This window comes from Condylostylus longicornis, unplaced genomic scaffold (genome assembly GCF_029603195.1).
Source record: "Condylostylus longicornis isolate FDR11 unplaced genomic scaffold, ASM2960319v2 ptg000017l, whole genome shotgun sequence".
Classification (NCBI taxonomy): Eukaryota; Metazoa; Arthropoda; class Insecta; order Diptera; family Dolichopodidae; genus Condylostylus; species Condylostylus longicornis.
The window spans coordinates 6,080,320-6,152,408 of NW_026577986.1; the positions used below are offsets into that span (position 1 = coordinate 6,080,320).

Consider the following 72,089-nt stretch of genomic DNA (forward strand, 5'->3'; position numbering starts at 1 on the left):
TTATAGCTGAAAAACCTTGTAATCTCATGATAAAATAAAAACACGAAAAGCGTGTACATTCCATAACGTCATAATCATAATACAATTTTAAAATGACCTTGTAAAATATGTCAATAATTTATAATATACATAGGCATATTTATTATATAAATATACACACATATATATACTTACAATTATAATATCTAGAAAAATTATATAAAATTCATATCCCTTAACAATTTCGACATTAATAAAATATCAAATAAGGCAAAAAAAGATAAGATTCTTATGAGAAATGTAACGCACATTTTTTTTGTTTTTTTTTTTGACTAAAAAAATATTTTCTTATCATATCCGCGCGCGCCATCTTGTGTTAGAATATCCTTGAACGTCTTCTCTTTTCCATTTTATTTATTTTTTTTTTTGCCTTCTTTTCCTCATCTTTATGATGAATGTAAATCACTTTTTTTTTTTTTCTTATTATTATTATTCTGCTCTATCTACCACTGGTAGTGGTAGATAGATCTCCACTTTGTTTAAATTACTGACATAATTTTCATCAAAAATGAAAAGAAGAACGTAAAATTATTTAAATATATTTATACGTAGGTATAGGTTCGTTGAGATTATTTAAAAGTATGCTTGTATTTACGATATAGGGTGTTTTTCGCTCATTAAATTTCTTCATTACAATTAAATACGATTAAATATTCTTCTTTTAAAAACTAATTAAAAATTACTGATTACAATTTGCTTTTTGCTAAAAATTGTCATTGAGTTTTGGCTAAAATTTGTCTTAGTTTAAATTTTCTTTATAATTGAATAACTTTTTTAAAGAAATTTTTTTTATGCACAAATATTTGTAATTTTCAAATACATTACAAAAAAAACCGACTCCTGTTTCTACTCTACTCAGAAAAATATTCAGTGTTGAACATTTCTAACAAAATAAAGTAGTCTACTTAAAAATTCTATAAATAATAGAAGCATACCCTGTACAATATAATTTCTTGTACGATAATATATCTATCTAAACAATTCATTTATATATTTTTATTTATTTCTTCCTCTTTTTTAATGTTTTCTTTATCAAAAAACAAAAGAGAACAGAACAGAAAAAGGATCTAATCAACAAGAAGACTTATTATCCCTATATTCTATTATATGTACATACCAAATTGTATAAATTTACAGAAATTAATAATAAAAATTTATATATATATATAAAAAATAAATAAATATAAAATGAAAATTCTGAAATTTTTCCGTTTACATAATTGTATATTTATAGCTGTACAGCATAACAGTCATATATCCTTACGCACCAAAAAAAAAATAAAGAAAAACTAATATTTTCTCTTTTTTCTTCTTCTTTTAAATTTCAGGTGATATTATGAGTACTGTTAATTTGGGTTTATTAAAACCAGATGGTCTACCATTACACCAACAACAGTATCAACAACAACAACAACAGCAACAACAACAATCACAACAACAACAGGGAACTAATACTAATACAGGTGGTAATAATCGTAATTCCGGTAGTAATATAGGAAATAATAATAGTGGTAACAGTGGTGGTATTGGTGGCAATAATATTAATAATATAAATATTAATAGCCCAAATGTTGGTATCAATAATATTAATAGTGGTTCAACAACAACTTTTACAAATGGTGGAGCATATACAAGTTTAAATGATGATCCACAAAATAAACCATTACCAGCAATTGTTTATATTCATGGTGAATCATATGAATGGAATTCAGGAAATCCGTATGATGGTTCTGTATTAGCTGCACATGGTAATGTTATTGTTGTAACATTAAATTTCCGGTTAGGTGTATTAGGTAAGTTTTTTTTTCCATATTAATTTTATTAAGTAAAAATTAAATTATCATACTTATATTTGCCGCAATTTCAATGTAGCGTTCATTGTATAGATAAAATACGTATTCGAAGAAATAAATTAATTTTTTCTTTATTATACTGTTCTACTCCAAAAAATTTTATTATTATATGTATAGAAAATTTAATACTGAATTTAAATTAGTCAATGAAAATTCATTAAACGAAGACAAACCACAATAAAAAGGAAATGTATAATGTATTTATTATGAAAATTAAGTACAAGAAAATTAGTGTGTTCATGTAATAATATAAGAATAATGATATAGGGTAGAGATGAACACAATATTTAAATTTTTCACTTTGAAGTTTTTTTCTTTACAGTATTAATATAATATGTATGAGAAAATTAAATTAGAATAATATAAGCGAGTTCTCTTATAAATATAGCTGCTATAAATTGTTGTTTTTTTTTTTGTTGAATACTTTATATGAAGGTTTTACGAATTAAATGTAATTTATTTTTATGGCCTCAAGATGCTATATGGGAAAAAAAAAATGAAAAAATAATTTAAATTACAGCTAGTCACCTTGGGTTAGATAAAGTACTGAGAGCATAAAACGTTTTTTTTTTATTCTGAAATATTAGCTACTAAAATGGTTTTTAATTAAATTGGATCAAACCAACATCTATAGAAATTATTAAAATTTTCAACTTCTACAATTATATGTCTAAAAACAATTAAGTTAAATATTAGCGACTTTTATTTTTTATGATTAGTTTGTAATCCATATGTTATTTCACGATAGAAATAAAACGTCATGTTTGTGATTTCGAAATTACCAACAAATAACATTTTGAAGACATTCCAAGGGATAATAGCTATTACAGAAAGCAAAACAAGTTTATACAACTTCAAATTTCTATTATTTTAAATAAACATTCTTAAAAGTGGGTGGGAACTCAATAAGCATAAGTATGATTAGATGGGAAAAAAGAAATTTATAATTACTCACAAATTCATTAACATTCAATTAACATCGTCAATGTATAACAGTTATTTCTTAGTCACTACTAAGTACTAGAGATTTGTTAATCACAAGTATAACTTTAAATATAATTTAATTTGGAAGGCCAAAATTCAATAAATATTGAGGTTTTTCTATAATCTTTCTATTCCTTGCAAACATTCCGACATTTTTAAGCTATTATGAACAAAATTTCAAAAGATTCAATATTTTATCATATTATATAGAAAATTTATGAATTGAATAATAATAATTTTTGTTTTAATTAAGTAGAGTCAATATGAATCTATACATATATTAAAAATTTTAAAAATTCTTCATTATTGAAAAACTTATTTAAAAGAACACACAAGCGAATCGAAAACTCTTTGAACAAAATCAATCAAGTAGAAATATTATAGTAATAAGACGTATGTATGAGTTGGAACCGAAATTTCATTTAATATTTGTACCTTAATTCATATCAACTCATACAATAATGTATACATTATTTAATTTTGTATATGTGATTGCAATTCTAAATCCATGCTCTGAAATGCATATAAAAATCAATCTTAATAATATTGATTATTAATAATATAAAAATATTTCAAAATAACTTAAATAAATTCAAAATTCAAAGCTAAATAATCAAGAACATCTTTAAGGATTTCAACTTAAATTAAATATTCTTTACCACACTAAAGAGAAATTTTTTTTCGAAAAATATCTGAGTTTCCATAATGTATTTTTATTTTTATAAAAAAAAATGTATTACACTGTATATACATTCAACTCCTACATATACATTTTTTTCAAATCCTTTAGGTATTACACTTACATAAAATGGTCCTTGAGTGTATAGTCCTTTTTTAAAAGCTGCACATTTTTTGGATTGTTTTTTAAAAAAAATTTTTTTGTTTTAATTTTTTTTCTTTTTTTTTTGTTTCCAAATTGAATGTGAATGGTTAATGTTTGAAAATGGAAAATCTTTTGAAATTTTATCCATAATGGACATTTTATATTGCATTATAAAAATGGAAAAAGTTTAAAAGGATAATTTAATATGGCTCTTAGTTGTCCTACTAAATCAAATTTAAATATTTATTAAACCTGACAAAAGGACGAGATTAAAGTGTAAAAAATAAAATAAGAATAAAAAAAAAAAAACAAATAAAAATAAGAAGGAAATAATGAATAGAAAAAAGAGCAATCAATTTGAAACGAATGTTGTTTTGAAAGAAAAAAAAAATTATTTAACAAAAGAAGTATGGAGTCCCTCTTTTATTTCTTTCTTAAAATAAATGAATTGATTTGATTGTAGGCAAATGTTAGCTCAATTTATAATATTCGTAATTTAGTATTTTACCAGAATATTTTATGTAAACCAGTGATCTTACAAGATCTGTGATGACCCTTCTTACAAGAAGGGTCATCACAATACATACATCATCTGTTTGAAATTTCGAAAATTACCCGTTTCAAATTTTGTTTCAATTTGAGTGTATAAGATTGCAGGTTCAAGAAAGTAATATTTAATCTCGTGGATGGATTTGAGCCAAATTATGAAGAAAAAAATCGAGAAAATTGAAAATGAATCAATTTTATGAGATTTCTCAATTGTTAATATGAGTGATAAAATTACAAAATTTTATAATATTAAAATATTTTAAAAAATATATGTAAATTGTAGTGTAATTTTACCCTAAAATGATTGATTAACTTAGCTGAAATTTGCCTGAAATCAAATTGTTGGCGTATTACATTTTGGAAAATTTCCTCGGAATGGAATTAAAAATAGCTCATTTATTAAAGAATTAGATTATTTGTAACGATATTGTTATAATTGTTTTTTTATTACTGTATTATGGACCTATAATAAAAGTTAGTTGTGCTTCACATCTTAAAGAGTTTATTCTTGAACTATATTTCTAAAAGAAATTTCTACAAATTTTCTGCAATTCAATTGTAAATTGTTCCGATCTCACATTACAAAATTACTAGTATTCTACAAATAATAAATTGATATTTATAAGAATTTTCAACAAAAAATCTTCATAATATTTGTTATATTAAAACAACACCAGTATAGCAATTTAAAATATCATTATAAAATAATTTACATAAACCTAATAGGACCGAATATAATTCAGTACATAATACAGACTAAATTCCCATTTTTTTAGAAAAGCTACAACATTTTTATTGAAATAATGAAATATCCTTTTAATAATAATAATCCTTTTGTATTATAGAATAAAATACAGAGTAAAATCATTTATTATGTATTTTGTATATGTATGTATATCTATATAACATCTTTATAATTTATTATTGAAATACTAAATCGATTTACAAAAAAGAAAAAAGAAAACGAAAAAAAAAGCGGTGATTTTATTCATTTTTAATTATTTTCAAAATTAAAGCAATAATAAATTATTTATTGTTAAAAACATTTTGAAAATAATTTCTAATCACCTATATAGAGGAAGGATCGTATTTCTTTTCTAAATTACTACTAAAATTTATATAAATTTTAATGAGTAAAAGCTCAAATAAAAACGTAGGCACGTGAATTATTAAATTTAAATTTTATTTTTTGTTCATGAAAATCTTTTATGTATCAGTGACCTATAATTTAATACTACTCCGCGAGCTTTATACTCTCTTTTTAATTTAATATTTGAAATACCACCAAAAATAATATAAAATAGTCATCATATACTCATATTAAATTCTTTTTTAATAAAATATTATTACTAAATTACTGGAAATAAATCAAATCATTACGAAAATCCCTTTGGGACTTACAAACACGTATGACATACATGTATGATATTATGTATATAGAAAATATAATGCACTCCCTATACATTGAGCCAAATATTTTTTTATTTTTATTCCTTTATTTATTGGAATCTCTTTATTATCCACTACTTGTAGACCGGTTTCCTTTTGTTATACATTAGAATGATGTATGAGTTCATTATAATGTCCTTATAATACGTATACTCCATATATATAAACCAAACAAATATAAACAAAAAAAAAAAGAAAAATTACTGACTGTAATTTAATCATGCATTTATAAACATATACAAACACAAGAGTATACCTTTAAATATAAATTTTTTTTTTTGTGATTCTCGCCCTCAACATTCTGATAGGCATAAAAATAAAAATAACAAAAAAGAATAAAAATGTCCCTTCAGAGGGATTCATTAAAATAATTCACTCTCTTTTGTACTCAATACGCCCGAATGTATGTATATATAATACGTACATACATACATACATACATACACACACAAAGATTAAAGGATCATAATATTTATTATTGAACATTTATTCTTTTAAATGATATAAGGTCCTTTATACGATTTTAATATTATCTGGATATTTTGAAATTTAAAAGGTGGCCAACAAAAAAAGATTGAAATTTTGTAAATGTGATAAGAAAACCACCTAAGCTATTTTTCGAAATGTATATGCTATTATATATTAAATTTTGATTTTCGAAAATAAGTTTAAGAAATTAAAATTTCATGTTGTTGAAATTATTCATAAGATATTAAGTTCACATATTTATTTTAATGTGAATCATAAATATTTCTTTCAGTCATAAGAAGAAAAGAAGAAAAAGAGAGAGTTCAAGAGAGAACAGAAGTAAAAAATTTCTATCTTCCAATAATTTACAAACTTATAATTAAAATTGCAGAATACATTCTTAAATAGGCTTCAAAAATTCAACGTAAAATGAAATATCTAAGCACTTAATTCAATCATAAATTTTTTATGTTAAGAGTCTGTGACTTGTAAATTTCGGATATAATATGTCGGCTAATATAAGAGTGAAATTTATTAGAGAACTTAACCGTTTGCAAACCCATTTAATATTTAAATTATAAATTATAAGTCGGTCGAAAGCGAAAAGTCCTCAAAAAATTGATTTTATTGAATTTTATTGATTTATGGAAGCAATTTCGATTTAATAGAAAATGTGCTACAAAATATTATCTTTCATAAAAATCTTTAATATTTGTTATAAGACTCATTCAAATAAAATTGAATAAGATTCCAAAATTAAATTTGTATAAAATTATTAAATAGAACAGTTATAATATTCATTTTGAATTTAAGTTTCTATAATGCCATTCTTTTTAGTAATATCTTCCTATAGGTATATTTAATCCGATTAATTTTTTATTTTGCTTGCATGTGTACCCTGAGATTTTTTTCCTCCTTTTTCCTATAATAATTTAATAATAATTGACAAAATAACAATAAAAATAATGTCAATCATGAGATAGCATTAACCGCAAAATACACAAAGTATACCTTTAATCCTATTTATTGTTATTTACATTTGCGTGTCGTCCACAACCACATATCATTATAAATCTTTTTTATCGGCAGTATTTTCAATAATATCACCCTATAAGCATCCTATATATTATTTTGTGTTATTTTTAGAAAATTTCTTTTAAATATCACATGAGGATAAAATTATTGTCAAAGGAAAATTATTGCAAAAATAAAATTTAGGGTTTTTAATGAATCATTGCCCTATATTATAAGAGACACATTTCTGTTAAATTTAATAATTGATTTTATACAGCTAATTAAAATTTAGGAAAGATAAAAAATACTTTAAAACCCAAATTAAAAAGCCACAATAGTTTAAAATTTAAAATTTCCTAGACTATGTCATCTCCTACATACAAGAAGAACAAGAACTAGAAAATAAAATGGAAAAAGCTCAATAATACTTTTAAAATTTTTCCCTTTGAAAATGTGCTGGAAATAAATCAAAAATAATATAAATTATGAGTCGTATTTTTATATAACGGATAGGTCATAGGGGAACTATTATCCTTATTATTTTTAAGATTTACTTTTATTCCTACAGATACTTATAATGTATTTGAATTCAATACTTATAATATAATTTTAAAAGACATTAAAATATCGTTTTGAATAAAAAAATCTATTTTCGGAAATAAGATTATCCGCCCCCTTTGAGAAAAATACATGTTATCAAAAAGATTGTCCCAACTTACAGTTGATGTTATTTAGATTTTTTCTGATTATTAGAAACATAATCAGAAAAAATCGCTATAGCTTTAAAGGAAAATTAAATTATTTAAAAAAAAATTATTTAACCCTTATGTGACAAACAATAGCAAATGAATAATCCATTTTATTGAGTAAATTTTAAAATTATTTAAAAGTATAGAAGAATATTCAGTATATATTATATAAATCTCAATTGATTCGGAATTAAAATAATTTAATTTAACTTTTCCCGAAAAGTATGCAATTTTATTTTTTTTCTAATTATTAATTTCTAGTTATTATTGTGAAGTGTATATCAACTTTTTTTATCGAATTTTGTAGACACTTGAAAGAGTCATCTGCGGTATGAGCATGTGTATAATATATTCTTGCTTAGCGTAAAATTCTGCGTTGGTTTAGACCGTTCACTCATCCGTTTGTCTGTGCGTTCGCACGATAACTCAAATATGAATGAAGCAAATGCCATCAAACTTTTACATGTGGTTTCTTTTCTACCAAGGATGGCTGCTATTGTAATTGATTTCATTCGGAAAACGGATTTTGGTAGCTGCTGAAAGCTATTATTTTAAATATTTTAAAAACTAATTAAGATATTAATATGAAACTTCGCAAACGGGTGTCCAATTGAATTCCTCATATATTCTTTGACAATTTAAATAAAAAGGCTGCAGTGGTTCGAGTATCTGTCAAATTATAACCCAAACATATCCTTGAAGTTTTAATCGAATGGCTTAAAAGATTCAAAAACTTTGACAAACAAGTTTTTGTACTCAGATTGTCAAGGTGCAGGGTATAATTAAGTCGGAATACATCGTCTGAAAAGTTTTTATTTGTTTTATTCTCAAGTTTTTCATTAACAATACATTATTTTGAGGGTTAAAAGATAATAGTTGACAAATTTTTCTTACTTCCTCTAAAAAAAAAGAGGCAACAATAAAGAACAAGAAATGAAATAAAATCTTTTGACGACTTTTAAATTTTTTTCTTCCTTTTTCTTCTTGTTCATTTTGAAATATTTATTTTTATACGTGATGCCTTTCTAATTTTATATTCCAGTTGATATTTAGATTTTGTATTTTATATGTTAGTGAAAAATAGTAGCTACAAACATACCTACCTAAGTGTATGTAAATGTGTATACTTATAACTGGTGAAATTTTTCTATTTTTCATATTCAAAATTAGATCAAATTGAAAAAATTAATGTTTGAAAACGAAATAGGCATAAGGATAATAAAAAGAATAAGAAAAAAAAAATAAATAAATATTGATGATAGCAATTTATTAAAAGTTGTTTAAAGGTCTTCCATTTATATTTTATTTTATATTGTTTTGTACTTTGTTTTTTTTTGTTACGATTTATTTTAAATGTTTCTAAGATACGCTTAGAAAGACTTATGAAAAATGAACAAAAAAAAATGAAAATCCTTATCTGGGATGAAAGTCAAACTTATTTTATTTTTCTTTCTCTTGATTTTTTTTAGTCTTTCCGTATACCCATTCAATTCTTTTCACCCAAAAATTTCCCTTTTTTCGTATATATAGAGAAAAAGAGAAACGCATGAATATCCTTGTGAATTTATAAATTGAATTGAAATGAGATTAATTTGTTAAAAAAAAAGAAAGTATTTTTATTTTTTTATTGTAGAAGGAAGAGAAAAGGTCGTTTGGTCGGTCATTGAAAGGATTTTTCCGATTTTTTCCATTTCGTTTACGTTTATCCAATCGTTTTCAATTCTTTTCCATTATTTGTTACAATTCTTATAAAGGAACAATATTTTATGCTAGATTTTTCTCTATTTTTTATTTTTTGCTTTCATTTTGTATAGGCTTTCAATCTTTCAATACAATAAAATTTAATTTAATTTCTGTTTCTAAGTTCAATTTTAAATCGTATACACTTTATTAAATTTTTCAATATAAAAGGTTGTTTATTTTTTGTTTTCGTCCGGTTGAAATACATAAATAGAATAAAAAATCATTTTAGCTTAGTTATTCAAATTTTTTTGAATTTTTTTTTTTTTTGTAAAGATGATGAGTTACTAAAGTATTGCAAGATAAATCTTTAACAAATTATCACATTGATTTTTTGAGAATTTCAAGTAAAATTTTTTGTTAAAAAAAAATTATTTGACCGAAGGCAACCTTATATTTCTAACAAAGAGCTCAATTTATGGAGGTAAAAAACACTTTTGAAAAATTTTTTCATTTGAATTATTAAAAAAATATTTTTAAACTTTTTAAAGAAATGTTTGAGTAAGATTGGAATTTTGATGAACCTTTTCAATTATAAAAATTAAACTCTGCCTCCAAAATCACTCGTTTACTGGACTTTGAAATTTTATTCAAATTAATTGTATAATATTTTCTGGAATAAATTTCAGTTATACTTTTCAATTTAAATTTCCGATTGTATGATTTTGAGAATATTTTATACTAAAATGCAATTCAAAATAATTAACTTATGACAAAATTAATGACGATTTTCTTTTCTTTGCTCTAAAAACTTAATCTGATGACACAGTTTCGGTAATATTGAATTAAAAGACAACATAATTATTATATTACTAAGTACAATTATGACACTAATAAACGGCTTTCAAAATACTTCAAATCCTTAGAAATTTTTGTGAACCCTGTTTGAGCACAGAAAATGAGCCACCGCCTTCCCCTCCTCCTCGTCACAGCAGCTCATTCAGAGATTATTAGCGGGACACTCCATTCTCCTGTCATGATAACCAATCAGACAGTGCCCGGTTATAACGCATGTGACAACTTTAATGTCATACCGAGAGAAAGACCTCAGATCAGTTTTTCGACGCACATCTAGATTAGGTTAAAATTGTTTGATCGCCCGGCATTGTATTCCATTTTCCATTTGCCCAATTTCAGTTAACATTGTATAAATTATTAAACACTTGTAATATCAAAAACCGATGACGCTACCTTTAAAACTACAAATATTAAAAATAACAAAAAAAACATGAAAAATGAAAGAAAGAACCCATTCAATACTCTTTTTCCCCCACTATAATTGGCCTTACTGCACTCAACTTAAATTTTCAGGATATCAGATTCTACTATGTTCCAAATGAATTAACAATAATTAACGTTTAAGGCACCAAAATTAACAAATCTCTGGAGCTTATCCTCAACAAATTCTCAAAATATGAAATATAAGAATAAAATAAATAATTTCGCTTCACCCGTTTGATTCGAAATTTTTTTTAAACAACTTTTTCTTTTCTAATTTTTAATATTATTATTCCAAAAAATAAAATGCATGATATTTCTTTATCAATACGATCTTACCTTTATAATCGAAATTCGATATAGGCACATTTAAACAAAAAAACAAAGACTGAGGAAAAAAAATGACAACCATTTCTTTATTAAAAAGAATCACGTCTACTTCTTCAACCTATTGTTTACTAAAAAAACAAAATAAATAAAATCCAAAACAAAAAATGGCACATACTATTGTAATATTTTTTCTCTTTTTTTACAAACAAACATACACAAAGAAAAAAACATAAGAAAAAATTCATTGTTTTTCCTTAAATTTTTTTTGATAAAAGGATAATTTGTTGTGAGCAGAATATATAACGAAGAATAACAAGGACATTAAATGAAAAAAAAATTGATAAAAGTAAAAGAATAAGAACAAAATAATAACGTTAACTAATATAATAATATTATAAAAAATATATTTAAAAGGACGATCAGGGGCGCTACTAAGAATTTTTTACAAAACAAAAAATCTATGACTGTGAACAGTGAAATGGAATTTAATAACCATAGCCTCACTCATTTTCTAATGAACCAGTAAAATAATATAAAAGAAAAATGTAAGAAAAAAAAATGTAGAGATGATAAAGAAAAAATTATGTAAATGTGATGAAAGTTGGTAAACAATTTAAAAAACAAAAAAAAAAAAAAATTAAATATGCCTGTAACGAGAAAGAATTTCATGAATTTTCAAATTGTGCTCCTAAAACAAAGAAAAAAAATTGAAATGAAAAGAAAAGAAAAAAAATGAGGGCGGAAATAGGACGCAAAACAAAAATTTATTTTTATATTGAATTTTTCCTTTTTTTTTTTACTTTTTGTCTTATTTTACATTTTTATTTTATTTTTCATATCAAATCGAATATTCACTGAATATTACAAAGCAATTGTAAATTTTTGTCACTTTATTAAATAAAAATTATTGAAATATCCTTTTAATTTTTAAATTTTATGTTTTGTTTAATTTTTCTTCTTTTTTCTTTATTATCAAATAATATGGCATCATAATCTACGAACCGTAACTAAAAATAGACCATACTTATCGCTTTGGGGCTCAAATTTTAAAACAAAATTCAATCTAGCAGCATAAATTACCTGTGCGTTTATCTACTTTAGAAAAATTATTTTTCGTTTAAAAATTTTATTTAATAAATTTAAGGATTAAAATGACAAAATAAATCAAAACTAAAATTATAAATTCAAAATGAAATAAAAAAAAAATTTAAACTTAATATTTGAAAAATTTTAATGTTGAAATCGTCAGGATTCTGTAATTTGTTGGTCGAAATAAAATTTAATAAAATGTACAAAAATCACAATATCTCCCTTTTTATATCCGTTCGAACATATGTTCGAAGAGTATTACAAATCCACCTTACCTTTGCTTTTGTATAACACTAACAAATAATGGTTTGGGATATAGACATAAGTGCATGTTTTTGATCGGGGTTGAATTCTGAGTCGATTTGACCATCTCTGTCTGTACACTTCAGCGATAACTCAAAAACTAATTGAGTTAAGATCACCAAATGATAAACATACATATAATAGTAAATATTTACAAATGACATGTGATAGTAATAATGCCGACTCTATTTAAATTGAATGTAGTCGAAACAATAGTTCAGGTTGGATTTGATCGAATATTATGGAAATAACTGGAATTATAGTACTAAAATTTTTCATAAAAGAAAATGGTAATAGAGCCATTATTTTACTTTTTTAATTGTCATATATGTATAAAAGCATTTAACTCTACCTATTCTCGTTTATAACCAAAAGGGAGATATTGTGAGAAGTTGCATACTTAACATATCTATTTGATCTTTTTACTAATGCACTCCATTTCGGATAAATTAAGCGAATCTGGAATTTAAAGAAAATATATTTTTGGAGCTGAATGTTCTGAATATCTTGTTAATATTGTGTTTATGTTTCTCAATTTTTAGAGTCTATTTCTACAACAAAATTGAAAGAAGAATACAATCATTGTGCTTCATTTTTTCTGTGTACTTTCACTTTTTCTATATTTGTCTTTGTTATTTTACGCAATGCTTTTTTTTCTTATACTAATTCTTAATATTAAAATATCAAACGATTGTAAATATCCTGTAAATATTTTTTTTTCACTTAATTTTATTTTTGTTATCTATTTTATGAAATTTTTTGCTTTGTCCCAATATTTTTTTTCTTTATCATTTTTTTTTTTATCGTGAGAATAGAATTTCATTATCCTAAATTTATGATTTCCTGTGCAAAGAGTGGAAAAAAAAAGGATGCAAGGATAAATTAATCATATAATTACTTTCTTTGTTGTCCTTTTACCCAAAATCGAAAGAAAATATATACGAGAATAAGCAAAAACAAAAATTTAGATAAAGTTAGAAATATGTATTTTAGTTAGCCAAAATTTTAGATCCTCTATCAACAAAAGAATTAATTTTATTGAACTAGAAAAAAAAAACACAAAAAATTCAAAGAATATTCAAGAATTTATAAAAAGAATATATTTTTTATTTTTTTTTTCTTTGCTTCTACCGGAAGGTTCAAAATAAAAAATGACCTAAAGTTATAGAAAAAAAAATCAATTTATGTACCTATTTATAATTCAAATTTTCTTTTGTTTCCAAATTTCTAAAAATTAATTCCGCCATCCCAAAATCTAATTTCTAAAAAATTTATGTTGTTTTTTTTGTTTTGCCTTTTAAATAAAGTAAATTTAATAGAAAAATTTAATAGACTCTATGAATAAATTTTATCATATAGGCTTACTATAAAATGTCAACCTTGATAAATAATTCTCGTTCTTGGTTTGGGTGCGGTTTTCTTTTTTTGGGTAATTGAGTAATGAATTCATCAAAATATCCATAAATTCAAACAAGGATCAGTATCATATTAAGAATCCATTATTGTATCAATTACACAGTTTGAAATATAGTTCGGATTGCAGAAACTTTTTAAGATAGATTAGTTCTATTCAATATTTTAAGGCGATATTAAAGTGTAAAAAACATTAACATTTTCAACATACTATATAATTTTAATTAAATTAAATTATCATAATTTTGATTAAATTAAACAGCCTCTTACTTTTAAATTTAATTATTAAAATATTAATCTTGGGAAAATTGTTTTTTCTAAAGTTATAACATTCCATATTTTTGGGTAAATCTCTTACAACAATTCCCTTACAACTATACTTTTGTTACAAATTAGTTAACAGCTTATACACGAATAACATTGAGTATTATAAGTACATATAAATTCTAAAAAACTGTTGTTAAAAATTTGATTGCTAAAAATTGAGTTGTTAAAAAGTTATAAATAAATGTTTGTAGTACCATTTGAAAAATCATTTGTATGAATTTTAACAGCATACTTCTAAAAATATCTCGGCAGTCCTATAAAATTTGTTTTATTAATTTAGTTATCGTGTTGTTCTGTTACATGGTTATTTTCGCCTGTTTTTTCTTGTTGCAGTCGTCTAACGCTTTTTGATGCAAAAAAAATTATGTCATCCATCTGTTCTGCAGTTGCATGAAGAAATTTCCATTAAGTTAAATTATTAGTGTAATAAGCACATACTTATTAATTTCGCAACTATGATGTTGTATTAGTAAAATCCATAATATTTCAACGTTCTCTAAGGCAGAAGGCATTTTTGATTAATTTGAAATTTTCCACAAGCAAATATGACTGCAAAAATATTAATAAAAACTCATATAAATAAAATAAATTTTTCGATTTTCTGTTGAGTAACCGAAAGCATTCAATAATTTTAGAACTTACGTATCACAGAAGAACATGGCGCACAATTTGTTATAATTATAACTAACCACTTAATTTTCTATTTTACCTTATCAGTATAATTTTTATCATCGTTCTAATTCTACTGTACCTTTTTGTTCAATTGGGAAATTTTAATTTTTTGACTCCAATTACTTTAAGTGAACTTTATTTTAATTACATTTATTATAAATGAAATTTTATTCAATTATTACCTATAAATAAGCACTATTTAAGCTTATAAATCGTTTAAAACTCATAAAAAATTACGCCACATTTAATTTATCCCAATAAAACCATTATTTATAACAAGAAAACAACAACAAGCAATATAAAACAAAATTTTATATTTAAATTAATTTCCTTATAAATTACTAACCTAAAAAAAAACTTTAATATCAAAAAACTGGTCACTTAAAATATTTTTTTCCTGCTATATCAAACGAAAAATGTTTTCTCTTCATCTCTTTCCATAAATTTCCTATAAAATTGTAAATATCTCAATTCTACTTACCGCCTTGCCGTCATTATCAGAATTATGATGAAAATTAATTCAACATTTTATAATTAATTAAATTGCATCTCATTTTGATAACACACCTCAAAAACCAAAAAAAAAAAAGAAAAGCAGAGAAAAAAAAAACTTAATTATGAATTGACAGTATGACGAAAAAACTTTTACAAAATTGATTAACGTGATAGCAAAAAGCATTTTTAAAGTAATCAAAAATGAATTCCTTTTTAATTTCATTATGAAATATGAAACTAACAGAAAAATTATTATGAGTACACATTAACAATATTATTGACATACTCTAGGATACCGTAGTAAATAATAAAATGTGACATTGTCATGTTAAGGGACAAAATATTGAGTTCCCTGTTAAAAATTTAATAAACTTCGACTATATGTTGAAAAATAATGAATATTTTTTGAAATTTGGAAAATACGTAAAATTTGTATGATTGTTGAAATATTTTTAGAAATCATATAGTAATTAAAGAAATTTCAAACTAATGAATAAATGGAACATTATTTTAATTAGTAAGTCGTTTAATTAGAAAATCGAATAAAGTTATTAATTAGTCGAGCATTGCTCGTTAGCGCCGTTTTGTTCAACTGATTACGAGTATAATTGTATCACAATTTCATTTTTCCATATTTGTTTAACCATAGCCTATATATTCAACGTAGCGTAAAAATAATGCTATGAGTAACTAGAAATTACAGACTTTTCGGTCATTTGATATACGGTCTTTTTCTGAAATGTGAACATTAAAAATATCGGGTCTATTACAAATTTTAATAGTTTTCTAACTTCTTTTCGTTAAATCAAAATGGCTAAAGAGAAACACGTAGAAAACTAATTAGAAAATTTGTAATGTTGCATTTTGAATAAAGAGTTAAAAAATTTCAAACCAAATTTTAATACCCAATAGTTTTACAATTTTATTTATTTACTCTGGACATCAAAAAATTTTTTTTTTTTTTTTGATAGCTATACAAAAAAAAAAGTAAAAAAATCACGCAATTGCAAATAAATATTTAATATTATTCATATAATCCTTGACAACGCCAGTCAACAAACAAATGCAAAACATTGTATAAATAACCATATACGTACATATATACAGAAAATATAATTAATACTCAAATTTGTATACAAACATGTGAAAAATTTCTTTGACAACTAATTTACATAATAAAAATATAAAATTTATTTTTTAAAATTTTTGTTTTTTTTTGTCTATTTCATTACAGGATTCCTAAAAACTGGTGGTAAAACAAGTGCTCAAGGGAATTTTGGTCTTATGGATTTGGTTGCTGGATTACATTGGTTACGTGAAAATTTACCAGCATTTGGTGGTGATCCAAAAAAAGTCACGGTTATGGGTCATGGAACTGGTGCTGCATTAGCAAATATTTTAATAGTATCACCTGTTGCAAGTGGTAATTATATAACATTATTATTTATAATTTAAATTGGAAAAATATTTTTTAATAAAAATTTTTTATTATAAATTAATTTTTGTTTTATGTACTGAATATTTTATGTAAATTGAAAAAACAATAATGGATAAGATTAATAAATTATTTGAACGCATCGAAAGTTTTCATATACGAAAAATATATAGTTTTGAAAAAGTTTGATTTCTTGGAAGTTTTCGTGCCAAATTCTTTTTCAATTTCAATATTATTTATATACATTTTGTATCCACCAACTATATTCTTAATTACTGCAGAATATAACAGATTTTCATTAAAATATTACGATAAAATTCAATTTTTTTTATTGAGTAGCTATTACAATAAATTATGACGCAGAATATTGACCTATTCAAAACGTTTACATGTAGCCCACCATTACATTTCACTTAGTAAATATTTTTAAATTGTAAATCAGAATCTATGAATTAAAATACATTAAATGACCTTTATAAAGAATATTTCATATATCAACGAACTAATAATTTAATGTACAAATGAAATAGCTATAATTAGTTCAGATTTTTATATTAAAATGTCCAAGTAATATACACGATTAATTCGTACTTTTAAATAAAAATAAAAAATATATATAAGAACACGTAATGAATTAATGAAAGTTATTATAATCTTTATACATACAATAATTATTATATATTATTTTTTATACATAATATCCTTTAATATATGGCTTATCTTGCATAATATTAAACTCAAATTATCTTTTAATTATTTAATGATTGCAAATTAAGATAAGTACCTACATTATGCACATATAAGTACATAAATGAATTTCCAGGCTGGAAAAAAGAAATTTTATAGCAATTAATTTTGAATTTAATGATAAAAAAATAAAATTCAAAGATTATAAAAAAAAGGATATTTTAAAAAACAAAAATTTGCTTTATACTGAATTACAATAGTTAATAGTGTTGATTACACGTAATAATTATTCCAATGGAAATTATTATGATTTTATTCCGGTAATTAAGTGATCAGATGAATAATTATAATTTTTGCTTTTCGAAATTATTATGACAATTTACGAGTAACAAGTATTTGATACTTATTTATTCTGAATAATATGATGAATCTTCCAAAATAATTGAGCTTCTTTAAAAGTTGAGAAAAAAAATTAAAAATTAATAAATTTAATTAAATCGGAATTAATTTAGTACATGATCCGATTAATTTATTGAAAATTTCTTACTTGTGACTGGAGTTTTCTATCTAATTTTCAACTCGGTTGAACATTTTGCTAAAATTAATTAGAAATTAATTTCGAAATTTTGCGGTTTATGTCCTGAAATTATCTCAATATACATAAATATGTACATTAATTTAGTCTAAATTTCGGTTCATATATAACATATATTGAATTTTCACTTTGTACTTTGCAGTCGAATCATTCCCGTTTCACATAATCACAAATTTTGTACATGAAAATCAAGAAAAAAAAAATTCTATAATTTTTTAAGCAAAACGCAATTTAACGTAATCAGAAACCATGATATAAAATGATAAATTATGTTGATCCTTTACTTTATTCAAAAGTTAAAAATTATACAAAATAATTTTGAAAGGATTTTTTTTTAGAAAATTAATTTTATCACAGATATCTAAGTTCCCACATACATACAAATGTATATTAAATTATACGAAAAATAAAAAAGATATTTTTTGAAAACAATGAAAAAATTTCGTCCTTTATATTTTAATATTGACCATACATTAATTTTATTATTCTCTCTATTCTACTATATTTTACTCCTTGCACCTTTTTCTTTTTTAAAACAAAACAAAATAGAAAAAAAAATTCCATTGTTTTAATTTTCATTTATGCATTTTTTTTTCTTTATTCTATTATTTTATTTTATCATTTTTATAGATTTGATTCATAGAGCAATTCTATTAAGTGGATCAGCATTATCACCCTGGGCCATACAAAAAGATCCATTATTAGTTAAACGTAGAGTTGCTGAACATACAGGATGTCATGGCGATTTATTAGTTGATGATTTAGCACCATGTTTACGAACAAAAAGTATTGATGAATTACTTCAAATAAAAATTGATCAGCCAAGGTAAATTTTTGTAAAAACAAAAAAAAAAAAGAAAAATGAATTCAAATCAATTTGTTTTTTGTGGCATAAAGAAAAATTGTTTGCTTATTGCAAAATGAATTGATAAGAGAAATCGAAAATATTAGCCATTTATTTTATTTTTTAAGTAATAAATTATTATTTGAATTTTATTTTACTTTTATTTGTTAGTAATATTTTGTATGACTTATTTGATATTTTTGTCGAAAATGAAAATCAAATGAAGAAGTTTTATGTTTAGTTTTTAGCACTTTTCCAAAAAATTTTTTGAAAAAAGTGCTTATTAGTTTCACTCTGTCCGTCCGTCCGTCCGTCCGTCCGTCCGTCCGTCCGTCCGTCCGTCCGTCCGTCCGTCCGTCCGTCCGTCTGTCCGTGTGTCTGTTTACAAAACTTCTACAACTTTGAAGATAGAAAGCTGAAATTTAATACGTACATAGATCTTCACTAGAAACTTATTTCCGTAGAATAAAATTTTTACCTATCTCCCCCCCTCTAGAAGTTATACCCCCCAAAACCCTAAAAATGGCCTTTTTTAAATATTTGTTGCAATGAAACCATAAGCATTTTTGAAATTTTGCAAACGCAGAAAGGCAGTGGCTTGCTTCTCCTTGCGCGGTATACTATAGTTCAACTTAAGAAAAACAAAATGGCCGCTCAAATTTACCGTTATTTAAAGTCTTTTTTTTCCAAATTTTTGATGTCGTTTTTCTTCTAGACCCCAGCCTGTAGAAGCTTGAAATTTTAGGAGCTTTTAGATATTAATAAATAGTTCATTTTGTTAGAAGAAAATTTTTTTCCATCTCCACCCCCTCTCAAGTTATCACCTCTTGAAATTCGTAAAATTTGAATTTTTGACACCTTATATTTCCGAAACCGCAAGCTTTTCCAAATTTTTATGAACGCAAGAAGCTAACGGTAAATTCCATGAAATTAAAAAATATAATTATTTTTCTTAACTCACACAATTAACCCTTAAAATCGAGCATTATGTTAACCCCTTTTTATATTAATTTTTGCTTTATTTCAAAGATTGCATATATGCGTCATCCTAAATATATGCAATCCTAGAAATAGTTTTGTATATGAATGAAAACAATTTTAATAGTGTGATAGCTATACATAGACTGTATTTAAAAGCAGAATTTTCACTTGTTGAAGGGAAAAGTGCTACAATACAAACCATTGGTTTGACCCAACTTTATTAATTTATAATTATTATAAAATCTAATAAATTTTTAAGGTAATAAAGGGGAAGAGCTCTGATAATAAAACTGAAAATACGTGAATTATAACTTCGCATTTGTTTAAAAATTTAAATAGTTCATAAGTGCAGAAATAAATTCCTACAATATTTACTTAAGATTTGTACTACTCACAGTCCTTCATCAATTTACTCTCTTATTCTCAATTTTGCTCAAAGAAGTTCTCTTCAGAACTATTCGTGCTATTACTGGATTCTTCACTTAGCAGTATCTGGTGAAATATTATCTTCATAAACTAGGCAAATCGGGCTACCTTATGTGTAGATTCTACCGGGACGGTGAGGAGACGGCGAAATATGTGGTACGTATTCTGTGTGACAGTCCTGCTTTGACCGTCAGGAGGTGCAAATGGTTTGGGGCGGGGCTTTCTCAGTGTTGGGGAGCTTATGTCCAACTCCCTGAAGTATATCTCCGATTATTTACTTGAAACCTGGGAAATGAGATATAGGACCCTTAAATGAGCTACGAGAATACATGGCTGACTGATGTGGTCGAAGAGCAGGAGTTCCTTTGTTCATATCTCTCTTCAATAATCTACAATCTACTGCCTTATTCGAACAGATTTTTGGGAAAACGACTTTAAAATTTAATATCTCACAAAATTATCTTCAAATTTCAAATAAATTTTCTTTATCAAATAAATATATTCTTTTTTGTTATGAGTCTTAAATTTTTTAATAATTTAACAAATAATTAAAAGAATTAAATATAAGTTGAAACACATAGATAGTTATAAAGAATATTGTATAAGAGAATGTTATTTTACTATTGGCTCATGTTTCAGAAATTTTTAATTTTCTACTTTATGGATTAGGTCAAGAAAATTCGAAAATATTTAATTTTTAAGCAATTCCGAGTCAAAATTTCTTTATAATATGAATTACATAAGAAATGTTGGCGTTTGTCGAAAAATATATTAAACAGAAAATGGCGTTTGATCGAAAGAGCAATTAAAATGCAAAAATTATGGAATTAGTACAATAATTTTATAAATAAATTTTAATTGTACTAATAATTATAATGATTATATTTTACTAATTTCAATAATCATTTTATTATTATATTTTGAATTTCTGCAAAATTAAAATAATTTACAAATTCTTGTAATTATTATGGTAAATTAAGTTATAATAATGAGCTAAAAATCCTAAATAGCTTTTAAAATTTTTAAAACAGTAGTTATAATAAAAATATTTAGTTTGCAAAATTTATTTTATAAAATATTAAATACTTAATTTATCATTTATACAAATTCGAATAAATAGAAAAAAAAATTCATATCAATTAAACGATTTTAGCCAAATATTATATAAAATCCTCTAATTAAATAATCCTACCGAAAATGCATCAAATTTTAAGTATTACAATAAAAATAATAAAATAAGATAAAATATGAATTTTCATATTATAAGGATTAAGTTTAACTATATCGTAAATTTTTGTATTTTCCTTAAATTATTTTTAATCATATTTCATATTTCACTACATTTATAATGTGGTTGTTGAAATTTTATGAATTTTTTCTCCACCATAACCATAAAATACATAAATAAATCTTTACACTCTTTTTCTCTATATATATTGAAAATTCTATTTAAATTATAAACTATTTTAATTATTTTGAAATTTTTAAAATTTAATTGACTATAAAATCATTATAATGCATTATATTTGTACATATTTACATATATACAAGCATATAGTCATATAATATACTCGTGTATTAGAGACAGAACAATTTTTTTTAGTATATTTATGGCTTATAACATTAAAATTTACAAAATAATAAAAAATGGGACAAAAAAAAAATAATTCGAATAAGTGGTTTTCCCATTTTTTATTTTTAGTTTTTAATATTTGGTCATGTTTTTTCATAATTTCTTTTTCCAATGCAAATTCTATTTACTAGACCCAAAACAAGAGAAATTTTTCCCAAAAAAAAATGTACAAATCCATAATTTTTCCCCAAAAAAAAAAATACTATTTCTGATTTATAATTCAAAAATAGAAATTGAATTTAAGCGACAATATAAATTAAAAATAAAAAAGAACAAAAGGAAACAAAATAGTTTTTTTTTTTTTTGTTAAATGCATAACAGAAATATAGCCGCTGTTTTATAAAATTCACAAATGCATAATTTTCACAATAAAAATCACAAATGCATAACAGCCGTGGAATAAAAGCAAAAAAAAAAAATTAAAAAAACAATTATGCAAAAATGATTTTTTTTTTAATATTTAAAATGATTTCATGTCCTTAAATAGATTTTAAATTCAAACATATAGAACAATATTATTGAAAGGATTAAAAATTAATATTCTCACATTTGAATTTTCGAAAAGTTTCGGATATATGAAACAATTGAAATTTGAAAATATTTAAGCCTATAAAGTTTATTAAATGCTATAATAAATTTCTATTGGTAGTCCTTTATACTGCTTAAGACTGTAACAAACGTTTTAGGTATTTCACATCCTTAAGAGAGGAGAAATTATTATTGAAGTATACCATATTCAAGCCAGTGACTATGAAACCTTACCAAATTGTGCCGAGATTTATTTCTAGATAATTTGAAATTTTGTAGAGAGAAGGGTCTTGAATTATTGTTATAGAAATATATTCCACACTTTAAGGAAATTATTTTTTAGAGTCTTACAATTAGATCGCACTGGTGCCTGAAATTTCATAATTTGTAACATAATTCGCTCGAATCTCGATAGAGACTACAAATTCGCTTCTATTATTGTTGGTTTTATTCAAACTATAGTTTAAATTGATTGATATTTTTCTTAAACCAAATTTTTAGTAACACTATTGTGCTCATACATGTAATTAATAGCAATTAATTAAAATCATTTCATTATATTTTATTCTTAAAAAACAAAATATTTTCATTCATTCAAAGTTATAACAAAATTTCATTAACTATATTTACTTAAAAGCATTACATTAAAACTATTTTACATATTATAGGTAGTATTACATATTATATACTATAGGCAGTATTTAAAAATCATTTAAAAATGGCTTTAAACCTTTAACAGTAATTACCATTCTTAAAAAGCTCATAATGAACGCAATATAAGAGTACATATTTTTACACGTATAATGCATATGTATCTGTAGTTTACACAAAGCTTTCAAAACCTTTAAGTAATTCAAAATTTTTTGCTATACTTCTGTTATATTATTAAATTTTTTTAAAGTATTTTTCTTGTAACTATATAATAGTAACTCTATATGTACTGTAACCGTGTGAAATATGAATTGATTATTGAATATTAAAATATATACATTTATATATACATATATATTCGATAAATGAGCATATAAAAAATACATAATATGCGTATATAAATAATTATGTTAAAATGAAAATTTAATGGATGAAAAACAAAAAAAAAAATAATAATAATAAAAAAAGAAAACTCTTAAAAAAAAATTCACATAAATTTGCATTTTTTGTCTATTACTGTGTGTACACACAATCATTTCATATATGCAACGCAATATTTTATAGTGTAACATATTTTACAACCATTTTGATTTACTACAATATACACATACATAAATTTTATTAATATCCTGTTAAAATACCCATGAGGTTTTAGGTACATTAAACTTCATATATCGTTTGTAATATATTAAAAAAAATTTTTTTTTTTTATTATTTTCTCTCAAGAATAAAGCATAATATGTACATAATATGTGCATATGCTTAAATTTGTATTTTTTTTTTTCGTTTCATTTTGTCTCTTAAAATAGATAGCATTCACTATAAAGTTGACCTGAAAATCTTCATATCATATTAAAATATTTTAACTTTTTAAAGCACATTGTATACGACCCAAAAGGTATGCACGTAAAGTATCCCTCGAGATATCTTTTCTTAAACAATTCGAGAACCTATCTGATGGGAGCCAACTAATCAAAAAATTTTTAATATGATGTCATACCCGCTTAATGACTGCATTTTCTAGTGGAATTTTGCTACACATTTTCCGAGAAATTGAGTCAAAATATCCAATTAATTGCTTTGTATCATTAACTATCGCTGATTCAAGTCATGTTGTTACGATATAAATGATAAGCAATCCGATTTTAATTAAAATTTTCACATCGTTATAATTATAACTTATTTTAGAAAACTCATTGCTTAAGAATCGATTTAGAAAAAGTGATTGCTTGCTTATACTTGATAACTGTAAATAATTAAAAATACACTTAATAAGTACTAATTTTAATTTTTGTTAAATTAAGGTATTTAAGACACTAATCTATCACTGATCACTTATACGAAAGTCTGCTAACATATTTTAAAAATTAACGCTCACATTAAAAACTACTCATCATTTTGTTATTGAATCTACAATGAGCTCTTACTCAGAATGCGTTTCCCTATTTATGTATGGTAAAAAAAAAATTCAATTTATTAAAATAATTTATTATTAAAAATTCTTTTCGATAAGTTTAAAAATATTTTTATTTTAGCTAAATAAATCACTGTCAACTATACGATTGTAGCCAAAATTATACGGAAATTGTGTTTTAATATTATCAGATATACAAAAATTTTTCTTTAGAATACGTTCAATATAAATATCTTAAAATATTTCAGACAAACTATATCAGAAAAATTTCTATTCATTTAGAGTAACAATACCTAAATATTTAAACACAACATTTAATACACCTATATACTCATGTCTACATTGCATTAGAATCTATGTCAATTGAAATATGTTCTCTTGTATATACGTACATATAATATATTTGAAACATAATATAATTTATGTTTTAAGAATATATTATATATGTAACTAGGTGAATGTATAATATTTGTGTTAAGAATCTAAAGTCATTTAATACTCACTTTTCTATGAATGAAAATATTGAGCATATTATAAAAAAATAAGAGGAAAAACCATTTTTAAACTTTTTTTTTTCATTTTCTTGTTTTTCCTTTTCATTTTTTTAGTTATTGTTCAGTTTTGTGGTAAAATCATTACTCAACATCCTTTTAAAAATCCCAAACAAACGAGAATATTTTCCATTATTCTATTATATAAAATAGAAATTATGTTACACATTTTTATGTATATAAATATATAAGTATATAGTATAGATATAAGTAGTATTACCATACACTCTTATCAAAGCATATATGAACACATTTATATTGAAATGTAATTTAATCGATTTTTTAACAATAAAAAGTGAATAAAAATAAGAAAAATAACAAAATATAAAATGTTACTCTTTGGAAAATTTTTATTAATTGCGTTCAGTTGTTTGAAATTATGTTGAATCTTTTATTTCCCTATACTATTCGTATATACTTTTTGCACTTTTAACGATCCAATTTGATTGCTTTATTATTGTAGATTTTACATAATACGCATATACATATATAATATATCGAACATTTTCCTCTTCTTTTCGCACATGGTTTTTTTTTTGTTGCATTAAATTGTTCAAATTTAACATATTATTTAGTATAAGAATCTTTGAATAGGTAATTGTAAATTGCCTTTATCGTGTTGCCTTGTCTGGCTTACCATACTCTATTTTATAAAATTTTATAATATCGTTAAAGAAAATTTAACTTTATTAAATAAATTGAAAATAACGTTATAAAATTAAATTGTATTAATTAGAGAGTGAAAAACTTAAGTTTACCATGGCATTTTTATTATAGTAATATTGTCTACTAACGTGTTAAAAGGATGAAAAATTTTACATGAGTCTTATGGGAAAATTTCGTTTAACAGGAAATAAGAAATTAATTTTGTAAATTATTATTAAATAAATTCATTAAAAGTATGCTGTGATCTAATCATCTGTAGGAACTTATTAGGAAGTGATGAGGTATAGAGTAGCAAAAACCGTATGCGGCACTATAACTTATTATAGACAAACTTTAACATTTAAAATTCGAAAACTAAAGGATTTCTTTGATAATTTAATTAATAAATTCAATTGATAGCTAAATCAATAAAAAATTTTTCTTGAAACTTTTATCTCCCCCTATAAATATGCAATTTTTTTTGAAAAATTTTATGATATTGAAAATTAGTACTTTAAATGTGCTTATTTTAATTTTTAATGAAATTAAATAACTTATTTAATTTATATTTTGAATCGAAATCTTTATTTTCGTATTTCAAAAAAAAATTTTTAGACTAATAACTAACTCTTTTGTAGACGAATATAAAGTTTCTTTTATTTCAATATAAATCAATTTTAATGGTTTCTATTAAATTTTTTTATTATTCAACTATTCAAAAACGTAAGAAATTGAAATGAAAATAGCTAGTAGAAAAGCTTTACATAATATAGAAACATTCCAAAAAACGTATTCTTAACCTGTATAATATAGTTAGGATTTATAACGTATTGAACTTTGAGCTTTCGGAAATGTGTATTATGTAATTTTAGTACATTTTCATTATAAAAGCGTTCTGTTTTTACTCATAAATACAAATGTTAAGCAAAATTCCTGTAAATTTGAATATCTCGAAGAAATGTTAAAAAGACCACATACTTTACGACATGTTGTCATAATTAAATTTTCAGCTAACCCGTAAGACGCCGATCATAAAATCGTTGCAATAGAATATTAACCTGCATTTCTATTTAAAAGAATTATTGCTGAAATGAGTACTTTTTTTCATAAAATATAACATCGTTTTTCTTAATTTATGCTGTACAAAATATAATACGAAATATTTGTACAACATTTGGGCACAGATTGCAAAAAATTTACTTTAAAAATCATGTTCACGACCATACATTAGTTTAAAAAAGAAATGAAAAATAAATATTGTCCTTGTTTCTTTTTTTATTTAAAAGAAATCTAGGAGCAACTTTTCAGTCGGTTTCAATAAATCAATGTATTATTTTCATATTAGTTTTTTGAAAAGTTTTCTAGAACGTTTTATGGGCTAATATTTTAATACATTAATAATATTTTCAATTGAAACTACTATAGTTTCTGGTTTAATATCTTTTAATTTTTAAAAGATTCAATGTCATTTTTTTTTTAGAAACTAACGCAATTTTAAAAATTGAATTCCAAAAAACATTATTCATACTTCAACATTATTTATTTCTGTTTTTAATTTATAGTGAAATCACATTGCATTTCACAAAATAAAATATGATTTAAGGTTATACATTGAATATTTAGCGTGCAGTGAATATTATATTTTTCTACAGTACAGAGAAATTTGGTAGGATATTCACAGTCACTACAATAAAATTGTGCTGCTTCTAGTAATAAAATAAAATTTATTACTATATCGTATTTACTCATATCTAATAAAATTATTAATTTATAACGTAAGTATTGTATTTTAATAATGAAAAGATTATTTATGATTTTTTTGGTCTTTAAATAACAGAAAACTAACTTCTAAAAATTGTTTAATAAATCATAAATTTTTGTGATCGAAAATAAAGTTTATAGAACTATAGAAGGTTGTATAGTAATATAAAATTATTCTATTTTATTCATAAAATACTACAGCAGCACTTCACTATAACCGTTCATATAATTTTTGCTCAAATCAGTTTAAATATACACTAAATACAAAATTAGAATTAAAATAAATTCTGAGATCCTTTATTTTCCACTAATGTCTTATAAATTAAAAAAAATATTTTATCTTTAATTTACAAATAAGTTTATAAATTCTTTTTATTATGCAGTAGGGTTTAATTAATACTGTTTTTATAATAAAACCGTATTAATAATCTTGAATTTCCTGTAAAAACAACAAAATTTAAAACAAATTTTTATTACCGATATTAAGTATTTTTTTCTAATCCTACAATTCATTGAATTTTATTTGGTCTACAATAATATTATATAAAATAATTTTTATTTGATACAAATTATATTAGATTTTCAAATAATATATCCTTACACATCCTTTTTAATAATAATGTTTTGAGTGCAAAAATACATAAAAAATTTTATACTATACAAAAATAAACCGATTATATAAAATGAAAAACCGTATAGCTAAAAAATTTTTTCGCAAAAAAAAAAAAAAACAAAACAAAATTAGAAATTGCCCCGCTTTTTAAGGAAATAAATAAAATATTTCACTGTACATTATGTGTAATAAAATATTAATGATTATTGTTCCTATCCTGAAAGTATGCAATTAATCAAATTCTCTAAAGTACCATTATTACTTAATGCTTTCAGGTTTTTACAATTCAAAGGTATTGTACAGTTATATTTCCAAATATAAAAAATATTATACAACCGGTATTTTGGAATTTATAATAAATCACAATGAATTATAAAGAAAATAAGAAAGAAAGAAAAAAAAGTGTTAAAAGAGTACATCTTTAGCAAAAGAGTAATAGCTATAAAGATTTTGATGAAAGAAAATTTTTTGAAAATTTTCTCTTCGTTGCATTAAAATATTATGCAATTATTTACCTGAAATATTCAGCATTGCAGTAAAACATATTTTACTTAGACTTTTTCATATAAATGCACACCTTTATTCAGAAAAATCCATAAATTATAACATTTTTTTAATATTTTTTACATTCTTTAATGTATATAGGGAATAAAATTGAAATTATTACCTTTGCCATTTGGTCAAACGCATTTTGACTAACATTGGGGAAATTTTATTTCTTTTCTAGCGAGTTTTCTTTTCCTAGTATATTTACATATAATTGTATCCTTAAAACGAACACAATTATTTTTATTACTTAGAAAAATGAAATACAGAAAATCTATTTCATATAATAGATTTCCTGAATTATATGGACATAAAAAGTGCACGGATTAAATTGGTAAGACCTGTGACAAAAACAATACTAGGTAATACGATTAAATCACTATGGTTGTTAAGTCGTTATGCTTAACACCGTCGTGAAACATTGCTGGTATTAATTACGAAAATTTTTAAAATAATATTTTTCTTTTTCATTTGGTTACCATCTAGTTTCTTAAATATCAAGGATATACAATATTAATTAAGGAAATTTTTATCAATCACAGTTACATATACAGTTTATATATTAGTAAAATAGAAATCTTGAAATGTGATTTTTGTAATGGTCGTCGTTTTATTGCCAGTTTTATGAGGTTTTAGCAACTTTTAAAGGTGACTTGTGCTATTTCAGTGTTCTTATTACGGTTTATTAAACTTATGTGCTGGAAATTATAAATATGATTTCCGTAACTTAATAGTTTAAATTTTATATTCGATAAAAATCGTGTCACTCCATAAATATTTTCATAAATAAAAAATTTGTTAAGTTTATGAAATATTTAATATTTATGTAGAATCATGAATTTTTGCAGAAGTATGAAGCTAAAGTAAATTCTTAAAAAGGCAATAAAAAATTTATTAACTATCGTTATGTGAGTTAATTAGCAGAATAAATTTAAAAATATCTATGATATGCGATTAAACTTGTATAATATACTGAATTTTATATATTATTTTATTACCATTAGAATTGTGTTCCATTTATGAATTGAATAACATATTATAATTCAATTCTGCTAATGTTTATTTAATTTTTACTCCATTATATAGGTTCTTACCAGGATTTGCTCCATTTATTGATGGAACTGTAATTGCACATTCATCAGCGAGCTTAACCAGACCGCTAACATTACCAGTTGGTTCAGCAATTTCAAGGTATAAAATTCATATAGACATTATTATTTTGTTATTAGATGGTATATGTTAATATAAATGTTATTATGTACATAAATTTTATAAAATTTTTAAAATTACGACCAAATTTATATTAAATATTTAATAAAATATTACACTTTCCTTTTGAATTTATCGCGAAAAAAATTAATTTTCATCTGATATACCATTTTTAGGGCATTAGAATGTGGCAACGTTAAAAAATTGTACTTAACACTTAACGCAATTAAAGTATAACAATACTTTAACGCACCTTATTTTTACCAAAATATTATTTCTTATACAAATAATCAATTTTTATATAATTTATTAATTTTAAAAAATTTTTTTAAATCTGTCTACCTCACAGATTCCCGTCTACTAAGTAATTCAATTGAAAACCAAAAAGTAGATTTTAATCAAAAATGGGATCACCAAATTTTGTATATGATTTTAAAAGACATTTTTGTCACACAAAAGCATTAATAGCCAAAATATACAAAATGATAAAGTACCCATTAAACAAATCGAATTATAGAATTGCATACATTTTACACAATTATACATTATAATATATTAGTTTTAGAATTCTGTTGAAAGTGCACTTAATAAAATATTATTTCCACGGGTTCCAAACATAATTTGTGACAATTATTTCTTCCAGACTATTTACTATTTCATTTACATATCCATATATTCAATAAAGCATTAAATGATATCCTGATCATAAAATACTATTCTATATTCCTCTTTTTTGCCATTATTAAATTTATTTATCCTCTACATGTTTAATTTACTCTTTCCCTATTAATATCTAAAACAAAAACAAGAAAAAATTAAAATAAAAAATTTTTTTTTTTATTTACAGCACATCTGGTTTAGAATTTGCTGATTTCCCAGAACGTGAATTAATATTTGGTTTAACATCAATTGAATCATATTTAGATTTATCAGCACAGGATTTAGAATTTGGTTTTAATGAGACACGACGTGATCGCATATTACGAACATTTGTTCGTAACGTATATCACTATCATTTAAATGAAATTTTTTCAGTATTAAAGGTACAATAATATTAAATTGTTATTAAAACATATAGAATAATATTTCAATTTAGGGAAATGTATGGAAAAATATTTTCAATTTATTCTATTCTACATTACATTAAAGACTCTATTGGTAGAAATCAGTGTATATATGTTGTAAAAATAATGAAAAACAATGTTGCAGAAATTTCGATGTAGAATATCTTCCTCAACAATTGTAATTTTAATTATATTCTACTTTAAGTGCTATTTTTTTTTTATTTTGATTTTTTTTACATTAAATGTGTAGCTCTTTTCATGAATAAAATTTTCATTTGCACTGAAATTTTCGAATAGTTTCTGAAATACTTGCACTTAAAAATATGCTGTTTTAGTAAATTAAAGACTAATATTCGGATAGAGTTACGATTTCAACCATTCAGATACAAATTACGATAAAATATCAAAAAATTATTATATTTCCCTAAAAATATGCAATTTTCATCTTTTTAATTTTTTTACATTTTCTTCATTTCAATATATAATTAATTTATTATAGAACGAATATACTGATTGGGAGAAAACATATCGTAGTCCTTTAACATCTAGGGATGCAACATTAGAATTTCTTAGTGATGGTCATACTGTAGCACCACTTATTCGTTTAGGTTATTTACATAGTATACGCGGTGGAAGAACATATTTTTTACATTTTCGTCATCAATCTGGTGAAAGAGAATTCCCTCAGGTAAATTTTTAAATTATGATTTTATAATAAATTATAAATTTACTTATTATCTGTTAATTATAGCGTTCGGGATCTCTACATGGTGAAGATGTACCATATTGGTTTGGACTTCCAATTTCATCATTATTTCCATATAATTATACAAAACAAGACATTAAGCAGAGTAAAATTCTAATACGTTATCTTTCAAATTTTGCTCAAACTGGGTAATTTTTTTATTTAATATGATAAAAATAATTCTAGTTTACTAATACCAACAAAATTCATACCTAATTTTATATTAACAGAAATCCAAATGAGAATACAATCGGTCCAATAGACATATCTCATAATATTTTGCATGGTAATAAAGCATCAAAATTTTTAGAGTCATCATCTTTAACATTATCGTCATCGATGATGAATGCATCTAAAATAATACAATTTCCAATAGCACCAACATCGGCAAAAATATTAAAAGAATCAACAACAAAATCAGGATTCAATCAAAATGCTATTGATAAACCAAATCCTACAATTAATTCTAGATCAACAACGACAACATTAGTTAAACATCATGATGATCAATATTTTAAACAACAATATCATCATTTAACACCATTTCAATCGGAAGAACCAAGATCATCAGCATCATTGACAACATTAATTAATGATGGAACTGTTATAACTCCAACATTACAACATCCGCCATCACCATCATCATCAGCAACACTTGCATACTATCAAAGTCATTCTTCGATACCAAAAAATTTAAATCAATCTAATGCTAATACTTCCTATATTTTCAATAACAATTTCAATACATATAGGATTTTAAATCAAAGTTCTTCTTTAATTTCAAATCAATTAAAAAATACATTGTTTGTAAATAATAATGATAATCAACAATTATCAAGAACGTCTTCCTTAGTTATGGGAACTTTAGCAACAAATAGTATAGCTAGTACTAGATCAACATCAAGATCAAAACGTCATGTAACATTCTTTCAATCATTTTCAAATAAAGTATTTAAAAGAAGAAAGCGAAAAACAACAAAACATTCAAAACGAAAAAAATTAAATGGTATCAATGGTAATTTTACTCCTATTGAATTAGTTGGTACCATTAATGGTAGTTATAATAATAATAGTTTTTTACGTAAACGTTATCCAATAATTTTACGTTCCGGTATGAAAACAACAAATATTAATGGGAAATATGATAAACCGGTACGACACAATAATATAAATGTACAAAGCGATCAAGGTGATTTCGATGATGATGAAGATGGTGATGATGATAATCATGATGGTGGTAAGTTTTTATATTTTTATTAATTTAAAACCCCTACAAACACACTTCATTTTCTTTAATAAAATAACTTAATTTTGATCTTCCACTGCATTAACAATTTATTTCAAACCGTTTTTTGAAAGATTAGCAAAATTTGGTTTCATTAAAATTTAACTATTTTATCAGAATATTTATAGAATTTTTAGTAAACGAATATTAAAAGGCTTATTGGGAAACAAATCTTTGGGATAGTATGCCAATAAATTTAGATAGTAAAATTCAACACATCAAACTAATTCTATATTTCCCTCTGAAAAAAGAAGTACAGAAATGTCTTAATTTCTATAATTAAAGAGCTGTTGTTCTCTAAATTGAACGATTACTGTGTAGATTTCGTTTATGATTCAATCAATCACTTATAGATGGCCGAAACAACTGTATGTATCCGTATTCATTTTCTTTTTTCATATATTTTTGACCCTATGCAAACAGTATTACTATGTACTTTTTAAAATTTAATATTTTTCTTATATTTAAAAAATAATTTTGAAGAATTTTCCCTAAGACAGGAAAATAAAAATACAAAAACAAAACGATTTAACCCGCAATACTTACGTTCCTTTTATATCAACTTGCAGACGTAATTTGATTTCCAGCTGGTGCTCATAAATTATAAAACGTAAAAATTTAATGATTTTTCCGCAGAAGAATGGAAATGGAAACGGTATTGTCAAATAAATCTTAAACCAGTTCCTAGTATAATATTAAAAATTTCCAATTTAGCAAAATTTAAAACGAATGGCAATGCCGAAATATTAATTAGGTTTTCTTACCTTAATTTTCATCTAAAATATTCAAAATATTTCAATAAAATTCTACTTTAAGAGAAAAACAACTACAGCGTTTCACTAAAATTAAATATAAATGAAAGAAAAAGATAGACAGTAAGGTAATATTATTAATGAAAACAGGGAGAGTAGAAAAAAAAACATTTACTTAATTAAATAAAATTACAGTATTATAGAAAGAAAAAAATACAAAGTAGTTTACATATGAAATTTTTATATATCAACCTTACTGGAACTAAATATAAGTAAAAATACCCTTGTGCCAAGGTTAATATAACAGTAAAATTTTTTTTTTGCTTAAAATTCATTTTACTTCATTCTTTCATTTTGTTTCCCCGCATCGTATGAAGATTATTTGTGTATACGTGTATATTTCTTTCTTATTATTTTTTCTGATATTTTCTTGTGATCTTTTTGAGGTAGTCATCGTTATTCTGTGTAATGTAAGTGTCATCACTATGGTTTCTTTTCATTCTATTTTTTGTCGTCTTTTATGAATTTTTTGTTTTCTTTTTCTGATATTCTTCTTCATTTTCTTATCAATTTAATTTTTGCTACTTCTAACTACCTTCTCGGTATATTTTATTCCCCTTTCTTTCTTTAATTTATTCTGTCTTTTATTTTCTATCTCTTTTTTACATTTATAAATATATTAATACATATTTAATACAATTTTTGTTTTCTTTTCCTTTTTACTCTTATACTAATTTCTGTATATTATTCTGTAGATGACGAAGATGATGATGAAGATGAAAATGATGAAGATGACTTTGGTCGTAGTAATCGTAATGGTGGTAATGTTGGTGAAAATAATATAAATAATAACAACAACAACAATAATAATAACGGTAAAAATGATATTGATAATTTTGATGATGATATTAATGGTAAGGGTAACAAAAATGAGAAATATGATCGTTTTACTGATGATATCAGCGATTATCATTTACCATTTTGGGATACATACGATACTATCAATCAGCTTTATTTAGATTTGGGTAAGTTTCAATTCTTTTATTTGAATTTATTTTTTTTGAATTTTAGATGAATTATTTTTTATACCTATCAAAAAAATAAAAATGTTGAATGTAATGAACAAAAAAAAAGATAGTCTATACTTTTATATATTCTAAGAACCTGAATGTGAATAAAAATAGGAAAATAATAATATGATTGTGTATTGAAAATATTTACTTTAATTACACACACATACATATATTTAAATATCTTGGATTGCCATCGTTCACATACAGAAAAGAAACTGAATTATGGCATTCTAATATGTGAAAGAGATTTTACCTGTAATTCGAAATAATTTTAAGATTTAAAAATTTTGTATAAAACGACAATGAATAGCTAAAATTGAAAGTCACCCAAATATCTTGAAGAGAACCTATTAAGACAGATTGAGAAATCCTGGAATGAATAGAAAACCGCTAGCTTTTTTCGGTAATAAAATCAATGGCTATTTCTTTTATGTTAAAATTTTGTAGGCATATTTTTAAAAGGAAAGGTTTAAGAATTTTCATTATATTCACAAGTAGTTTGCCTTTATATTATGCATTGCTATTTTGAACAATGTAAAGTTATAGTTTATGAAAATTTCTCATAATCCCGATAGTCCTATTCTTTAATCAATTTTATTGAAATTGGATTTTTGGAAAATTGATGGCAAGAGCTGAATACATGCAATTGTTCATTATATTATAAATCAACTGAAGCAAGTTTAAAATTTTCTATTACTAATGTTTAACCAATTCTATGGAAGAAACTTATTATTTTAATTACCAACAGAATCAAAGACAATAAGAGACTAGAATTGTCTAACAGACACTCGACTTGATAGACATTATTTTGTAATATTAAATGCAATGTTTGGCAAAAGTATTGTAAAATCTCGTTATAATGTTTATGAAATTTTCTGATATAATATATAACTTGTCATATAAAATTTTTAAAATGAAACATAACTCTAAAAATATACCACAATAATTACAATGCTACTCTCAATTTAGTTGATTTGGCAACTATACAATAGTAGATATTTGTAAATATGTACATATAAATTATTCTTAAAAATAAAATTTATCATTTAGAAATTTCGTATATACATATAAGATGAAAAGTATAAAAATAAACAAAAAGATAATATTTCTTTTCTCTCTCTTTCTTTCACATTATATATATCATTATAATGTGTTTTTATAGTAAATTAACTAAAAATAATAAAAGTGAAAATAACATTTTATTAACTACTAACTCACTATCAATCAATATCGGTTAAATACTCAATCAAAATAACTTATGAAGATTAAGATAACATTTCAGTTACGTACGATATTATTTTTATTATATAAAATTTGTAGGTAGATATATGTGGGAATATTGTTTAATAAGGAGTTTATTTTGTCAATTTAAGAAAACTTATCTCAATTTATTTTAAAATATAAATAAGATATGCTTTTAATTTTTATTTACACAAAATAATAAAATTTAATGCAATGCATATATTTAGGCGAAAATGTATTTCAATATTATTATGTATAACTATTTTAAGTTTAAAGAATCATAATATTTACTTAAAAATTAGACCTTATTTTATAGAATTTTGTATAATTGTTTTTCTTATATTCCACATGAGATACACTTTTAGGAATAACAAAAAAAAATTTATTTGAAAATTTAATTTTTAATTAGTTCGTGGTATTGTATGCTAAATTTTATAATTTTGAATGAACATAGAACAGGATAACTAGAATGAATTATGAACACAATTCCTCATTTTCAGAAAATAAGAAAGTAAAGAGAAAGAATTTAATTTCTATAATACTTACTACGTTTCTAAAAATCTGACGATATAAAATAATATATACAGACATTTTAAAATAAATTAATTACAATAAATATTTCATTAAGCAAAATAAAAAGGGCAACAGATTAATTTCATATAATCAAACAAGAGAACTAAAGATTTTATTCTCAATTACTTCTGGATATGAGTGAGAAAATTATAGGAACAGATTTTAAAATTTACTTAACAAATAAGAGAATTGCTCAAGCTGAATTTTGAAGACTTCCCAAAAAAAGGAGAACTCTCTTTACTCTGTTCATTTTCTTTATTTATTTTTTATACAGAAAAAAAAATCAAGGAATTTTATAAACTTCTCATATATTCTAATTTTTTAAATCTCTCTGTTAAATTCTTTAAACAAATGGTTTCATGCTATTATACAGGGGAAGAAAAAAAATTATTTTAATAAAATTACTTAATATACTTCCTTAGTCCTTTGCATTTTTTACGTATCCAATTTATTATTTTGTTGTGTAAGGTAGTGACATAATATTAAATTCTAATTAATTAAGAAATAAACTCAATTTTAATATTAATTTCATTACCTTCCTTTCATATTTTATTTCAACATGTAATGTACATCCATAAATAAATGTATGTATATCGAAAATATTAGAATAGTTTGGCTTTTCCTTATTGAACATATCAATATTACAACATTATATCATACTCTTACAATATACAACAAGAATATCTAAGCAACATTTTTTCCTCATGTACGACTTCAATTAATTAAAAAACTTGGAAAATGAAAATAAATTGAAATTTCTATAATATTCACTACGTTTATAATAATTTATGTTTACGCACCTAATTATAATAAATATACACAGTGAGAGAAATTTATCTTAAAAAAAAAAATTTAATATACCTACTCTTTTAGACATGAGTCATGCAACCTTACCGAAAAGGTTTGCTAATTTGTATAATCAATTGATTTGCACTTTTATTTGTATTTGAAATAAATATCATTATAATTTTTAACATTATATTTTAACAACAACTTAAATACGTTCTGTATTTCGGTATAATTAAGGCTAATTTCTGTAAAATTTATTATAATCACTAAAATGAGATTAAAAAACACAAACTCATCAAAATTTTAAGAATAAATATAACATGCAGTCACAAGTCCCAAAAAAGTTTCCGATGGATTTAAATGAATTTGTACTAAATGTTCGAGGGAACGAGCACAATTTTCCTCCTTATAAATACCACTTAATTTCTTCCACATTAATAATTTTTATGAAACATCATTCTTCCACTGTATATTTTTTAAATAAATTGTTCAAGTAATATATTATTTTCTAAATATAAACATATTGTAAAATTAGTTACATATATGTATAACAAATGTACATACATATTAATTATATAATACGTATATGAACATGATGTAACTTTATATTAATAAAACGACATTTAGACTACATTCCTATTACAATGAGAAAAAAGAGCAGCAAAAGAAACAAAAACAACAAAAGAACATAATAAATAATCATTTATAATAATAATAATAATAATAATAATAAATATATATATATATATATATATATATATATATATATATATATATATATATATTTATATATGTGTATATATTTATGCACAATGTTACAATAATATATTACAAAAGTAATTTTTAATAAAACAAAACAAAAAATTTTATTTATTCTTGTCTTAACATTTCATATTTGTTTTCATTAAAAGGATAACAAACTACAGTCATTGTCACTAAGGCTTTGTTTATTTTTCAGAAAATATTTTTTATAACTGCTATGAAAATATTTAAGTAAATAATATTGAAATTTTTATCATAAACATTATGTTATATAAGAATTTTATTCTGATTACTTTGTTCTTATTCTAAGAATTTGAAATATGAAACTACGAGATAATAATGTACAGGACTAAAATAATAGAAAAGAGGAAAAAAAAAATAACAATTCTAAAACTGTCAGAAATATTAATTTCAAATGCCTTATTATATTTTAACAATTCTATAAGCATTCATATTGAAAATTGAAAATAAATTAAAATTAATAAAATTTTTTAATTAAATTTGAAAAGGCAAAAAAATTTACTAAAATATGTTTGCTCTTAACTTGAATACATATAAGATGAAATTTAATTAAATTACTTATACACACTTGATATTAATGCATTATTTTCGATAGCTTCAGTAACAAGTTAATAAGTAATCAAAATGGAATTTATTAATAAGAACTTCTAAAGCAATAATTTTTCTCTCTATATATTATATCTCATATATTGGGTTAATAATTAATTTGAAGTAAAAGTAAAGTTAACCATTATTCAATTCCTTAACGTTAGAAATTAGAAACTGTTTTGAAATTTTATGAACCTGATAAAATATTTTTGATTTTGCTATTGGACGCTGGGAAACATTTTTATGTGGAATGGGACCTTCTATTTAAGATGAAATAGATTTTAGTAAATTTATTACGCAATTCCTTTCGGGAAGGTAATCTTTGCAAAAGAATAAACTTAATAAAACTTATCTAAATCTAAGTAGTGGTGCAAAATCTGAGATCATGTACGATTTTATTTTTAAAAAATTTCCACATAAAATTACAAATATTAAGCAGTCAAGTTTACTTGATAATAATTGAGTACAGTATCAGAAGAGATCTGTAAGAGAATACATGCAATAGAGATCTGTCTGAGAATCAATTTGGAAAGGGGGTATAGAAACCGCACCATCTATGTGTTCTCAGACAGCAGGGCTGCGCTGCTGGCCGATGAGTTGGCGCGGAGGGGATTTGGAGCTGCCTTTGTGCAGCCGCTGCCTTTCTGCGGTCTGCCCTCTTCCGCCGTGGGGGCCAGGCTTGCCTGCCTACTCGCGGCGGAATGCGGTCGTCACTGGCGGGACACGAAAGGGTGCCGTCATGCGAAGGTGTTTCTTCCGGCGTGCTCCGGCGGATTCACCGCGGAGTTGCTGGGGATGAGCAGGAGCCGGGTTCGCACTATTGCGAATTTCTTCACGGGGCACTGCCCGGTGAAATACCACCTGCATAGGCTGGGGAAGTCGGGCTCCCCCCTGTGCAGATTTTGTGGGGGTGGCGATGAGACCGCCGTGCACATTCTCTGCGACTGTCCGGCACTGGCTGTTCGGCGCCGCAATTGTCTTGGACATGGGTCCCTAAGTGTTCGGGAACTATTGTCCAACTCCCTTAAGGATATCTCCGGCTTTGTGATTGGGACGGGGATATTATAGACGGGAGAGTGGGGTGGCTACAATAAGTCAAAAATGGCTGCGGTGGCTTGGGGGGATGCTCCTGTCCCACTCGGTTCCCTTAGAATCTACAAATCTCAATCTACAGTATCAGAAATATTACTTAAATAATTACAAGAATTTCCAAGTACTTTAAAAATATTTCTTTAAATATTTGTTTATAAAAATTTTTATCAAAATATCAAAATGAAAATAGGGAAATCTTCTCATCGAGATATTTTTAAAGAATTTTGAAATTTAAAAATAAATTTACTTCTATTTTTGAATTCATAAATTTACAGCTTAAGAGTTTTTGCATTTACTGCAATTTTCTACTTTATCAGCCATAAATAAAGATTACAATAAAATATGAATATACACACAATATTTTTTTTTTCATATTAAATTTCAAATTTATTGTCTAAAGAAAATAATAAAACACCTTTTTTAAAGATTTTTTTCATTTTAAACCTGTTGAAAATCTTAAATCCTTTTATGTTAAATAAGAGAAGAAAAAAAAACGTAAATAACTGCATTACTTAACATATTGTTTAAATATACTCAAAGTATACATTTATATATACACCTATATATATATAATAATATATATATATATATATAAATATACAACAGATTTTCTTGATAAACCCGCCCCTTTGAATTTTTAGATAGATACTAAATATTTTCAACTTTACTATTTTTTTTTTCTATGAGAAAAAACGTAAAAATATGGTAAAAAGTAATTTATCGAGCTTATGAAGATTTAAAAATATTTCTAGAATATAAAAAATTTTCATATTTTCTAAAGTTCTGAATTAAAACTTTTCTAATAAATACTAACAAATGAAAATATTATGATTTAAATGTTCATAAAAATACTTCATGTTAAATAAAATTTCACTTGAAGAAGATTATTATAAAAAAAAAAAAAGCTCATAAAGTTTTATTTACAAAAGAGAAAAAAAAATTAAATCCTTTACAAATAGTGAAAATTTTAAATCAAATCCTTGTACTTCAACAAAGTACAGTTAAGTTATATTTCTAGAAATTGAAAATATAAGGTACATAAAAATTGTGTGTACATCAATTATATGTAAGTAAATGTAAAATAAGTATTCATTTTGTACAATTTTTAAGTTTTTTGTCTGCCATATTTCAAATATTTTGATTCTTAAAACAAAATTCAGTCTTGAACAAACAATTTTTACTTGGAATTGAATAATTTTATCATAATTCAGAATAGGATTTTTTCTGTAAAAATTGCATACTTTTAGGGAAACATTTAATTACCGACCGTATTGTGTAAACAATAGGTAGGTTATGTGATGGCAACAAATTTTGCATATCGAGTTTTCGGTGGGAACGTACTTCTCCATAGTAGAAAAGTGTAAATAAACTATTTTTAGCAACCTGTCGGTCTGTCGGTCTGTCGGTCTGTCGGTCTGTCGGTCTGTCGGTCTGTGTGTACACGCGTGTATCTCAAGTTCGGCTGAACCGATTTTGATGAAATTTTATATGTAAGTTTGTTTCCACCATGGCACGGATCGATCAACTTTTGGTATATATCAGGCCTCGAGAACTGCACTTTTTAGCGGGCCTGTTTTACATTTTTGAACATTTTGAAGAAAATATTCAACCGATTTACTTGAAATTTTATATATAAGCTCAGCTCGATCGTCCGCAAAAATTCGTATGTTTTGGAAGAAATCAGGCATCGGCAACTAGACGTTTACTACGGGCCAAATATACATTTTTGTGTATATAAAGAGAAATAATCAACCGATTTCATTGAAATTTAATATATGAATTCCCCGTATTAAAACAATGAACATGTAAATTTTTTGGAAAGATCAGGCATCGGCAACTAGACGTTTACTACGGGCCAAACATACACTTTTGTGTATATAAAGAGAAATAATCAACCGATTTCATTGAAATTTAATATATGAATTCCTCATATTAAAGCAATGAACATATAGCTTTTTTGGAAAGATCAGGGCTCGAAAACTGATTTGCGGGCCGATTTTACATTTTTCACCATATCCACAGAACAAATTGATGGAATTTCTTGAAATTTGATATTGAGTTCTGATTGTTACCGAAACTAACTGGCGAGCATTTCAGGGAATTCGGGTAGCACAAAGCGAAACTCTACTAAGAGCCAAATTTACATTTTTCTAAGTATGTTAACTATAAGCTTACTAATGTCCTAAAAATTGGAAAGAAGTATTTAACAGACATTTTTATAATATTCTGTAACACTTTCATTTAACTAGACAATACACAATGCGGTCGATTATGTGCTGATCACATCAGAATTTTTTTTAATGTTATTTAGTTTAAAAGATTACGGTTTACGAACAGTTTGAGGTCCAATATTTACACGATTTAAAAGTAATTAATAAGATATTTTTCCAAACCTAAAGTTACAGCACTGATATAATATTTTTTTTACAAACTCTACCCGTTATTCACTTAGTTTTCTATAAAATTCACTCAATTTTCCATATTAGTCGTCCATACAATAATAAACTATTTGTAAATACAAGGATCTTCAGTATAACCAAAAATTTTTTTTAAATATTGAAGTAGCTGCGAGCTTATTTCAAATAATTTACGCAAAATTTCGCTTAAATTTTAATTATTATTATTAATAGGTAAAAAATATTTGAATTTAAATTTAAAATTTAATGTTCTAATTTATGTACAAAATAAACTTGTTAATTGAGATATTCATAACACTAAGCACAATTTTATTTTCTATTCATAAAAATTATTATTCAGACAAAATATAGAACAGCGGAAGTTTTCATGCGTTTTTCATTTTAGTATGCCACAAATAAAAAATTTATAATTAACTTGTAACACTCAGTTTGTATACAATTATAAACATTATCATTCAAAAATACTTTACAATAATAAAAAGATCAAAATACAAAATATAATAAAAAAAAATAAAGTTACAAAAGTGTTCTTGTCACACAAGTCAAACAAAACAAAAAACACACAAAATAAGAATCAAATAAATACTCAAAACTTCCTTTTCTGTACAATTTGCCCCAGGTTAACATCCTTTTGTTTCATTTTTCCTCCATTTTTTTTTTATTGTATTTTTCTTATATTAAGTACAATATAGAATCAGTGAATAGAATTTTACACTTCATATATGTATATGCAGTATCCTCAAAAAAAAAAAAAACAAAACATGACCATCCTACATATCAATTCAACCGAAGGTAACAATACATGTTTTGTATAAAATGTATAGCTGCTACATTCAATCATATATATACACTGACACAATAAAAATATCAGGATTTTACAACGTATCTCACTTAATATTCTATACAATAAAACACATATAATCTTATATCTATGTCTGTATATGTTTACATATTACACATTATTATTATGAATATTGTTATCATTTTACAGAAAATAACTATTCCATTATTATATTGTATGTTTTTTTTGTTATTATCTATATTGTATAGTGTTTGGTTGTTCTTATATTACACTTGATATACGATTGAAATTCACTTTCTCATATCTCATTCGCCATTATGTGGTCATAGAACCGCATTGTATTTTATTTCAAGTAAATCTCTTACACAATTTTACCTGTTAACCATCTACATATACAATGTACGTGTAACAATTTTTAAAATAAATGTATATGTATAAAATATAGGGATATACGTAGTGACATTACAATATTCTCAAAAAGGAAAAATTAGTTTACTTGAAAATTGCTTCCATTTTTTAATTGGGTACCTATACATAAATCTAATTGAAAAATCTTTGTAAACGAAATATTTAAATTATTTTTATCACAAAATATAGTTTATTATTGCCGTATTTTTCTCAAAATCGTTTACGATCCGGTTACAATTTATTTCACAATTACAATTGGTTCGATTACGGGAAAACCAAAAATCATTCAACAAAATTTTCGGATACAGCAAAATTTTTAATTGTAGTAAGTTCATGTTTTATTGAAATAAATATACATATTTGAGGCTGGCAGTGAATTTTATTTTTAACATTCACATTTTCAAGGATATTTTCAAAATATTTTATTTCAGCTACAACAAATCGTTTCTACACAGAATTAATAACCCACTGCAAACCTTATTTCTCTATAACTATAAAGTACTAAAAAGTAAATGGGTATACCTTGAATTCCAAACACTGCATCTGCACTTTTCTTGAATTCTGTTAAAAAATTCGTGTCAAAGCAGAGTTTTGAATTTAAAAATGGTATTGTTATAATAGTTTCAAAACTCATGAAACAATAATTTTAAAACAGTCTCGAATCCAAAAAACAATTAATGTTTTTGCTCAGTTTTCTAATTTTTCAGTCATACTACGTATTTATAACCATAAATGGTAACATTTTCGAAATATACAACAACTGGAGCAATATTCTTTTTTCTAATAGTTTTTTGTTTTCAATTTCAATTTTAAAAATAATTGAAATAATGAAAATTTAAACAATAATATTTTCTTCGTAAATTTATAAATATCAACATACATACATATTGATTATGACACACATTATTATATATATGTGTATGTACAAAATAGTGTTCACAAAAGCAGATTATCAAAAAAAAAAAACTATTAAAAATTTTTAATCATAATTTTCTTTTTCATTTATTTTTCATAATTTGTACAACTTCTTTTTTTTTTTGTTTTTCAATTTTCAGGAAATAAGGTTGAAATACGAAATCATTATCGTGGTCATAAACTTTCAATGTGGTTAAACTTAATACCGCAATTACATTCACCAGGTAATTTAAATGATTTACCAATGCGACATCATCATTTCGCAGAGGATAGTGCACAATATTATGATGGTAAGTTTTTAAAATATGCTTGAGTGTATATACATATGTATGTAATATAAGAATTATAGTTTTTGATATTATTACAAATCACTTACATATGTATGTATGTTTATACAATGTATATAACAGTTTAGAAATAAGTAAATTTAAAATGTTAAATAAAAAACTATAATGTTATTCAAAATTGCAAAATATTTTTGGTAATTTTAATTTTAGTTATATTAATAACATTAAGGAAACTACATAATATTTTGACAACAGTTTTTCAATTATCAAAAATAAATTTGAAAACTTCAACAATTTAATTAATTTTAATTGTTTTAACCTATGAGGATTAAAACAAAATTCACTAATTATTTTTTTCTTTAATATCAAAATTTAAAATATTCCAAATTTATTTTCTCGCAAAAGAAATCAATGACATCACAATAAAAAAATTCTTTGATTTTGACTCCTGGAACGCTTTATAAATTTAATTTAAATCATTACCAAATTTTTAACTGCTTCTAGCTAATAAATTCACTTGCTCAAGTTTGCTTTCATTAATATTCTTTTGTTATTGTATTAATATTTTACAGGAATCATAAGACCACAAATAACACAGAGGCCATTTTATGCAAAATCAAATACACCAACACCTCAATTTACAACAACAATTAATCCAACATTAACTACAACCGGTAAGTTTAAATGAATATTGTATGAAATTTAATTAAATTTTACTTAATATTACAATTTGGAAATAAAGGACAATAAGCCTTTATTTCGAAATTGCAATAAACATCAAAAGATTAAAAGAAAAATTAAATAATCAATTTTTTAAAATTTTACTTTAATATTATGGAAATTTTAAGAAAAATTAGACCTCTATTACAATATTCTCGATTATATCATATATATACCCTTTAGTTCAGAGAGTGAAAGAATTCCTACCATATCGAGTAAAGTATACTCAATGCCAGTCTACTCTACTATAATCAAAATTGTACACATAGCAAATTTGTTGCGAATTCCTTCAGTTATTGTATAACAACTTCTAATTCATTTCTTACTGAGTACGTTTGTGTAAAGGTTTTCTCGGAATATTTCGTGACATTTTGAAATTTTTGAAATTATATTCATTTGAATTTCTGTCTTTGAAAATTAAAATTAAAATATAAAAATATAATTTCAAATTAAGACATCGAAAATTTCGTTGAAATTTTTTTAAATACCTCTATTAAAGTCTCTAGTTTTGTAAACACAATGTTCGATTGTAAAGTTTTATTAAAAACATTATGTAAAATAACTTTAAAAATCTGTTAAACACAATTTTAGTCTTGTAATTATAATTTTGTTTCTATCAAAAATTTTAATATTTGACATTGATTAGTTTATATTTCAATTTTCTCTTAATGTTTTTTTTATTCCACGTTATCCCTGATAACCATCCACAAAGGATTATTTTGAAAATGAATAAATTGTTTTAAAAATTTTGTTTATTCCCTGTTTTCTTATTAAAAGCATGATCTGTATATAAAACAACATCCTTTAACGAAACACAATTTAAAAATTATTATATAAATTAGAAAGGATTAATATTTTTTTTTTTTGTATTAAAAGATGAACTTTTAAATGTTTTTTGTGTGTATAGTTTAAAAAGTATAAAAAATTAAAAATTTTACAACATGCACTTTTTAAAAGCAATTAATTTTAACTCATCGTAAATAGGTTATACGTTTAATGTACTCAAAAGTTAAGTACACCTATATAATGTGTATATTTTCATCATATAATTGAGTGTTTATTTAAAAGTACACATATTCCCGCTTGGTTAGTGTAAATTATACAAATTAATATTTTACAGTTTATCGTAGTGGTTTAACACTTTCACAATATTAAACTTCATTTATTAATATTAAATGAACATAGTTATGATTTGATACATGTAGAAAATCCTGTAAAATGGTTTCGGTAATTTATTATTATGAGCACGAAAAGAATGTAATTATTTTAGTGCCTTCAAAACGACAATATGACTAAAGGAATATCGTTTTTTTAAGCTCATGATCATATGAAAATTTTTTAAGTTGTTCATAATGATTTTATATTTATAGAACAATTATACTATATAGAATGTTATCTATAAATTAATAGGAAAACTAATTTAAAATTTTAGAAAGAATGCTGTAAATAAATGCAAAATTAACCATAATTATTTTATGATGTGCTATTACATCTTGCGATTCAATTATCTAATGAAAGATGAGTAGTTAGGCATAACATATATGCACGTACCATACCAGCATTTGTTTATGAATGAGCTTCTCATACAGGCTCTTAACTTGATCATATATAAAGCTCTTTTGTGCAATATTAATTACGATGATAATTTTATACTTGACCTTTAGCAATTCGCCTGATTATTTTCAAATGAAATTTAAACTAAATTACTCAGTTTGAAAATTTTACACTGAAAAATTGAAAAACTTATTATTTTATAACATTCCAAGTAATTACATTTTGACAATTTTTTACATTTTCCACTGAACCTCAAACTTTTGTAAAATCCGGAGTTTTATATTTTTGTAAAATAAAAACTATAAAGTATTTCTTCATAAAAGTTTACTGTGAAAATTAAATTCCCAAAAATAATTCTCCTAATAGCGTTTATGAACTTAAACTTTTTTCTCTCTGAATCCTAAAAATGTTGAAAAATTTTATACAAAAAAAGGGACAAAAAATACTTTTGTACAGAATTTTTAAATTTAATTCAAAATTCAAAGGAAAAATCATCAAGAGTGATATATTAATAGAGTAAACAATTTTTCTATAAATAAATCGTAAAACTTGTAAAATAAAAATTTAAATTTATTAAAAATTCTACTTATGTTTTTCATAAAATCAAAAATTTGAGAATAAAAAATTTCAATTTTTAGAATAAAAATTTTTAATTTCTCATATTTCTCATAATTTTTATTATTTAAAACTTTCTCAAAAAATATCACACTATCATCAATGTTTCTCATTAAATCATGTAAAAAGGACTACTATATCATTCATATTTGCAAATAGATTTAAATTTTAAGACTTTCTTTTATTAAAAAATCCAATGATTTCACAAAAATACCAACTTATAATTTAATATTTTCATAAATTTTACTTCCTTGTTAGCGTCATCAATTTTTTTTCCTATATTTATTCAAAACTTGCATATAAAATTTCTATATAAGAATTTTTATTTAAATAATTTTTAAAATTTATAAAAGAGCTTTGATTATTTTTTTATTTATTATCTTATTATAAACATACACTTTGAATGAAACACTTAAAGAAAATATGAATTTTGCTGGCTTATACATTCTTCAATTTTTAAATATAAATTAAATACCATCTTGTATATTGCATACAAGTACTATATTATTCACTTGTATGTATTCAACATTTTTTTTTAAAGTTACTCATGTATATTTTTGAAAAACAAAAAACAAGTCCTTAAAACAATCACATACAACACATATTGTGTGTATCCTCTTTCAAAAACTTTATCTACATTACACTCTTGTTTTTTTTTTCCTTTTTTTTTCTTAAAAATTTTCACCTCCTTTGATTCAAATTTAAACAATTATATAACAAATTTTCGCATGTGTTAAATTCTTTTTCCTTTTCATGCGCTCATAATACTCTCATGAGTTTTTTTTTTTTGTTTTTCTTTTTTTCTTCTCTCTTTTATCGCATTTATTATAAACACTTAAAAGTAAAATTTGCACAAACAAAATATTATTATATAATTAAATTTGTTTAACATATTTAAGAATATTTTAAAAATAAAGAATAAAAAAACAAAAAAACTTTTCAGACATTTTTTCCTTAAATTTTCTGAAAGAAAATTATTATTTAATTTTATTTTTTTCTTATACATCTCTTTGAATAAAAAATTTACATTAACGCACCTATACATATTGTATGTGTATACTAAAAATACATTTTATTTACTTACGAGTATAATATAATTTACTGAAAGAAACTAGAGAGAATTCAGACATTGAATATAATTTTGATATACAATGTAAATATAAAAATATCGTCTTACAATTTTTATAATATTACAACATTCTTTTGGAATTCAAAATCTTTTAACGAAATTACGAAAATTTGTTAAGAAATTGCAAAATATAATTCCAGGATTTATAAAAGATATTCGAAGTTTTTCAAGTTCTCACATTTAAGGATTTCGTTTTACTTTTTCTCTGTTTTCTGTTGTTTTTCTTAGGAAACTTTATCGAAATGCAATGAGCCTTGAAGATATATACAAACTATGTACCTGCTATATTCTTATGCCTTATACTACTACTAGAATGTATAGTCAAAAATGTTATAAAACTTTTTCTCTTATACACACTAGTGTATTGAATATCGATATTGTATATTGGTATCGATTACAATTTATAAGCTTTTTAATCCACTTGCAAAAAAAATTTCAATTTCAATTGTATTAAGAATAAAGAATAAAATTAAGTTAGAAGAAAATGATCATCGGGTGAAAAGTAAATCATAAATAATTCTTGAAAATCTTACACGTTATAATTTTTGTCTGAGATATAAAAGTTATGACAAGAATATAAGTTGAAAACCAAGATTATTTTTATTGACAAAATGTAGACAGAAGTTTGTTTTTCTTATATTAATCATGTATATTGGTTTTTCATCAAAGTTGTTTTTGCATAAAATTAAAATTTAATATATCGTAAAATATAAAAAAACAAATTTTAAATTAAATCGGTTTTTTTATAATCGATTTTGTTTAACCAAATTAAACTTAAAAGATTCCTAGTTATATTTAAGAAATAGACGAAACTATCTAAGAAAATTTTTTAAAATTTAAAAACTAATATCCAAAATATTAATTAGTTATTCGCGGTTCCGCTTGTGTCCTTTTTTTAAAATATTTGAAAGAAAAATTGTGGGAATAGCACATAATCGGTCACAATGTGCATTTTAAAAATAATTTTTTTAATAATATTTTCATAATATTTTGCATAATATTTCATAGAATCGACTTGGATTGGATTTTAGAAAAGCTTAAATAATTAAATAATTTAGTCATGCCCGAAAGCCCATTTAAGCCAAATGGTGCAAATTTTTCAAAAGTAAGTTTAAAATATTATTGAGGGCTGTGTAACTAATTTTATTATCTATTACTTGAATATTTCCATACGCTTCACTATTTTTTTTCCATTATAAAGGGAAAACTTTATAAACCACAATGAATAGTTCATAAATATGGAATTCATAATCGAAAAAAAATTGTTAGGCGAACAATTTTCATCTTTTTCTACATACTCTACTCACTGTACACTAGACTCTGTGTAAAACCGGTATGCATTATAAAATATTCTATAGAAATCGTTATTAAATTTTATGTAATTTAAATTTTTTTTATACATATTTTTAAATTTTATACAAATTTTATTAATAGATGCACCGCAGCATAGAAAAGATTGCAAAATTAAAGGTACAAGTTTTCTTTTTTTTATTTTCTCAAAATTTATTCAAATGCATTCTTGCAATTAACATCTAAATGTTAAAATAAATTTACAATTACAGCATAATTAAGAAAACTTTATGGAATTTTCACAATTTCCTTAAAAAAAAAATATATTTTTAGAAGTACCTGTGTAATAAGAAAACTCTATGTTAAGGAAAATTTTGACTTTTAACATTCAAAATACTTTAAAAAATTTCCATTTCTTCTAATTACCTAATTAAAGTGAAAAGAAAATTAAAGTTATTCAAATGATTTCTAAAAATTAATTAATTAAATTTTAAATTTCTTTCAAAACAATAGAATCCTTATCCACATCCTATTGCTATTAAGTACACAAAACCAGATAGAGCAAATCATAACGAAAGTAGTACAAAACCGATTGATTATTGTAAATATAAGCAAAATTTTATTTACAAAGAAACAAAACTAAAACTTAATAGCGATTAAATCATAATTTAGTAATGAGTTTTATCCAATTAAAAAAATATTTTACTTTAAGAAATTTTACAAAGAATTTTCATTGAATTGATCAAATTTTGCAAAAGTTTATTGTAAACCAAAGCGGTAATATTAATTTAACAAGATTTCTCATATTTTTATGAAATATTTTAATTTGATTTATTAAATTCGTGGAAAATTGCAATTTCTAGAATTAAAAAAAAATTATTTAGTTAAAAAATTAAATGCAAATTTTTTTAAATGGAAGAAGGTTTTCTCAAAAAATTTTCGTTTTTTTTTCTAGCACTATTATTTTTGATTCTGTGATTAAAAAATGCATCTCTATCTGAAAACTTAGAAAAAAAAATTTGCTTATTTTCTTCAATTGTACAATTTGTATGTCTCGTGTATTTGTATAATTTTTAAGCTTTTAAAGATTAAAAGTTAAAGATTATATTATAATAAACGAAAATGATCTAAGTCAGTAACTTATTTCTTTAGAACAAAATTTTAATCAATTTCTTATCCTTTGCTCTTCAAACTTCTAATAACAAAATTTTTCAGCTGTTTATTGTATTGAAACCAAAAACAAAAATTTTTCAATTCCATAAACTCAAAAAGATGTGGAGGTTATATGAAAATCTAATTTAATGAAATTAATTTAGTTTTACGCCCCTGTGGATATGCAATATTTTTCAAAGGACTCAAAGTTTTTTAAAAAAAAAAAAGTTTTTTAAAAACGTCATAATAATAAAAACCGTAATTTTTAACAACTGAAATTGCTTTTTAATGGAAATTTGCTGTCTTGGAAATCATAATTTCAATTCAAAATTTTCACAGTAAAAAATTAAATTATTAGGAAATTTTTCCTTAAAAATTTTTCAATCTCACAATAGGTAGGTAGAAAATATTTTCATTTCTTACTAGGTAACTTAAACCAATTAAGTTACCTAGTAAGAATTCTATTAAGTTACCTAGTAAGAATTCTTACTAGGTACTTAAACCAATTTTTCAATTAATTCATTTATGGGTTAAAAACAACATTAAAAAAACTGCTTTGTTTCAGTTTTACGATAAACTTAATTTCTGTCCATCTAATTTATGGTGATTACAAAAATATACACACTGAGATGTCCTGCGTCTTCAAAAAATTTATTAGTAATAAAATGAGAATATTATTTTTGGAAATATTTAAATCAAGAAATGAGGTTAAATCTTCTATATTCAAATTTTAAAAATTCATTGTTGACTTATTCACAATCAAATTTTTCATGAAGACTTTAAGATTAAATCTTCATTTTTATGCTATTTTTATATAATTTGCTTTTACATTATTCTATGTAAGTACTATTTATATTTACTATGTATATATATACATATAAGTATTACAGAAAAGAGTTTAGAGAAAAAATTTAAATAATGCTTTTCAGTTTTTTTTTTTGTCTTTGTTTTTGGTTGTTCTTTCTTTCTTTTTTTACTTTTAAACTTTTTATAAACTTTTCTCTAGAGTTTTTCTATTACTATTTTCTGTACTGTTCTAATATTTTTCTCTTAGTTTAAAACTAATTTTATTTTCTTTATCTTAAACAACAAATCTCTTAGCAAATATCTTAACAAAAGCTTTTGGGAACACAAGAAAAACAAGAAAAAAAAAACAATAAAATGAAAATAGCATAGCTGGAGTTCCAATTTTTCTTTTTTACGCTAAGGAGCCTGGAATTCTAAATTTCTTAAATAAACAAAATAATATAAAAACAATAATAATCATATTTTTGTTTGTCTTTTTTTCGTACAGAGTCATACCCTACATTGTTATATTTGTTCTACTTTTCATATGGGGATTGTAATAATTTATAATTTTACATGATTTGATTTTAAAGCAAGATGAAATAATATGCAGTTCTATGAGATTGCATTTCGGTGTCTCATTGAAATAATGTGTATGCATTTAAACACTCTAACACAATTTCTGACTCTTTTGATTATCGCAGTTACGAAATGGATGGACCGTAATTCAATCAATTCAATTAGCTAAACTCAATTATGTCCATTTAATAGCAATTACCGTCCTTTTAGCAAATAAAATTATGATATAATTTAAATTAAATTACAAAATTTTAAAATATTTTCTTAATTTCCTAGATTTAAAATACAATCATAAATCTAGATTTTTGTAAAATACTTGAAACTTTGCTCAAAATACATTTTCTACTTCCAAATCTCATAACAAAGACTATAAATTATTAAATTGTGTTTCGTTTCAATTTTCACGCTTGTTATGAATAGAATTTTGTATAGTAAATTGCCACGACTCGAATAGAAACTTATTGTTTAATTCATATTGAGGAAAAATTTTTAATTTATTTATTACTGACTCCTTCATTTTGACAAAATTATTAAAATATATGAACAAGCAGAATGAACGCTTTCAATCTTTTTTGATTTCTTTTTTGATTGTTCTTAAGATATGTATAACTCCATTTTTGGTCTTGAACTGTCTTTACCATAAGATTGTTTTTATGAAATTTTAAGTATGTTGTTTCTTGGCCTATAAAACTACTCCTACTTATTTAGAATTTCTCGAGCAAAAACAAAACAAAAAATTACACTTACATTCGTCTCTATAAACAGGACCCCTTGTATTTTTGCACCAATATTTTTATTTTCATTATATAAAATTTTAAAATTTTTACAAGAAAAAAAATTAAAAAAACTCAGACAAAATGAAAATACGCAAATAGTTGAAAAAAAAAGGGTTAAAACAACAAATTCCATTCTATATGATCTTTATTCCTCCAGCCTTTAAATCATATTTAAATTTTATTCAAATCAGTATGTCTACACAATTCAAATTATGTACGTATAGAAAAATTATTGAAACAAAAACAAACTAAAAAAAAATATGGTAAAGATCACAAAAAAATAACCCCTACTTAGCTTCTGCCTAATACTAGTAATAAGAACAAAAAACAAAAAATTTAGTAAAATTCTTATGTATACTTAATAGTATGTATGTGTTACTTTATATTTATATTATGGATTCCCTTAAGTAAACCAGACATACATACAAATTTTATCAAATTCTTAAAATTCTTAAAATAAACCAAACGAATATTTTTAAAGTTGATGTGGTAACAGTGACATATTTGATAATAGTAACGTTTGTGATTAAGGTTTATGTTTACTTTTAAAATATAGATTTTGGAATTTAAAAGAAAAAAAATTAATTTTTTTCACTTTAAAATGATAGAGAAAAAATTGGAATAAATTGTACAAAAATTTATACAGAAAATTTAAAGTGCTTACAAACCCTAATTACAAGAACTTTGTTCAAGTGAAAGAACTGAATTCAGAATTGAGTTCAAGTTTTTGACCCCACCTTACAACTTCTTGAATCATAGAATTTTTTCTTATTTACAGACTGACAGACTGAACCGCATAATTTGCCAATAGCAAATAACTATCTAAATAATTTATTTGCTAATATAAAAATTTTCAAATTGTATCTTGGAAAAACTCATTAAACGCAAGAAGGAGAAAAAATCTTGATAAACGACTTTAAAATAAACAGGGTTTTTTCTCTTATTTTTTTAACCGCTTGTGAATCAAGGCAAAAAAAAAAACTAAATTTAAAATGAAATCACAACTACTTAAAATGCTATTATTCAACTTTACATTTAATATGGGGGTTAAGTTTTTCTTTTCATCATCTTTTCATATATCTTTATTCCCTTTTTTACAAGATTCATCATAGATTTTGTTATTTATGTTATTTACATTTTACAAACGAAAAATATAATTTCTAATTTTGTTGTTATCCTTTTTTGTTTTGTTAAAAGGTCGGTGAGGGTGAATTTTCTTATTATTTTTCACATGTAAAATAGAAAAATTTTGAAAGAGATTATCTTAAAACTTATTAAACAGTATTAAAGGAGAAAAAATGAAATTTCTTTGTTTTATAAATATGATTTTAAATCTCCTTATTACTTGATTTTTTTCTTCGTCCTTCTTCTTAATGAGTTTAGAATGTCCTTGAAATTCAAAGGAGAACATTTATAGTAATAGATTTTAAAGAAAATTCAATAATTAAACAAAAATTAATTAAACATGCATTTTTTCAGAATTAAACTTAAGGTATTCAAAAATTATTTTATAAACTAAAGTGTCCTTGAAGCCTTGGTAATTTTCATGCATGGGTCAAAATATATTCTAACTTTTATTTCATATTTAGCATCTTTTGCACTCTACAGTTGAAATTTATGTTCTGAGTAGTAAATACCTTTTTTATTCGAACACTTATTTAGTTGGGCAAGTTGAAAAATATTCCGATATTTAATCTTAAAACGTTTTCGATATTGTAATTAATACCCTAATAAATATTATAATTAAGCAATGCACCTAAGCTACTCAAACATTAATAGCTCCAAATGTGTGAAGCCTTTTGATATTTAATTTCTTGAAAAACAGAAATACTCAAAAAGAAAGATAACTGCTAGTTAAGAAAAAAATTGATTTATAATTAGCATAAAGAAAACTTTAGTTTAAAATTCATCTTACTCTTTACATTTTACAATTTTAGTTAAATTTTTACTTAAATTCAATTTAAATTTAAATTCTTCATTAAAGCAAATGCTGACTCATTAATTTTTGAAATTATTTTCTAAAAAATTTATACGTTCTTTGCTATAAATCAAGAATTTTCCAATCAACAACAAATCAAGAATTTGCTTGATAAAACTTCAAATGAACCACAAATTATATTATGCATTTGTTGGAATTATACAATATAATTATTGTATAAGTACAAAGCTAAATAATACCTAATGAAAAATTTTTAATCATTTCATTAATTAATTGATTTTTACTTAATTCTATAAATTGATAATTTAGTTTTTTCATTCTTCTTTTTTCATTTCCAGAATGCATATTAAATGCAACAGTAGTTCCAACAATTGCAGCAACACGACCATTAAATCATCAGCAAAATGGAAGTGTTAATTCAATAATGAATGATGCAAAATCGGAAGAAAATAATGATTTATTGCATCGTATTACAAATTCACAAAATCAAAGTTATACGACAGCTTTAGTTATAACAATTTCAGTTGGTTGCTTTCTTTTATTATTGAATTTATTGATATTTGCTGGTATTTATTATCAAAGAGAACGAAGAATTTCATATATTAAACAGAAAGAGGAACTTCGTAAAGCAGAACGTTGTGCATCACCGATTTTAATTTCTGAAAAAGTAGATAGACCAAGTTGTTCCGGTGATATGGGTAAAAGTAGTAGAAAATCATCATTACAAAGTTTAACTGGATTCAATTCAAGTGGTAGTTTTGGTGAATATAGTTGTTATGATGAGAAAATTCAATGTAAAGAAAAACATGCATTAGCTGATATATGTAGTGTTGAATTACCATTAAAAGAATTTAAAAGTTCTTCACCAAATTCATCGAATACCGGCAGTTTACGGCGTAATGCAACTATGAGTCCTCAACAACAACTGCAACAGCAACAACAAAATCAACAACAACAACAACAACAGCAGCAGCAGCAACAACAACAACAACCAAGTGGCCTTCTTATATATCCACCGTCTTATCATAACCCAAATTTACAACATCATAGTTTAACACAAAAAGTTGTTTATCCACCAGCTGTAGCTACGGCAGCTGCAGTTGCAGTCGTTGAACAAGCAGCTGTTGTACCACCATCATCTGATCCAAATACTGGTTTAGTAACATACTCACAATTTCATAAACAAATTCAACAACATGTTCATCATCAACATAGTCATCATCAGCATAGTCATATGCATCGACCATTATTACAATTACATACAATGGGTGCTAGTACTGATTCAACAACATCAAATCAATTAGAACAAATGAATCAATCAACACAATCAGAACAAAAGGATATACAAAATATACAAGCGAATACAAATTGTGGTGGAATTGATGAAAAAACAGTTGTTGTAATGGTAAGTGGTAATGCATCAACAAGCGGTGATGGTCTTTTAAGTGCTGCATCAAATTCAGCACAAAAAAAATTAGAAACCGGATCAAATTGTAGTGGAAGTAGTAGTATAAGTACAAGTGTTGCTGGTAGCGGCCTAACAATTACATGTGAAAGTAATGAAAATGAAGATATTGATATACAATTAAGTCCAGGTATACCAGAACCACCACCACCACCAAAATCAACAGCACCATATCAAGGTGGTATATTAAGACAACCGGGACCACCAACAACACCAGGCACAAATAAAAAACGTGTTCAAATTCAAGAAATTTCTGTATAAATTTTTAAAAAAATTTTAACAAATTGAATATTAAAGTATACATATATGAAGAAAATGGAGAAAAAAAAATTGATTTAAGTAACGCTATATCGAAAATTTAAAAAAAAAAATTGTAATAAAAAATTTATATACAATTTAATATTGACATAATGTTATAATTAACTGAGCAATTAATTAAATTGTTAAACTGGGAAAATAATAATTTACTTGTATTTTTTTTTCTATATTTTAATTTTAATTTAAATATTATTTATTTTATTGTTAACAATAAATTTACTATATATATATTATATTAAAATTTAACACGTCATCATTTTTGTAAAATTTTTTATTTATTTAAATAATTTTTCCAATTTATTATATTGAACTTAATTGAACTTATTTGATTGGATTTGATTAAAATGCAAAAATTTAATATATGATTAAAATTTTTCAAACAATATTCATTATATTATTATAATAAATTATATTAGTCAGTCAGTTGATTTTATTAATACCACAAAAACAAAATCCTTAAATACAAATTGAATTAAATTAAAATTACAGAAAACGTAATATTATTAAGCTAATCAGGTTTTTAACTCATTTCTGCCTAAATATACAATTTTTGTCCAAATATTAATATTGTGGTAATGCTCCTTTAATGCTCATTTCGGCTTATAAACACAATTTGGTGGATTGTATACTAGTATAACGTTCATGCAAATTTGAGAATCATATAATTAATTTTTGAAACTTTCATCAAAAATACTAAAGTTTCCTTGGAATTACGGCAAATTTTGGCAAAATCTTTTGAATCTTTTCAATTTATAAAATTCAGTTTCGAACCTTATATCAAATAACCTTTAGTATATTAATAATACTTTTTAAATTAAAATTAATTCTTTCAGTGAATTTCAAATATATAAGGATTACCCCCAAAAATATTGTGTATATTCTAAATTTCATTATTATAAAGGACAACTAAACTAAATAGTTAAAATTCAATTACATAATGTTGAAACCCAATTAAATATATAAAAATTCAAATGAATTTTTTTTTAATTTTTTAATGAAAATTTAATGTACTCAATATATAGGCGTTATCCATAATTAATTTAAGTATTTACAAAAAACAAAAAAGGTGTTGTTTTCTTTTTTGCATTTTTAAATAAACCCCTTTTTTTATAATTTGCTAACGTTGAATATATACAATTAATTTTAATTATTAATAATACAATAACAGAATTATAATTTTCACTCCCTTCTAACGATATTCCCTTTAATTCCCTTTAAAATCAAAAAGTATTAAAAAAAAATCATTGTAAATGCATTAATTTTCGAAAATTTATTTTTAATTTTAAATTCCTATAAAATCTATTGCAAAAAATCAATAAAAAAAAATAAAAACTCTAAAAAGGATGTATGTAAATCAAAAAGAAAAATAAACAATATTATAATAAAATAATATACACATATACATATATATGTACACATTATACATAAATTAATATTAAATTGATTAATAATTTAATTAAAACTAATAAAATATAAAAACATTACAATTAGTGTAAATACACTATATTAAAAAATCACTGTAATATACACAAAAATAACAGCAAATCATCATAAAAAAAAAAAAAAAACAAATAAAAAAATAAGAAAATAGAGAAAAAATAAAATAAATAAAAAATATAAATAAAAAATATACCATAATATAAAATGGAGAAAAATGAAGGTATGTATGTATGTTTATATTAAACTCTGTATGTATGATATAGATATAAATAAATAAATAAATAAATTAATTAATTGAATTAGTAAAATAATGTAAAAAAAATGTTAATGTAAAATAAATTATTAATTTTTATATAATAAAATGAAAAATAAACATTATAGTGTAAGTAAAAATATTAAATTTAAGTATAGAGATTTAATAGAGAATTAAATTTTGAATTAATTTGAAAATAATGCCCAAATACTACCCCAAAATGTTAGAAATCAATTTGTAATAAAAAAAAGACTTCGAATAATTTAGTAAAAACAATCAACTATTTAAGAATGTTAAGTGAAGAAAAGAAAATTCGAACAATGGAGAATTTCAAGTTATGCAAAATGTTTAAATAAATCAGATTAGACAATATGCATAAAATATCCCGTAATTTAATTTTATGACAAATTTGAACTATAACATCATTAATTACTAGTTAGTTCTCAAAAACGCATGCAATTAATCACAAAATTAATTAATTTCACATTAATTCGGTACAAAAATCGGTATTCTATTAGAACATTCCACACGATTTCGAAAATTTTAAAAAATTTATTTATAAAAATATCATTTTCCTAATATTGCATTTTTTTAATTGATTAAAACTATACAGGTTATATATTTTTAATATATTCTCGCAAATTTTCCATTTTTATTATTCAAAATTAATTTTCATTGACCAAAATTTTGTTGAAATAAAATTTAAATATTAAAAATAAAAAAAAAATGCAAGCAAATATGCTTGCTCTTTTTAAGATGAAATTCAAATAAATAAATATTATTTTTCCAATTTTTATTAATTATTATCAAAAATATTATAATTATAATTAATTTCCGCCTGTTACAAAAATTCTTGTATACGTGCTTTAAAATTTAATTTCAAAAATTTCACCCTAATCATTTTATGTAATTTTTAAACACCCATACATACATAAAAATATTAAACAAAATTTAACCCTCTGTTATTTCTCACATTATTATTATTATTATTATTATTATTAAATATAATAAATGTTATAATATTTCTCTTATAATATTTAGATAAGTTAATTAATATAGAAGATAATAAAAAAAAAAACTTAAGTAAATATTTAATATAAATTTAATAGATATTATTAATTAGGAAAATAAAAACGGACGTTGTGTAAAAAAAAAAAATTTAATTAACTATTAATTTTAAAATTATAATAATAATGACATACAAATACATACATTCATATATACATATAATTATATTATAAATTAAATAAAATTATAGACTATAGGTAACATTATTATAGAAAGTAGAATAGTTATTAGGAATTTTCGTATTATATGAAAATTTTAGTATAAATCAAAAACATAAAATTAACAAAAAAAAAAATGAAGAAAAAAATAAAAAAAATACACACACATAAATTTTTCATTAGTAATTAAAAATTTCATTATATAAGAAAAATCAAAATTAAAATTTAATAAAAAAAAAACAGAAAAAAAAAAATCATTTGTATTGTTGTTCATATAAGAAAAATATAATAATAATTAATAGAGAAAAAAAATAATAAAAACAAGAAAAAAAAACTAATTTAAAAAAAATGGAAAAACATTCATAGGAAAATTATAAAATACTTAAAAATAAAACAAAAAATAAAAATAAATAAAAAATGGAATTTTCCAATGCAAAAAAAAAATGAAATAAAATCAAAAAATGCGAATAAGAGAAAATAAAAAAAATATCTTAAAAAATTATGTAAAGAAAATATTTATACGTTTAGAATCGTATGAAACTAAGAAAAAAAAAATTAATGAAAATTTAAATAAATAAAATAAAACCATATAAAAAATTTAAACCAATTGATTTTTCTCACTTTAAAAAATTAAAAAAGGTTTTTCCTTAACAGAATTACCACTTATGATAAACTTAATGGGCCAAATGTAAGCAAATTTGCCCGAAATTCATAGTATGCTCAAGCTTAGAAGAAAAACACTTATTTGTATTGACGTGAAAATTTCTGCAACATTTTCGGTATTTTACAAGTACGACCATAATCTATTGCAAATTGCCTATTTAATAATATTAAATTCCCAACACTAAGAACATTTTACACAATTTAATTATAACTCTCAATTTTAAGGTTTGTTATAATTTTCTAATCAAATTTTATATAAAAAACTTTCGAAAAAGTGAAAAATTAAAGTTTTTTTTTTTTAAGTTTTAGAAAATGGGCCAAATACAGTTAATTTCGAAAAAAAATGGGATGTTGGCCATATTTGAACAAAAGTGGCAATACTGTTTCTTTAAAGATCTTCGTACCATATAAGCATTCATTCACTTTATTGCATTAAATAGCCTTAAAATAAAATTTGTTTTAGAATTCTGAATTTAATAAGAATTCTTTTAAAATTGAAAAGTATGCAATGTAAATAATAGTTGAAAACGCGCCTAAAATTAGTTTAAATTAGAAAATTTTTTAATACCTACTTTTTAGCACTTTTCCAAAAAATTTTTGAAAAAAAGTGCTTATTAGTTTCACTCTGTCCGTCCGTCCGTCCGTCCGTCCGTCCGTCCGTCCGTCCGACTGTCCGTGTGTCTGTTTACAAAACTTCTACATTCTTAAAGATAGAGAGCTGAAATTTAATACGTACATAGATCTTTACTAGAAACTTATTTTCGTAGAACAACATTTTTACCTATCTCCCCCCCTCTAGAAGTTATACCCCCCCAAAGCACTAAAAATTACCTATTTTAACTATTTGTTGCAATGAAACCATAAGCATTTTTGAAATTTTGCAAACGCAGAAAGGCAGCGGCGTGCTTCCCCTACCGTGGTATACTATATTTGAACTTTAGAAAAACAAAATGGCCGTTCAAATTTACCGTTATCTAACGTCCTTTTTTTGCAAATTTTTGATGTCGTTTTTTTTCCAAACTACAGCCTGTAGAAGCTTGAAATTTTAGGAGCTTTTAGACATTATCAAATAGTTCATTTCGCTAGAAGAAAATTTTTTTCCATCTCCACCCCCTCTCAAGTTATGGCCTCTTGAAATTTATAAAATTTGCATTTTTGACACCTTATATTTCTGAAACCGCAAGTTTTTTCGAATTTCTATAAACGCAAAAAGTTAACGGTAAATTCCATGACATTAAAAAATATAATTATTTTTCTTAACTCACACAATTAACCCTTAAAATCGAGCATTATGTTAACCCCACTTTATATTATTTTTGCTTTTTTTCAAAGACTGCATAAATCGTTCATCCTAAATATATGCAATTCTAGAAATAGTTTTGTATATGAATGTAAATAATTTTAATAGTGTGATAGGTATACATAGACTGTATTTAAAAGCAGAATTTTCAATTGTTGAAGGGAAAAGTGCTACAATACAAACCATTGGTTTGACCCAACTTTATTATTATTCTTATATTAAGAATTATTAGGAATAATATTTTCAAAAGAAGAACTCGAATAAGAAATTATAATTTTATCATATCAAATATTTTTGGATAAACTTGAACTTCCGATATGTATCGGAATAATCATTTTCAAAAATTAATCGAAAAAATTTATATAGAAATTGCAAATTGAAAAGTAGTTTTATTTATTAGCCGATTGTAAGATAAGTACGTTGTATTATATATTATATACTCCAATATCGGTTAATAATATTATTTGATGACAAATTGTAGTTACAAAATATGTAGAGTGAAATTAGTAATAACCTGAAACCAGAAACCCAAAGTGTTAATAAACTTCAAAAAATTATTTAATTTAAGAATGTATAGAAATTGATTACTTAACTCTCTAAGAGTTTCGTAAAGAAAAAATATTATTTCAATATTAAAATTGGAGATATTTGTATAAATATAAAATACATATAGGATAAGATTGATCCTTTGTTTTCTTACATTATTCTCCCAAAAATGCGATTTGAGCCCTATTGCACCAATCATTTTTAGTTTTACTTTTGTTTGTCTTTCTTTAAAAAAGTACTTTTTTTATTAATATGGTTCATTTGTGTTTTGACTTTTGTTACAACAGAAATTTTGTAAGTTTTTTGATTAGATGATAAAAAAAACTTAAAAATTCGTTGGTGCATAAAAACTTAAAACTTCCAGATGTATAACTTTGCAAAAAACCATTAAATATTTTTTAGATAAATAAACAAAAAATTACAACAATTTACTACTGAATTCTCAATTTTCACGGTCTGATGTGCTGAAATTGTGGTACAAATGAATACAAAACGATATTTTATTAAAAAATAGTTACACGTTATTTCGCTATCATATAGATCCCGACTACTATTTAAACGTGAATAAGTCTTGAATTTTTCAAAATATTACAGGTTTATAAAAAGGACTATAGTGTATATTGTATTATTTAATATTAAAAATATTTTTTTATACTTAAAATTTAAAAATTTCGCACAATATTTTAAGATTGAACAAAAATATAAAAAATATTAGTTAGAATAAAAAGTCACCTGCAAAAAAAACTCCTAGAATATTTAACATAAAATTGTGTTGGTGTTTGACATCAACAATCGTTTTATAAAAAACAAACAATTTACCTTTCATACCAAACAAAAATTCAATACAATATTTTATGAACTCAATTATTTTAAGGTTTCAGAAATATAATTTGATTTTAAATTACAAAAATAAAAAATTAAATGTATGAGGCAACGTGAATTTCATATAAAATAGAGTACCTAATTTGAAAAGTTAAATTTTCTGTAATTTTTAAGTCATCACTTCCTATATTTTATGAATTTTATTCATACCTATATAGCTATATAGCTATATTTCTATATAATATGGGTGTATGCGAATATTTTAAATATACATATATATAAATGTGAACAAAACAATTTCCTTCAAGAAAAATCATTTTTAATAAAAAAATAGAAATCAAAACATTTCTAATTATTGTTCTAAGAAAATTTATTTTTAACCCCCCAAGGCAAATATAAAAGAAAATTTTGTAATTTTATGAAATCTATGAAATCAGAAGTCGTATTTTCCTTTTCTTCTTAAATTATTTAGAATTTTATTCATTCATTTTGATTTCCACCAAAAATAGAATGATTTTAAAATAATTTTAAGTATAAATATTTAATATAAATAAATAAACAGGTGTATAACCTTTAAGACGTTAAATCATGATAGTGAATGACTAAAGAAAGTTTTTTCGTTTTTGGAAAAATTTTCCATAAATCCCATGCTATAAAAAAACTTTTTAGCTTAATTTTATAAATAATTATGGTGTACGGAATCGTTAAAATAAATATTTAAATAATTCAAGAGAAAATTATGTAGATGTACAATGTAGATGGAAATACAAATTTTTCTTTACCGATTTCCTGTAGAGAGTATTGTGCAGGAGTATTTTAATTACGTAGGTAGATAGTATTATTATATACTGTTAAATGGTTTGTATCTATTTTGAATTATGAAAATGTACATATATAAAAATATTTCAATGAAAATTAAAGTGACCGAATTATTTGAGCCTTATTATCTTAGTATATATATCTTAATGTAAATAATTGCCATAGAGAAGATAATATTTCAATGGCATACCCATATAAAAATATTGTTATACGTATCTCAGTTTTTATAATAAGACTTTACCATCAGAATGAAATGAATATTTTAATTTAAGAAACTGCATATAGTAAAGTACTGAACAGTTGATTACTATTCCTTATCTTCTGTGCATTAATAATTTATTTTTAAATGAAATTAAAATAGTTCATAATTCTTAAATAATTTGAAAATTTTCAAAAGAGCTTGCCTTATAACGTTCAGGTTAAATTAATACCATATCCTTTTTGTGAGCTATTATTCAAACACAATTCCAATAAATCCTCTTCAAGAAAATCAATTGTGAGACCCAATAGCTTTGGGTATTGTGTATTATCCCAGCAATACGCTGGGTGTAGATATATTAGTTTTTTTCCTGTTGAAAAAAAGGTACCAGACTTTTCTTTCATATAAATGCACGGATGCAACTTTGAAATCACGTGATATAGAGTTATTATCGGGGGTTTGCTTTACAGGCAATAGCAAAGCAAGCCCTGATGGTTAAACTTTTCTCTATTTTTCATAGTTTTTCCAGTAACATGTTAATACCTTATTAGTACACACTAAACTAAAAAAATATTTGTGAATGTTATGCTTGTATGAATGATTTAAAAACAAAAATAAACAGTTTGCGTTAAATAGTGTCTATTGAAATTCTATTACAATTTAATTATCCAAAACTATTCTCGAATCTTACCTTCAATTTTTAATTTAATTCATAAAATATATATCCGCTCTTCAAACAATCATGTCGGAATAAGTTGGAAACACTCAATACAAAGAAACACCATGTTATTTTAAAATTATTTTAGTAGTTCTATCTCTCAACCATATCACAACTAGACTCTTCGTCTCACCCTATAATTAAAATTTCAAATTGCCCACAGTATCTAGTTAAAAAATACAGGTTTCATGTTCTGAAATTATTATATATAGTAGGTATTCTATTTATAATTCTATCCAATTCCATTAAATAGAACAAAAAATTTCAAATGAGGCTAATTTTCTTAATAGCAATTCTTAATAGATTAATAATTTTATATTACGAATTAAATTTCACCCAATACCCTTATAATTTTCTATTCAAAAAAAAATATTTAAAATTACAAAATGCGAAAGCTAAAAATTTGAACTTCTTTAGAAAATTATCTAGAGATTATTAAAAAAAAATATTTTTGATTCCACTATTCAAACTTTTCCGAAAAAAAAATAAAGTTATAGCAATAGTTGTGGTGATATATGATTCTATATATACAGTCCTTATTCATATTTCATTAATTTTATTTTAAAATATGCAGTGGAATCAGACAAGAAAACCATATTACAAAAAAAAAATAATTTTCTTTAGAGGAATTTTTATTCGCTTCATTCTTTTTTCCTCGGAAGATTTTCCTTTTTAAGAGAAACTGGAAGCAGATTTCTTTTCATCTAAAGCTTTTACATGAAGAAAAAAAAGAGTGGGTGAAAGATATCCTTTTGAAGTATCTTAAATGCTAATCATATTAATCTTTCAGGTATGAAATTTATGAAAATTTCTGTCTTTCTTATTTTATGATTTTTTTGTGTTTTTTCGTTACTTCTTGCTCATATCTCTGAAAAATAAAAAGAAGTTTTTCATATTTTCTTGATCTTACAGAGAAAAAGAAAAATAAAAACAGAATCTCACCATTACTTTGGAATTATAGCTGTACATATGTATGTATATCATCCTTTTTTTTTAGCCTTCCTTTGAAAGGATAATAACTTTTCGTTTTAAGAAAATAAAAAAAATAACTTAAATAAATATAAAATAAATATAATTTACCCAAGGTAAACTCTAAGATATCAGACGAATTGGTGAAGATACTCAAACAATAGGCATATTTGGAAAAGAGGCTTTTCCTAAATTCAGCTCTTCAAGTTAAGATCTTATATTTAAGATTGTAAAGCTTCAAAATTTCCTCTTATAATTTTTGTTCTAAATTAGTTTGTCTTCCCTTCTCCTCCTTTCCTCATCAATTAAGCGTTACATTCTCTATTACTAAAATTATTGCTCCTCCAATATTTGACTTTAGCTAGTCGAAATCTAATATTATTTTGTGGTATAATATAATATTATTAAATTCTTTGTATAATATTATTAAATTCGACTCGGAATTAAAAAAAATGTTCTAGTTCTATTTCATATAATTGAATGTACGGATGAAAACAATATTATTTCTCAAATCAAACGAAAGAAGAAATTTAGAAGATATTTCATTTAAATTCATGTTTTATATATGTACATAAAATTATATACAAAATGTCAAAATTTCAAGAGAATATTGATAAAGTTTTTACTTAGTCATCTCATCATCATATCATCATGTTACATAATATCGTTAGGAAGATATTTAAATAGTAATTTGATTATGAAAACAGTGCAGTGAACTAGTACTCTCATAATCAAACGTGCATTATCTAAACTATTGAATTTAAATATACATATATTTATCGATCGAATTAAGGAGGAGAAACCTGAAACAAACTGCAAAATTTTAGATCTTTATGAAAATATTATTGGTGTTTTCTTAGTAAATGTAATACGCTAATCTTAGATTAGCAGCAAAATTTTTGGGCAGAGTATTTTAAAATACAATGCAGTGATTATCAATTGAATTGAATCTCAGATGGAATACATGCCTACCCATAGGTATAATAAGCCTCAATTCCGTTTCCGTTTGCCTCTAATTCTGAAATTTTCCTAAAATTTAGAAAAATTTTAAATATTACCGCATCGTATTGTATTTTACTTACATAAAATGGAAGAAAATTTTGTAGTTAAAAAAAAAAAAATTATTTTTTAAATTGGAAAATATCAAAAACGGATTAAGAAATTAAGATTTACTATAAAAATTTAATGAAGTGAATTATGACAATATTATTGCCTTTTTTAACTAAAAATCATAGGAATTCATTTCCTTATGAAACATATGATAACGGGGTCCTTCTTGTTCTATCATTGTAGATTGTAGATTTGTACAACGGGGGCAATAGTGCACGGCGAACACGTATAAGGATCTATTGTGCGCCCCATCCGAGTGTGGGGCATACCCTACAACACACGCTTGACACCTATCCTCCTGATGAACCCAAGTAACTTGTGTGGACCAGAAGACCGTAACTCCGTAACTCTATTCAATCATTATAATATTCGTAATTTAAAAAAAAATAACTTGAAACACCAATAGATCAATAAAATTTGTTTTTTCATTCAAAAGACCACGTGGCGAAATTTGAAACGACACTGCGCACATATTAAACTCTTTCATCATATTTAACATAGAAACCATATCCAAATATTCAAACGATTGTTATGTGTGTGTGTAGACTAAAAAAAAAAAAAAAATAATTTTTTAAGGAAAATTTTTTTTTGTTTTTTTTTTTTATGCAAAAATTCTTTCATTTATTTATTACTTAAAAAAAATTTTCATATTTTTTTAATCAAACTTTTTTTACACTAAGAGTTTAGTGATGGGAAAATATTATGAAAAGAAGATGAAAAAAAAAATAAGAAGAAAAATTAAAGAAAAATTCCTTTAATAAAAACATGTTACGTGCCTTCATTTTTACTCTTTTTTTTTGCTCTTCTTTTCTTATTTTGCCGAATATTTGGTTATTAAATTTCACATATATTTTAGTTATATTTTATTATGTAGGTTCTAACTTTACTAATATTTTTCAAAATTTTTACATACACACATACACATTCATTAAAATATATTTAAATGTAGATAGATTTAGTATAAGTGTATGTTGTTTGCTTTTTTTTTACAAAATTCAATTTATAAATATAAAATTTGTAAATAATATTGAACATGAACGAAAAATAAATGAATGAATTTTTAAAATATTTTATTAGAAAAATATTTTTCATCTTTTTATACAGTTAGCTCTAGCTATTATATGGTATATTTTCCAAAATATTATTTTTTGAGGTTACTAACATTATTATACGTAGAGAGTCTTACCTTAATGTATATAATATTATTATAGTGGGGTAACTATAATCCATTCAAGCATAAATTCAATATTATAATATTTAAGAATTTTATATAAATTGAAATTTTTATTTTTTGTTATTTTCGTTTTACTTTTTCCGTATAGGAGAAAATTTTCTGCAAAAGGATTCGTTTAATATTGAAATTAAATATAATTTAATAAATTTTAAATAAATTATAATTTTTTTTTTCAAATTTCTTAAATAAAATTCTGTAGTCATAATATAAAAAATTGGTCAGGCATGATAATAATTGATAATAATATTTTTAATTTTAATTTATTAATTTTCCTCAGGGAATAAAATTTGTAAAATTTTATATTATAAAAACAATTTCAATTCTAAACCAGTACGAGCTAACGATTGGCCAATAGCTAATTGATTTTGCACTTAACTAGATATTTTCCTGAATAATATACTTATTTTAAATTTTTAGTAAATCTTATGAATTTTATCAAAAGAATTGTATTCGGTATAATATAGAAAATGGATTGCTATATTTTTAAATATTAATTAGAATGATTGAAATAGTACCAGAGATTTCTTTAAAATTATTAAATTAATCAAATTACAAATTAAATTGAACTTCTGAAGCTTGATTTATTCAAAATTAATTTCATTCAAAAATACATAAATGACTTCAAAATTAAATAAAATTAATTAATTCATTAATTAATTTCATATATTAAAAGTTACTGAAAATTAAACGCCACAATTTCGTATATTCATCTGCATTTACAAAATTTAAATCTGAAATTTTAAGGAAATTGATTAAAGAGAAAATTAAATTATTATTGAGTGGGCTGACAGACGAAGCGAAATTCCGTTGAAATTAATTCTTTAAACGCTGAAAAGCTCATTTTTGAGATTTTTCCCATAAGATAACAGGATGATTTTAAAATTGCATACTTATGGGGGCATTTTTTAATTTCAATATTTAAATAGTAGTAGACATAACTTAAAATCCACTACCATTTTATTTGAATTTTTGGAAAAATGTCAATAAGAACACTATCATCAGTAAGATGTAAGAATATATTTAATTATTAATTTAACTTCTCTATAAAAAAAAAATAAATTTGTTCAGTTTAAAATTGAGTGTTTAAAAAACTGACATTTTTCTTAAATCATCTTGCCTTCAAGTACATTAAATTTCGAATGAGATTACATGTTTCCTATTTCAAAATTCCTTTTTTCATTTTTCCAATAAATAAATGTATATTATGTTTCTTAAATTTCACATATTAACATAGAAAAAAGGTAAAAAAAAAATCTCATCATGAAAAGATCCAAAAGTTCAAATTGAAAATCAAATTCAAATGTAGGTGTAGGTCATAAAATAAATCCTTAGAATTTTATATACATTTCGTATTTGTTCTTGTTTATTTTTCTAATTTTTCTTATACTTTAAAGGTTACAATTTTAAATATGTTAAATGATGGGCATTTTTTTTACACCTCTTATATACTTTTATAATTTGAAAATTATTCGTCCTTTTTCTTTTACACTCCTGTTTTTTTTTTATTTTGTGAGTTGATTTAAAAAACAAAACCATACACACCTTTTGTATTAGAATTTTTAAAGGAATTCTATGAATTAGAAAAAGGAGACGTTTCTTTTACAAAAGAAAATCAAATTATATTCCTCTCACAAACTGAAAACAAGGGATCAATAGAAATATTAAAGGTAATAAAAGAATTTGACTGCCTGCCTCTCCAAAAAAAAAAAAAATTAAAAAAGCACAGTAAATTGAAGGTTAATAACCAAAAACAAACAGGAATTGACTTGGAAACGTGAATTGTAAACTAATATTTTTGTTTTTTCAAAATAAAAATTTTTCAAAAAAAAAAAGGTAGATTCAATTCTGAATGTAAATAGGAGGTATTAAACAAGAGCCAGGTGGTCTCGGTCATCGCATGAATTTATAATAAAATTATTTTTAAAAAAGCAAGTTAAAATGTAAGTATGTTAAAAATTCTATATAGAAAACGCAATGAATAAGAAATGTGAAACACATAGCATACATTTATTTTGTAAATCAATTGAAAAATGTCATTGTTATACTCCCCAGGATAACTTATAATACCTTTAAATTTGGTTGTTTTTTAAAAATTAATTCCAAAACAATGAAGCACTATACGAGTATAATAAAGTTTTCTTTAAAATTTTTACTATAAAAAATCATTTTCTTTTAAAATTTCACAGTGTCCGAGTTAAATAATATAAATTCTCTCAAAAAATTACTTTTTAATCATTTAGACATTTGCGTTTTTATTAATTGCTAGTGAAAAATATAATATACAATTTAGCCCAGTCAATGTAATCTGAAATACCAATGAGAACTTAAAGGGCTTCCTTTTCACCTTTCGATTTAAATTTGCTAACCATAGATATTTTTTAATGAAATTATTTAATTTCATAAAAGTTTCAAATAATCTCTATACAAAATTAGCTTAAATAAATTCAATTAAAATAAATTGCGAATAGCTCTTAGTAATTTTACAAAAATTACATTAAAATTCCATCACTATCCATAAAAATCCTTAATCATCTAAATTATATATTTATACCAATCGCTTCTAAATCTTAGTCAAACTACACTTTCAGCTAAAATTAACCAAAAATATTATTCCATAATATTAATTTTATTATAGTTGTCAGAAATCTTATTATAATACATAAAATCCCAGACATTTCTTAAGTCAATTTAATCTTCAATGAAATACCAAAAAATTTAATTTTTTTTTTAAAGTTCACAGCCCTGATTAAATTTAGAATAATTTTATTATATTGCATGAAAATTGTATGTGACCATTTTGTTATTTTCACATTTTTTTGTTTGCTTAATCGTTAAAAAAAATATTATTAAGCTTTAATATTATTCAAATGATTACTAAATAAAATGCTTACATGCAATAATAGATTTTCAATTACTCCAAAATTTCTTTTAAAAGTTGATTTGAATTTGTAATAAAGCTGAAATTTTTTTATTTTTTATATTTTCTGTAATAAAAATATAAAAATCACTGACAAAAGTACCAAATGTTTTATACTTTTTTATCGTTTTTTAAAGGACGTTATTATCTCTTTTTTTTCTATTAAATAGCAGTTAGAAATAATATTAAACGTTTTATAAAGTAAATATATTTTTTACATACGTATGGTGTTTTTTTTCTTTCTCTTAATAACCAATAACAAAAAAAAGGAGTAAAAAGTCGTTAACACCATTGCATATTATCAATTTTTTAAAAAGCAGTTAAAAAAATCCTTTGAATTTTTTATTTCCAAAAAAACAAAAAAAAATTTTTTCCTTTCTTTTTATTATTTTTTTTTTCTGTTATTCTTATTATTCTTATTTTCTATTCTAAATCTGTATAAAAGAATAATTTGCAATATTGTATTTTTTTTGTAATTATTATAGGGTGTTTTCTGTTATTGATTCGCAATTAGATTGTGGTGCCAGGATAAGAATGTAGCACAACAATTAAGCACATGTATCCTTATATATTAGTTTTAAGACAAACAAATTATTCAATTAGATATCAAAGGTAATATATATATTCCTTAGTTTCCATATTGCAAAACGTTTCGCTACAATGTTTCATGTTCTATATTATGAGTCAAAAACTTTCGACAA

At 23.5% G+C, this 72,089-nt stretch overlaps 1 protein-coding gene across 1 annotated transcript; it reads left to right on the forward strand.

The window, feature by feature from the left end:
- Window positions 1-1,371: 1,371 nt before the first annotated feature.
- Window positions 1,372-58,117, forward strand: LOC129606108 (uncharacterized). The gene is made up of 12 exons (XM_055516219.1): window positions 1,372-1,832; window positions 16,750-16,938; window positions 18,863-19,058; window positions 29,912-30,016; window positions 30,882-31,077; window positions 31,598-31,786; window positions 31,850-31,992; window positions 32,074-33,080; window positions 34,636-34,905; window positions 44,703-44,852; window positions 45,422-45,523; window positions 55,728-58,117. The coding sequence occupies exons 1-12, from the start codon at window positions 1,376-1,378 to the stop codon at window positions 57,113-57,115; spliced, it is 4,392 nt and encodes a 1,463-aa protein (XP_055372194.1). The 5' UTR covers window positions 1,372-1,375; the 3' UTR covers window positions 57,116-58,117.
- Window positions 58,118-72,089: the final 13,972 nt, after the last annotated feature.

Coding starts and splice junctions, on each gene's coding strand:
- LOC129606108 (XM_055516219.1), top strand. CDS start 1,376: ATGAGTACTGTTAATTTGGGTTTATTAAAACCAGATGGTCTACCATTA. Junction 34,906..44,702: donor TCAGCTTTATTTAGATTTGG/GTAAGTTTCAAT, acceptor TTCAATTTTCAG/GAAATAAGGTTGAAATACGA. Junction 44,853..45,421: donor TAGTGCACAATATTATGATG/GTAAGTTTTTAA, acceptor AATATTTTACAG/GAATCATAAGACCACAAATA.